We start from the raw sequence: 72089 nt of genomic DNA, 5'->3' as shown, positions 1-72089 counted from the left end.
CATTCCTAATCCAGGATGTCCCTGATAAATGACAGGATCTAAGAGCCAGCACAGTTAGCCACACATCAGACAATCATCTTAACACCAGAGACCCAGGCCAGTAAATGACCCCATTTACTATACAGTACATTTTTATTAACTCTTACTTAAGAGTTGCCCTCTTTTTTTTTTTTTTTTTTTTCCTTTGCAGTACGCGGGCCTCTCACTGTTGTGGCCTCTCCCGTTGCGGAGCACAGGCTCTGGACGCGCAGGCTCAGCGGCCATGGCTCAAGGTCCGAGCCGCTCCGCGGCATTTGGGATCTTCCCAGACCAGGGCACGAACCCGTGTCCCCTGCGTCGGCAGGCGGACTCTCAACCACTGCGCCACCAGGGAAGCCCATGAGTTGCCCTCTTGTAAAAAATTTTATTTATTTTTTAATTTCTTGGCCACAACACATAGTTTGCACGATCTCAATTCTCCAACCAGAGACTGAACCTGGGCCATGGTAGTGAAAGCACAGAGTCCTAACCACTGGACCACCAGAGAACTTCCCTATGAGATAAAGGACTCTGGGAATCTCTTGCCTCACAGAGACCTAAACGATAAATAAAGTTAGAGATGTCACCACCTGTACTAAGTCCCCAATTCAAGTCGTCATCAGAACACTCCTTATCCCCTTCAGAATTCCAATGATCATAATAGATAGCGGCCCAGGCATTCATTTCAATTCTCAAAATTGACAAGTTGGGCTCTTGAAGAAGTTATTCAATGCACCTCCCATGTCCCCACTAAACCGCAGACAGTCAGTTTAATTGAGAGATATAATGCCCCCTTCCATGAGAGCAAATGGATCCCCTGCTGTTGCCACAGGCATGGATTAGTCTGAAGCCACAAGCACTCCCTCTACAATGCCACAAAGATTCCTCAATTTCCCTTATTGGCTATAAAACGAACACCTCTAAAATTCATGTTTTTAAAAACCACCTCACTATGTGGCCCTCTTCCTCCTCAAGTGCCTATTTCACATCCTAAAGAGGCATTTCTACTCCCTAGAAATCTCAATTCATCACCAACGTAAAAATCGATGGCAAGGCATCAAGGAGTCAATCATTGTCTAAGGGCTAAAATTAAGGCCAAATGTTATGCGCTGCCTTGACATCTGACATAACAAGGAGTAGCATTTCCTTGCCAGTCCCATTGAATTCAAACAGACCAAGCACATCCTTCAGTAGGAACCAAGGAGAAACCCTCCCTTTTGATACCAGAAAAGCCTGCTTCTCGTAGCCCCTGGTTTTCATTCTGTCCCTGACTGTAACCCCACTGTGGCCCTGTGTTTTGTGTGGTGTCCTTCCCCCTCAAGCTGTGAGAATATGTGACTAATAGGTTGTTTTCAATTTCACCCTGTCTGTCCAGCTTCAGATGCCGTGTGTTCTCCATCCTATAACCCTAGGGTGGAAATCTCTCCCTCATCAATAGGGTGGATAGTTGATAATTAAAACTACCCTTTTCCTACCTTATTTATTTTTCAGTATTTGACGAAATTAGTTGAAGTAAGTTGAGCTACATTGGGTGAACTTATTGGGTGGGATGATGTGAATTTTGTAAAACTAGGTTATGTAGATATACCCTTGGTGAAGCAGCAGTTTGTTAAATATGATTTCTCTGGGAGATGAACTCATGTTTGTTTGACTCCAGTTTTGCTTATTCGCTGCCCACACAACATGTTGTTAAGGTGAATAGAAATGCATATATTAAAACAGCATTCTAAAACTAAATCACAAAAGGACAGTCAGAACTGACTTCAGTTTCTTAGTCCAAATTTCCTGGTGTCTTATACACGAGAATCATCCTTACCAATGACCATGTGACAGGGAGAACATTGAAATTTTAAAACATAAATGAAGTTCTAGATGCTATAACTTATTTGTTTATTTTTAAGTATAGTTACTCCTAGGATTTCAAGTTAAAATAAAACACAGAGACTGGAAGCATATCCTGCCCTAGACCCAGAACTCAGAGTTAAGAGAAAGGGTCTGGATAAGAAGAGTTAGGTTTATGGTTAGGTTCTTACATCAGTTGGTCTGTATTTGTCTCATCTTCATAGGTAGGATAAGGGCCAGAATATTTTCAAGTTCTGTTCTGCACTAAAATTCTATTATTCTTCAGGGCCCACTTATAAACAAAGCAAAACAGAAAATAAGATTAATTGCTAAGTGAGGTCAGATAATAGTTTATGAATGTGGGCCAAAAACATGAAAGTGTTATGACTTTTTCAAAAATAGCTGCTAAAGGAAGATGCAAAAGGAAGATTAAAAAATAAGTTTTATACACTTATTATGTCTTTTATTTATTTTTATTTACATGGCTTCCTCTTCATTATGTGTCATGTATGTGTCACAAAAAAGAGCTAGAGGGTTTGGTTTAATCTGTATCCTCTTTAAATTGGTCAAGCCCATTTTTGGCATATACAGTAGCCAAAGTTACACAAGAAAAAAAAACTTTAAAAATATTTATAATTTACATACTATGTATTTTTAGAATGATTTCCAAATAAACATAATTAATGAAAAAATTAACTTAAGAAGTATAATTTAAATAGTAATAATAATCAATTATCACACAAAGAATAAAGTAGAATACAGTAGAGAGACTTCCATGTGACATAAGGATAAAAGTCTAGAATTCTCTGGGAATGTTAATACATAAGGCAGATCAGGTCCCATTTGGATAACAAGCTTAATAAAGCTTGAATGGTAAGGAGAAAGTTAACAAGCTCTTCTACAAATAAGATTACCTTCTCCCCAGACCTTTTTTGTTCTTTTGTATTGTCTTGCTTAAAGGCAGCAAGATCCACTGAGGCAAAAAAAATCTCATTGATAACTTCTCCCTCTCCCTCATCAGTCAGCTGACCATCTAATCCGAGAGGAAGTTCAATCCATCTATTATTTGACATGTCTGTCAATTCTGTCCTTCCCCCTCCATTTTTACTAGTCCAATCTGAAGTTAGTTGTGCTCATTTGTTGTCTAGCTAGATATTTACAACTTTCGGTCTGTCCTTATGAGTTATCTTACTAAATCTGAATTGGGTAATGCTTAGTAATTTGCAGCATTTATTTTTATCTTTCAATTGTTATATCTCATGTTGGAATACACTCTTCTATTAAGAGTGTTAAAAGAAATGTTACATCTTAAACTAAAACTCTGTGCTAATATCTAAAATGCTAATATCTAAAGGCTAATATTTTAAAATGCCTACTATGTACACCTTGTTCACTCCACGTAACTGATTTGCAGTTGAAAACTTGCTTCCCACCTCAGCAGCAATACCCTGAAATGATAATCACAGTGGTACAGCCTTGTCGTATAGATTTATGAAATGTTATGACAGTGTCACATGATTCCACATGATTTGCTAATGGTATCGCCAATTCTTCCCTTGTTCTGGTTCCTATAATTACAAGTACATTATTTTAGGATCATTGAGACATCTTTGAACTGAGTAATATTTGCAAACACTGGGCACATGAATCCATACATCTTTGTCAAAGAAACAATGGAAACAAAGGAAGCATCTCTTCAGGCATCTCAATGAAAGAGTTTGGTATTACTATATTTTGAAATACAATTTATGTATTTCTTCTCTTTTTTACTATTTCGTAGGGCATACTGCATCACTTTATTTCATTCTTTGTCATATTTTAACAAGAATTACTCAACAATCATTTATTTTTATTACTTTTCTCCATGTTTTAAGTTACATATGTATATGACTACACAGACTTCAGAAATCAAACCTGCTTCTCAGTCTCTTAAAACCACAGAATGAAGGAAGATGATCATAGTCTCTTTCTTTCTCCCTCTCTCATTTCTCATTTTCTCTCTCTAATTCATCCTTACTCAGTGTATTTTATTGTAACCACTGTGCTGTCTCTTTGTGGTCTATGTAGCCCAGTAATAAATAAGGGTGGTTTTCACAAAATGTCAAAAAAAGTTGATCACTGATTGCCCAAGTGTGGAAAAGCCCAAGCCAGCTTGTTGCAATCAAATATTATTCCCTTTCAACTAGGCATTTTGATATTCTAAACATTAATTAATGGAAGGGCACAGAATTTGTTTACCTATAATACAATTCTTTCTCTTCGTGTATTCACCCATATGAGTTTCTTTTGTTGTTGATTAATACCTACCCATCACACACATACACACACATGGATATCAATTTTGAGAGAAAGAATTGACAGAAAACTTTGAAAGTTGCCACTCACTCCATTGTTAATTAGGAAACACAACTGAGAATGACAGTCTCACACTTTTAGAATAAAATTCAGAATTTCAGGTTAATGCAATTCACCCTGTCAACAATCATATTCTTCCCATTGTCATGATTAAGAGAAGAGTCACTCACACTGATAAGGGAAGGGGAGGGAATGGGAGTTGTGCTCCAGACTAGGTGATGGCAATGTTAATTAAATGGTCCTTACTCCTAAGTGGATTCCTTTAGGTGTTGCCCAATGATTATCAACTGCTCTCAAAAGTACATAAGTTAAAAGGAAATAAGACAAAAAGTGTCTTCATCTACACAATATTCTCAATAGAAATTTTCACATGGATTAATAAATTTCCTTTAAAATATAAATGTTCCCTTAGAAACATTAACTTAGTCATAGTTGAATATGAACTGCCTTATTTTAACTGATAAATTTAAATCCCGTTTTTATGACAAGGACATAAAACTTCCAATTGATTAAAGAGAAAAAAGAAAAATGTTTAAACTTTTTGCACAGCCAAAGCACAGCTCTGGAGAACAGAGTCTGCCAGGCTAAGAAAGGACAAATTCAAGAAGTCTACAATCAGAACCATTAAAAAAGAAATGCAATTTCCACTGAGCAGATAGTAAATACTGCCCAAATTCATTTTATAATATTTATAATGTCATATGCAAAAAGTGTGATTCTGTCAGATATGCAGTTAATTCCAACCCACATTTCTTTGCATGGAAATAGAATGATATTCAGAAAGCACATTGGGGTCAGGTCAAAAAATCAGGTAAATATGGCCTAGTGCAAACATACATATATATTTTTCTTTAGTAGGGATAGAGGGCAACTTGAGATTTGCAAAAAAGAGTTGAGGGAGATGACTAGAACTCAACAGCTGTGATTTTGACTTCCTGGACTCTGTACCACCAATAAATAAAGAGGCACACATAGGCTGAGCTGATGAGTGGATATCAAAATCAGGTCTCTTTTCATCTCGAGGTTTTGAAATTAGCACTGCTTAAATACAACTCTAAAGCAGTCTGGAATTTTGAGAAACGAATTATTTCCATTCTCAGACTGTATTCCATACTTTAGGTAACCAAGAATAAAGTAATGGAAAACAATATTAATAATAAAATATGCCACTTAATGGTGCGTTAACATTGTGCTATGCATTTCGCATGCATCAATTCACCTAATTCTCACAAAAATTCTACAACTAAGTGTACTTCTCCATATTTTGCAAAGGTAAAGATTAAGATTCAGATGCGAAGTGACTTTTCAAAAAGATCTTGCCTGTCTTTTCACAGCGTTCAAAAAGTTTAAATTTGAAATAGAGATCATATGGTGCAGTGCTTTTCTAACATTTAGGACAATGTTCACAGCAAGAAATACAGTTCACATGGTGACCTATTTCACACATGTATCTGAAAAATGTTTTACAAAGAATTATTGGCTTTTACCATGAGTAATGAGTTTTGGTACTTTTCTATGCTATTTTTTCCTATTCCATTTACTTATTTTTGATTTAATGCTGTCGTCTTAAAATATTGAATTGCTCTCATGACCCACTGTTGGGTTTTGACCACAAATGTAATCACTTAATTATTTGCTTATTTTATTATTTAATATTCTCCTCTTATTTCTTTCATTCCCAAAGCAAACTAGAATTTTCTTGAAGGCAGATATTACCATGTTACATCCCCTCATTGGCGAAACTTAATTTATGTTTGTAATATAATAAATTTAATTTTAGCTCTGAAAATTCATAATCTGGGTTAAATAGAAGAGTCCATGATATGATTCCCAGAAAGTATAATAATAAGGGGTAGGAGATACAGGTCTATAGGGGAACCAAAGCAACTTGTGGTTATAGCTGTTAACATTTCATTGAGAACTATCATTCCTGTATATTTTATTCAGTTCTTTCCCACCATAACGTTGGCATTATTAGTTGTTCAAATACCTAGTCTTCTCCTTCTTTGCTTCATAAAATGAACCTCTGTCCAGATATGTGTGGTTTGAACTCAAGAAAATAATTTATACAATCCACACATGGGATTAAGAAGCATACATCTCTTCTATTACATTTTAGCTATTTCAGAATGTAAATTTCTATAAGATTCATTCAGATGTTTTCACATTACAGAAAAGTCTATTCCTTAATTCATATTTTTGTCTTGGGAAATGATACCCATATGATTTTTTTATGTTTCTATCAACTTTAAATATGAAATAGTTTGTTTCTAAATTTTAGATAAAGTGTTTTTTCTTTTATTGCTTGAAGGCACTCATATCCTATATAAAACCTTTGTATTAATCTTTGTGGACCTTTGTATTACTACCACTTAAAAAATTAAAAAGAAATATAACATCAGGTGGAAATATATATATATAAAATATTCATTGCGGGTATCATGAGAATCATATGGAACTAAATGCCTACTTTCAAAGCTATAAATATAGTGAAATCCTTTAAACCTAGCATATGTTGCTTCAAATGAAACAGTTTTGAACAGATGTCCCCTTAGACCTGATATATTAAGACTAAAATTACTAAATCAGCATTAGTTGTTTTTAAACTTAGAGCCATATTTTGCCACTGATTTTTATCCAAAGCTCCCACGGGCGTAAGTGGAAGATCCATGCATGGAAAAATGGCATAATATGTATCCTAGTTTTATTTATTTCATATGTATACAGCAGTATAAAATAATATATTACATTTACACTCATTTTACTTAGGTATCATTATAGCATTCACAGTAACAAACACTATAGTTAAGATTTAAACTCATCTTTTGTTATAATACCCTGTTTTCACTCACAGATAACTGTCTCAAAAATGTGTTTAGAGCTGAAATTCCCTGCTTACTTTCAGCTCAAGGATGTATGGATGTATTGGAAGTCTGAGTTCTCTCATTCAGAAATTTTTGAGTCTCATGTGAAAATTCAATATTTTTGCATCATTAATGCATTATTTTCATGCAACTCAAAAACATCTGGAGTGTAAAAGTTCAAACTGAGCATGTGACAAGTTTTCAAGAAATAAAAGCCATTTTTCTAATTTTACAAATACTTAAAAAATAGCAGTGGTTAGAAATACATGCATGCACACTAAAGGTATTAGAATTTTAGTCATATTATTGCCTGCAATACTCTGGCGGCACCCATCTACCAGCATTCTCAAAGAATGCTATAATCTAAAACCTATGCCAAGTTTTAGAAGAAAACAAAAATACTCTACCGAACAGTAGTTTCACAAATTACTGTCTAAGGATTTTTGCTTGACCTAGCAGAGGGATATTCCTTGAAATGCTAACAATATATAAAATAATTTTACTACTCCATGGCATAAAAAATATGGAATTTTGTCATTTTCTGTTTTTCCTTGTTAAAAAGGAACATAAAAAGGATGTTAAGTGCAAAGCCTTTACCACTACAAAATTAGAGTTGAAAAAGATAAATAACCCAAGAAATTGCAATATGAAAAATATAAGATTTTCAGAAAAATTATCAAGTATATCAATGTTTTCAGTATTTTTGAACTCCTTGGGTATTAAACACACACACAGAAGTATAAAGGGGAGAAAAAAACCACATGCAATGACAAATAACAGTGCTATTATCAGTCAGTAACTTGAGTAATTTTCTTTATCCTACTTAACACTTGCAACATTCTGACTGAGTAACTATATTAAAGATGAACTTTACGCCAGTAAATAACTTTTGGAAGGTAAAATGGTACAATTAATGCACAGTTATTAAAGTTTATGTCAAAAATTGTGAGGATTTTCTTTCCACCTCTTACAGGAGATGCAGGAGGGTTTCTACATTACAAACGACCCAACAGCAAATTATAGCACTATTAAGAAATGAAACAGGAGAAAAAGTAATTAAAATCTTTAAATCTTCTACCATAGCACTTAATTTGCAATGTTTGATAAAGGCATTGCATTTAATATCTTCATAAAATAAAATATGCATATTTCCTTAGTATTTACCAAGAAAGATGATACGCTTATAATGATGCAGACATCATTATATCTGTAAAGTAATTCTGATGTGATATTTAAATATTTGATTTAAAATGATGTCACAAACTTATGTTCACAAGTTAAAAATTAGAATTTTACATACAGATGGAATATTTCTAAAAATTGTCATTTGACATAGCTCTGAAACATCAAGACACTGTTTCCACAGAAAAACATTGAGTTTTACTACTCTAAAACTAGCCATGTTAACAAGAAGTAAATGTCATGATTATTTTCTGAAATAATTAATTGATGAAATACTGTCTAATAATTTGGGTATTATTTTCCTTTGATATGTATACAATTATGGAAGATTGGATATTAGGATGACTAGATTAATTATAAAACTTATTCTAAAATTCCTTTTCATACAAATCTCATAAATGTTTGTTTGAAAAACTTCATTATTGATTGGTTGCATCCTTCCATCTCAAGGTTCCCCTCACTGGGAGAAAACATTTTGATAAATGTTTAATAAAATCATATCTTTACTCTGTTGTAACTTCTGACTTATTCTGGATGCAATAGATACATTAATAGCTAATCTTTTGCTATTTTTTGTTTAAATAATTCTATTTATCCCACAGATTAGGTAAAAATTTTGTGTTTTTTTGTTTTTGTAGATTGATGATAAAATTTAAGAACTAAAATGCAAATTAGTATAACAGGTTACTATAATATATTAAAAAAAACAAATAGACAAATATATGGTATGAGAAGTTGGTTCAAGGGAAATTATACACAACGATATAAAGGATTAAATAATTAAATAAAATTTCTTTAAGTCAAATGAATTAATATAGCTGTTACATAGGAAGTGAGTATAACCTTACTTTCAGTGCGTGTAATAAGGCAGATGGATATGAGTTTCCCCCATAACTGTAAAATGGTGAGTGAAAAGTTTTAATTAAAGCAGAGTGATTCAACAAGAAAATAATTTTCTTGTTTAAAAAGCAGTTACAACCAACAGAGTTTTTTCTAGTTAAATTATATAAAAATGTTTCCTTACTAAAATAGTCTATCATTCAAAATATTAATGTAGTAATGCCAAAATTTTAAGAAAAGTTTACTGCTGTATCTAGTGAGTGTGTGTGCTTTATGTGTCATATGTGACAAATTAGCTTCATTTATTTTTAAAGAGTCCCCAAAAGGCTGGAACATCACACACATTACTTTGATATATAAATTGGGATTATGACATATTAATGTCTAATCTGATAAGAAAAATGAGTGATACCAAGATATCACTCAAGTATACACATCAAGGACCTAGGAATATATGTATGCATTTTAATGTTAAATCTAGGAAAGTATTCCCATTTAGATGACATAAAATTAGGTGGAAAACATTTGTTACGTGCTAAGTTTAGTCTGTTCTTTAATAACAGCATGATTCAAACTGTCATCGAACATAAGATCTGTTAAAATTAAGGGAACTATTTCAAAATCAGTCTGCAATTTGGGTTTGGCAAACATTTAGATACAATGTTGAGGGAGTTTTTAGAGGGGAACTGTGACAGATCTGGTTTTTGCTTAGAAGATTATCACATCCTCTGATTTTTCTCTTTCTTAATTGTACTTCAACAAGCAACAAACAGTATAATAAAAGGAAAATATGTAAAAGAAAGGAAAATGCATCTTACTGAATTTAATAATTAACCTTGTTGACATAAACATAAAAAGCAAACTTCACTTTTCAAGGCCCACTCATGAAGAATTTTCTCATTAATAAAACACTGACTACATTCAAGCTATAAAATTTTCACATATAACACTAAAAGAGTAATGTACCATGTTTCTGTCTCCAAATTTATGTAATTTGTTTTAAATTTAGAGATCCTTTATATCTTATAGTTATTCTTTACCAGTTCAGATATTTATGTACCTCTATATATTCATATAGAGTTATAGATTTTATATGCATGTGTTATTAGAAGTCACGAAACTATGTAAAACTATGTAAAATAAAACTTTGTGTGAATTATATGATTGAAGAACTTCATTTAAAATAATAATTTTCAATAACATATTTTACACCACAGAATGTACAGACACACCCAGTGTTTTTTTTTTTTTTTTCCTAACAACAGATACAGGTGAATTTATAGATTCTTTATAAAATCTTTAAATGATTCTAAATTCAAAGCCATAGAAATAGAATCGAAATAATGTAGATTGTTAGATATTTTGATAGTACATGTTCAGCGCTCCTCTGATAACATCGACAGCTATATCTTTGGCATTGAAAATCAGTACGAGTTCTTGACAAAATTTTGCAGCTTAGAGCTTCATTTTCTTTTAAACAAGGAAAAACAGGGTTGAATAAGATACAAAAACTGGAAGGAAACGATTAATGATTATTTTTTTCTTAGTAAGTTTATCTTTGGGACCCTGAATTACCTTTTACTTTATTATATGATGTGGACTGTATGAATCCATTTAAAAACCAACTAAGTTGTACCACATTTTAGGAAAATTATATAATATAATATATATATTTTATATTTATTTAGAAGCTTTGAAATAGTACAGTAAACACTTTGCAACACGGTGTATAAACTACAGAATGTCTTTGATATTTTGTGGGTCTTCAGAATACAACATTTTTTATAACCCACAGGTGAAAAGAACATAATCACAATCTCTCTTGTAAAGTTGGAATAGTTTGGGGAACACTTGATCACACAAAAATAATATAAAACAGTCAAGTTTAAAACAGTGATATTGCATTTATAATGCACAAATTTCCTTTATCTTTATAACTGGCTTCTCGTGGTGAATATAAACATCTAAAGGGCTCAGTGACATTTGGAGAGAGAAAGATATAGTGCTGTAAACAGGCACACACTGATCGGAGAGGCAAAATCAGTTGCCTAAAGTTTCTACAGTTCTGCACATTTCAACTCATTTCTCAGGCCTGCTGAGAGCAATTAGGTCCTATAATTGGCCGTAATGACTCCGCTGGCAACCTAATACTCAGTTACACACAACTAACTGGATGGCCAAGATAATGAAGTTGAAAAGTTGATGCTTTTGTTGGTCGACTTTGTGCAAATCATGCTGCTTCAGGTAAGTCCTGTAGAATTGACTAGCATATCCTTTTCCGTGCTGTGAAAAAGAAAAGAAAAATACTCTAAGAGAAACAGCCTGACTGTTGGTGTTTAGAATTGCACAGTATTGTAAAAGAAGCAAATACAGCTGGAAACAATTTGTATCCCCCTACCAGACCCAGGTAGTGGCAAGATATTTCTGTGTCACCTTGGCTTCTAATAGCCACAGTCATTCTGTTGTTTGGGTTTCTGAAAATGACAATTTTGACATTTATACAAATCAGTTTTGCATGGGAAATGTGAGCTTTATATACCAACCCTCAATTATGTGATTAACTTTTTAAAGTTATCTACAAAACAATCCCTACTTCACTATTTATGCACAATCAGAATAGAGGAAAAAATTGTGGTCCTTACATTTCTAGAACAAGTCTTTAGAATATCTGTGATAAGTGGTTATATATTTAATTTAACAAGCTCTAAGTTACATGTATTAAATCTACATATAATAGGAGAAAACTGTACCAGGAAGTGTTCATGTAGTTAAAAATTAAAGGATGATTCACATTTTTGAGGTTTATTTTATCTAATTTTTTTAGAATTATATAAAAACCAAATCTTTTTATGGCTCATAATTTTGTAAGGTAAATTTATCCCCTGAAAGGAATCAGTTTTCTTCTAAGGTGGGAATAGGCAAAGGGGAGAAAAAGATATTATTGAATGTGGCCCAGTCTTATAAAATGAATTATGAAGCAGGATGTCCAGATTCAATCATTCAGAATTTATGATCTTCAGTATTTAATTTGTAATGATAAAGGATACTTCTTCCCACTTATTCATAATCTTTGTGATATTTGACCATGAGCACAATGAGAACAGAGACTGCATCTCCTAGATCAGTATCTGGGACATAAGAGATGTATAATAAAAATGAGCTAAAAATCAAGATGGTTTAATTGTGATTAAAAAACACATATATGTGTATCTCATTAAAAAATAAGTACAACATTAAGTAGCATAACTGAATTGTTTCAAACTGGTGAAAAGTTACTTTTTTTGTTGTTTTCTACGAATGTGAGAACATGCTGATGAGTTCACTTCCTCTCCTATGGTATTTCCACTCATTTCAAGTAGATTTTCTAGTTTTATATTTTCTTAATTTATTTTCCCTGATTCTCTCATTTATTTTTCCTCACAAACTCAGTTTCTGACCAGACCATCAAGCATTTCTTCATTAGTTCACCTTTTAGCAAAGATACATCAATTAAAATTGTAAAAATCAGGTACCACCACTGACAGAAATCAAAGTGAAAATGAATATATACATCTTCTATGTAGTAACCAGTACTGAAAATAATCAAAACATATTTTTATAATATCATATAATATCATGAATTATAAAATGAATTAGCTATAACAGGGGACCACATGGTAGCTATTATAACTTACCTGGTCATAATGCTACAAAGAGTATTCTATTATATAAGCAAATAGAAACTTCACTCTTTTAAAAGAAGCGAATCTTATTTTCCTATGCCTTTGAATTCAAATTCTCTGCTTCGTGATAAACTTGATAAATATGAATGATTTACATTTTGTTTATATCAATCAGGATTTAAAATTGTCAAGTAAATTAAAATATTTAGCCATCACAGAAACTCAGGTTTATAAAATGAATTGGAACAAATAATTATAGTGATCAAACAACGTATTGTGTAGCTGAAAGGGAGCATTATTAATAACTGCACAAGGTGTAATCTTGCACTTTTCTGGACAACCCAGAAAATACCATCATCTTACAAATAATTTTTTTCAAAATAAGTTGGAGATATTACTTACAGTTTGAAGTTTTTCTTAAACAGTATAAATCAGAAACTACTGATTTTTAGGAAACATTCTACTAGTTCAAAATAAAAAAGAAACTCAGTAATGACCTATACTCAACCTATAAACTAACTCATTATGTGAAAAAAATGAATACACTGAAAAGCTACTTAGTGTAAATGCAGAGATTAGTCAACCTAACACAAGTTTAAATGAGTAAAATATTTCTAATTAGGTTAAAAGATTACTTATAGGGGGCTTCCCTGGTGGCGCAGTGGTTGAGAGTCCGCCTGCCGATGCAGGGGACACGGGTTCGTGTGCCGGTCCGGGAAGATCCCACATGCCGCAGAGCGGCTGGGCCCGTGAGCCATGGCCGCTGAGCCTGCGCGTCCGGAGCCTGTGCTCCGCAACGGGAGAGGCCACAACAGTGAGAGGCCCGCGTACCACAAAAAAAAAAAAAAAAAAAAAAAAAATTACTTATAAAATAAGTTATTAACCTAGATATTATACGTTCATTTGATTTAATTAGGATACAGAAAAATCGTGTTATTAAAGTGGTTCACTGTTACAAGAACACAGATGTTTAGCATATAATATACTCAATATCTGAAACATAAACACAAGCTTAAAAGGTATATTTTATTACTGCTTAGGCTTACATGTGTGCTGCTTTTATTTAAAATGCACCTATTTCAGTAGTTCTCCGAATAATATAATCACCTTTCGTTACATTTACCTCTTCCCATCTATCTGTTAATTCAGGAATGCAAATCTGAATAGGACAAGTGTAAGGGCTGAAGTTGAAGGTCAGAACAAATTAGAATGGAGAGGGAAGATTTCCTTTATTTCAAAAGCTAATTTCCCGAATGTTAAGGATTGCTAGACAAACTAGAGAAAATAAAATATATTATTACTAAAGTTACAGTCATATACATTTTGTTTCAAGGCTTTTTTTTTTTTTTTTTTCTTTCCCCACAGGCCTAGCCACTCCGCGGCATGTGGGATCTTCCCGGACCGGGGCACGAACACGTGTCCCCTACATCGGCAGGCAGACTATCAACCACTGCACCACCAGGGAGGCCCCCTGTTTCAAGGCTTTTAAAAGGTGAGTCTGAATACTGAAAAATCATTGTTCTTTGGGGGATATATGGGTTAATGTTGGAAGTAGCACACAAATATAAGAGACAAATTGACGCTATTACATTTTAGAGTCCATACCAAGGACAGTTATTCCACAGTATTAACGATTATGGTCATGCATTTGTTAAGCATTTCAGGCTACAGAGTATGGGTCAAATACATTGAATCTTCATGCTTTCTGATGTATTCTGTATATGTTTTGAAATTATCAAAGCATAGTTGGAGAATTTCTACTTTTTCTTTGCATTTCGCAAATGCATTTTTCCTTAGCTATTCATCAGCATGTATAGGGATTTGCTTACTTGATCTGAATAAAATATTTTATTTTCATTCAAGTCAAAAGTAATAGAAAAAGGACTATTAGCATTCCTTTTTTTTTAACTATGTCAATTCTTCCTTAATTATATGTTTTTAAAAAGCTGTACTTATAAGTATTTACAATATATATATATTTTGTAGAATTACACCTATTTACTTTAAAAATTCAAAAATAAAATAAAATTCATTAAAAATTTAAAATTCAAACAGCACAGAAAAAGCCAAATAAGAATAAAAGCACTCAGAAATACCCAAAAAATGATAACTGCTGCTAACAACTTTGTGACTATCTTTCCAGATACTGTGATTCCAGATTACTGGAATTTTATTTTATTTATTTATTTATTTGTTTGTTTGTTTTTACCTCTATTTATTCATTCACTGCATTTATTCTTCAAAGTGAGTCATATAAATGTTACATTTAACACATTTATCTTACTGCCTGAACTACAGATGAAAAATTACTATTAATGGAGAAGAGGTTCAAATATCTACCTTTTATAATTTAGCATATATATGTGTGTATATATTTAACAGGTATACGTATGTATATTTTCAGCATATACATACTATTTTAATGAAAGTTCCATGATGCATATTTTTCCTTATACTGTGGAATCGTGTTACTGCCTTTGGTAATTTGTAAAGTCTGATATTAAACTGTTGGACATTTAAAAATTCTGATGAATGACTTAAGAAGACTGCCTGTAAATATGTATGTTGCAAAAAATAATTGAAAAACATCACCAGTGATATTCTATTTCTTCAACATACTATAGTTTACTAAAAATCTGGTGAAAAAATAATATCGTATAATATATTAAAATGACAATTTAATCATTTGAATATTCACATTCCTCTACTTGCGTAGCAGGAAGCATAATACTCTTTATACTTTATGACAGCGTAAATCACAGAAGCTAAAGTAATAAATAAAGCTTATGAAGTGATCTAATCTATTTCTGCCACTGAAAGAAAGAACAGCCTTCAAATATCCCAGATGATGGAGACTCTCCACTACAGTGAAAAACTTCTAGAAGCTGAGATCAGTAAGCTACCCGGGAAGTCATTCAAATGTTTCCTGAGCCTCAGGGTCAGGACACTTCTTTATGTATAAAGTGAACTACAGTACAAGAGTTTAAGCCCATTACCCCTTGTAGGAGTCAGAAACATCTACTCTCTGTTCCCTGTGTGAAAGCACATCATAAACTGAAAGATCATTTAAAAGTAAGCCCCATTAGAGATCTGTCCAGCGAATAATCAGTTCTTTTAACTTTCTTCTGTCTTATTCTTGAACCATTTTTGAAGATTCTCTTCAAAAATGTCTCTAAAGAGTTTTTTTTCTGTTTAACCCTAAAGTTCTGAGATGAGCATAGTTGTGTTAACTATTAAAATGGGTCGCTGCTTTGTTTTTGATCTTCCCACTGGAACGCCCTTATATTTGCTTTTATTTTTTTAATATAGTTGTATCTTGTTCATATTGTAAATGTTTTCCTCCTCTCAAAAAATTACAAAAATATTTGAAATTAAATATGTATATAATTAAAAAAATTACATGCTATGGTTTATTATGAATTATAAAGACTGAAAGCCTTCTGTTAGTATAATATAGATTGTCTTTCTGTCTAATAACTGTAGCTCAGAGCAATATAAACTTGCTTTCTTATATTTATTTCATAATATTCACAGCATCCTCATGTTAAATTTCCTTTCATCAAACAATATGCCTTTTTATTCTAGTTTGACAGAGTTAAGAGATTATAGAATATATCTAGAAAACAAGAGTTCATTTGGAGGAGGTGATTCCCATTTGTAAACTTGATTAGTTTTTTAGAAAGGAAACTTTTTGAAATAAATGACTCAAATAAGACTTCAGACCACTCACCTAAGAAATACATCGTAAAGCCAAGTGTTTATTTTTAGTTTAGTCTATATATGCAAGCAATGCTTACAACATAATTTGCAATTATTAAATGCCTATTAAATTAAAAGATAAATCCGTGGGTATTTTAAGGGATAAGAAATCGGTAAGTGTAGTTTTGTGGATTAGAAATGTACATCAATAAATGGATCCTTTCTAAGATAGGAGACAAACATATTGAGCATAATATTCTCTTTATAGACATTTTAGCTCTAGAAATTCTGGCACCCCTAAGTGCCAGAACCTAGTGACCAAAACTGCTATTTTTTAGTTGCGATGGAGACTGTATATGAACTTGAGGTCACAAAATAGAAATGAGTTGGACTTCATTTGCTTACTAAGAATGGTGTGGGCAAAGACAGAATTAATTTCATAAGCTGGAAGTTACCCTTGAGATCAAGCAGTGTTGATGCACTGTGCGAAGCCCTATATGTACCACCTGTGAAAATTACAGTATTTAGTATTACAAATGGAGCTTATTTTTAAACCACATTTTGTTGTTAGTTAAAAGACTTCATAGCCTTGAAAATAGGGGCTTCTATCTGTCTACAAGTAGAATCCAAAAGTATGGCAGAATACCATTACCTTCACATAGCTTTGAGCAAGTGAGTCTCCCAAAACATCATGAATTTCTTGTAGATAGAAAATCCATAGGCTTTTAGAAATTTCTATATACTTGTATGTGTTTGTGTGTATGTGAATATGTGTGATTTAAAACTACCTTCTTATTAAGGCAATAGTACATTCACCAAGAAATATCTACTCTATGGGTTACTGCAACCTTGTCAACTACCATTAATATATATATTTTTAACATCTTTATTGGAGTATAATTGCTTTACAGTGTTGTGTCAGTTTCTGCTGTATAACAAAGTGAATCAGCTATATGTGTGCATATATCCCCATATCCTCTCCCTCTTGCATCTCCCTCCCACCCTCCCTATCCCACCCCTCTAAGTGGTCACAAACCACTGAGCTGATCTCCCTGTGCTATGTATTAACAGGGTAGGTGTAATTACAGTAACTCAATTTTGTTTGGTTTAAAAATCTTTGTCTCTAATTAATTACTTTAATTAAGAGTGCTTTAAAATCTACAACAAAAAACAGTGATAGTATATTAACTCCTTTAATTAGACAATATACTTTGATTATTATCATTACCTGAACTGATTTAAGCAAAATATCAAAAAACACATGGTAATCATCTAGACACAAAAATTGTCAATATTCTAAATATCTTTTTAAATGCTAAAGAAATAAACTTTTATATTAAAATATTTGTTTAAAAAAACTTAGCATGACAAAGTACTTGCATTTTATAGATTGAATGGATGTATTCCAAACTTACCTAGAAATTTCAAAAATTATGCCTTGAAAACTTAAACAAATTTTCCCTGAGGGCGAAAAAAGTAATAGGACATGAACCTACCAAGAACACTCTGGTCACCATCCAGGCTCTCTTTGACAAAAAAAAACCCCTTGCCTGAATGGTATCTTAAAATCAAGTCTGGAGACTGAATTCTTTTTAAATGCTCCGCCCCTACATTGGCATATATTTAGGAAATGGAACTCTCTAACACATATTGCTCTCCATGTTTATAATATCATTGAAAAATTTTCTGGAATTCTTTACCATAACGCACTAAAATATGGAAACTGATTTTTTCCACAACTATTTGAAAATTGCATTCTTTACATGGCAATAAAGAAATACCCTTGAAACTTCTTTTGAAGAAAATCCACTCAATTAACTCTTACTTTAATAATGACAAAAGATCTTTCATTTAACTTAGACAAATACCATGATTATGTGTCTCTAAATTCTAACAAGACATCCATATGCTTCTTTAAAGAATAAATGGTTCCTTTTTTTTTCTTTGAGAATTATGGAGCTGATATTTACTGACATTTAGATACTTATATTTCTAGTAGTTTCCTTCAAAACAATATTATAAGGAGATCAAATTAGTTACTTCCCTGTAAGGTTGAAATTAGCATTAATTTTCCAAGTAAAGGTTTGGAAAATTCCTGCAAGGCATTAGTTATTCCTCTAAGTGTAGGGATGTTATACCTGTTTAGACTTATTTGCAACAAACAACATCACTGTATCACAATATTAAACCAACTACTAGTGACATGCACAACTTTGTCTTCTATATGAAAACCAAGCAGAGAAATTCCAGCAATGAAAGACAGGGAAAACTTAAGAATAAATACATAAGATCTTCATTTAAAAAATACATAGCCATGTATCTAATTTATTAACCACTAATAGCCTACTCAAATAGTGATAAGATTTCAAAATAATTCAACTAACACTTTAGATAACTAAGCCATGGAAATAAGTGGAAAATCTTCTGGGCTGGTAAATAAAATACTAATAGCACAATTTTTACAAGGTTATTTTCAAAAAAGAGACACAACACGCATGACTTAGAAACGGTGTGTAGAAGTATGGCTATTTATTTAATATACTTGATGATCTGACTTCCCCTAACATCATTCAGTTGCTTCTATGTCAAAGCAAATAGCAGATTAATAACAGGAACTGCAGGCTCAGAAGGGTTGAAATCTGACTCACTGAAAAGTGAAAGCTAACCACTGGTTTTCTGTATCTAGAAAAACATCCCCACACTAAACAGGTTAGGAACTCAAGACTACAGGTGCCAATAACTTCTTAAGCGGAGTTGCCAGATAAAATACAGGGTGTCCAGTTACAGTTGAATTTCAGATAAACAGTGAATAATTAGTTAGTATACATACCCCCCATGCAACATTTGGGTGTCATGTATTTTTATTTGTTAGATCTGGCAACCATATCCTCAAGATATCAGCTACATGACAGCACAGATGATACTAGTTACCACTGAGGAGAATGTTAGGCTGTTTTTCCTAGAAAAATATTACACTCTATTCTCTAATTACTTTGTAGAACTGTAGTTCATATAATACATTTTGTACATATTTCCATGTAAAATGATTTTAAAATTAAGATGTAAGAATTCAAAAGGAGATAAAATATAAAAAATCAGTTATCTATTATCATAGATGAACACAATCTTGTCATTTAAATTTTTTTGTATTATAATTAAATTTTAACCTTGATTTCAATTGAAGCATTTGTTTTTGTGAGGTAGATATAGCATATTTGATAAAATGTTCTTTCTTCTTTGCATAAGAACCATAATTTTTAATTATTTATTCTAAAATTTAAATCTAAATATACATTCTAATTTTAGTTCTATTCTAGAAACTCATTAAACTACCTCCCTCTTGGACCTTCAATTTAATCTAGAATCAGATAATTAGAGATTTGAAAACCGATAAGCAGTGAATCAAACTCAGCTTTAAAAACATCACAAAAATGCGAATTTGTTAAAATAAGATCACTACCATGCTTGTTAAACATTAAAAATCATTTTAGTTATGTTCTAATTAAATGACAAGAGTTAAATCCTTACACAGTTATATTACATTCCATAACTTTAAACTTTGTGTTTGATTAGGGTTTTTCCTAATTACTGTAAATATTTAACCACCTACTAAAGTCAATAAAAGTCATGTTATACATTTATTATTTATGAAAAGTATCACAATAAATCTAGGAAAAAGTTCAAGTTTTAAATAATTAACCTTTGTTAAGTCTAGTATTTGTTTAAATAATTAACCAGGTTAGATAGTATTGACAATATATATTTATATATAACATATCTACATCATTATTAAAATATGACTAAAGTACAAATGTACCTACATGTCTTGTAATAAAATTCTCACAGAACAAAATAAAAATGTTGTATCCTTGTTTTAAAAAAAGTATCTGAGATACTCTTTAGTTGCCACAATGCCATAAAGAAAAATCTGAAAATAACTTGTGCAATACTGATGATAAACAAAAATACCAAAGGCTTAAAAACTGTTACATGAAAACCCCAGAAACCCAAAGGAAAGCCAGATAAATTACCTCTAGCCCTGGTTATCCCATATTACAACAGTCTCCTGCTTATACTCATATATCTACAGTGGATCCCACTTTATGTTCATGTATAAGATTACCTCATTTTTACTTAATGTTTATGTATATGTTTGTGAATTATATGCGACAGACAACTGAAAAGAAATAGACTGTGAAATTAGCAGTTGGTGATATTGAAATATGAGGATTAAGGAGTTATTAAAGAGAAAGCAATCAATCAGAAAAAAAATAAATAAATAAAAAATAAAAGAGCTAGTAGCAGTATATGTAAGGCCAGAATAAAAGAACATGAAAATCAAGGAAGGTTGAAAAATGATGAAATCCAGGAGAGTGTATGTTAGGAGTGGAAATGGTTAGGTTTGGGGGGGTTGTTTGTTTGTTTGTTTTGACATTCAGAGATTACTATAATTATATTAATTTATGTAAATTGGGAAGATGCCTAAATAACTAAGGAGAAAAAGAAATGCACTCGCTTCCTTGGTTTCAGGATGGTTCATTTATTGATTAATTGATGTAGTCTAATATGGCTTTATGGGTATTTACTTTGCTCCAGACAAAGTTCTGGGATTTGAGACTGTAAAATGAATACACATGGATTCTTCTCTAAAAGATCTACCAGTCCAATAGGCTAACAATTGTTTTATAGGATAGTTTAACAATAGCAATTGCATATAAAATCTATAAGAAGTTACAAGAAGATTGTATATATCTCTTTGTCTGGGAAGGCTTCCCATTAAAGGTAAAAGGAGTTGAATCTTGATGGATGAGTAGATGGCCAAGCAGCCGGGGTGGGAGTGGTTTTTCCAATGAGAGAGCATTCCAGAGGGAGAATGGAATGTCAAAGTGCAAGGGCCTGGGAAAAACAGTGTATCAAGAAGCCTACAATCACTGAATGGCATGAAACTAAAAAATGTAGGCAGGGTTTAAACAAAAAACTTTTAAAGCTAATAACAGCGTGAACGTTATTGCAGCCGAAACAGAAAGCCTCTCAAGATTTTTAAAGGGGAACATATTAAAGTCAAATGTCTGTGAATATAAATAAATTCTCTAATTATTTGACAGTGGAAGCCAGACAGAGAAGTAGAGGGGTTTTCATTAATTTTTGTGAATTAGGAAGAAATGACTGGGTTCGGGGAATGCAAAAAAGAAAGTACGCCTGTGTCTTCTCACAGAGTCCAGCCGAGGATCCAGGGTTTATACTTTACACATCTGGAAATAGTTTGCATTCCATCACCCTAAATCTTCCAAAAGTGACAAAGTGTTCTGCAGTCAAAATGACTGCCTGGATGTTTTGTGGTTGATAACTCAATTCTAAGATAATTGTGACAGAAAAAAAGCAGTGATATGAGCTGCTCTAGGAAGTGATTCTATCCCATTGTCTCAAGCCTCAGGTTCTGTCAGCAGCAATTAAAGCCAGGAACCGTAGAAAAGATGGGACATTTTTTTCCACAGATTTTAACAAAGAAAAATAAGGCATATAATGATCACAAATATTAAATACACTGTATAAGATTTATATATGATTTATGTAAGATTTTTATATGAATCTTTTTTTTTAAAATAAAATACTGCTTCAGGGTTTATTTTTTTTCACAGAGAGACACTCACAAGTAAATCTTACCCTAGGAACATCTGGTCTGCAACTCACAGAAATGGTGAAGACACGGGGACAAATTTAATCACGGCATTTAAAATAATGTATTTAAAGTGATTAAATGTCACATACATTTGATCAAATCTTTCCTATCCAAAAATAACTCCCGTTGTATCTCGATCTACTAGTATTTTCAGTTATCATCTTCCCTAGTATCTACTTTTCACTTCTAAAAATCTTAATTTAGAAAAGAAAGCACACTTGTTTTCTACACTGTCTCACAATTAATTGTGAGATTGGGGATGCAATCTTCTCCCAATCATGCAGTCTCAAGACCTGAGAACCATCCTTGATAACTACTTTCTTTGCCTTTTATTCTTACATTTATAATTCTAATACTATAATTTTTTTTTCAGAATGTCTCTGATCCTTCCCCTATCATTCTCCGTCGGGCCCTTATTACCACAAAGATTGACAACTGCAGTAATGCTCTGCTAGTAAACCAAAAACAAAAATTAAACCCCATGTAACAAATCCTTACTGACTTTCTTCTAAATAGTCATAAAGATAAAAAGAAATAAGCACATATAATGCACGGAACTGGGCACTGGAACTTAGTTGTTAGGCCTCTTGTTTTCTAGGCAAAATCATGATACCTATGCAGAACTGATGGGAAGGTAGAAGACAGAAAACAGAGAACCATAAAATCAAGAGAATTACACCTGAGAGAGTTCAATGAATAAGGAATAAACAAAAAAGTAAAGTTTGGGCAGTTTTTCAGGCGTTTCTCAAAAGGGTTTGTGACATCATTTGCTAGTTCTTTCTGACTGTGAAAGTAAAGGTACAAAAATATAAATATAAGGGTAACTGAAAGAGTTTATCAGATAATAGGGTTTTAGGGAAGAAAAAGGAGGCAGGAATATCTTTGGGCTTCTATGTGTAAAGACTGATTTATGGCAGACATAGATATCTTTGGTATATCTTATAGAAAAACCCAATTTTCCACACTAATAGACTCTTTACATTTACTTTTTGTGATAATTTTAGGGCATTTGTGTCTCTCACACAGGGATATCAGAACTCTTTGGAGTAACAATATCTTGCCTAAGGCCAGAATTTCTCTAAGGGGTTAGTACAATTGTCAAAATGTAGATTAAGTCAAATTGGAAATGGAATTTTTGACCTGAAGAAATAGTCTTTATTTTTCTACAATCATCAAATATAATATGCTGTTTTCTATATGAAATAAAAATCAGTTGTTTCAAAAAAGAGTATTCTTTATCAGTTTATTTTTACTGTTTATTGCTCATAATCAAATATCTCCACTCATTGGACATGCACAAGTTAAGTAAAATAATGAGAATATGAAATGTTTAAAGTTATAATCATGCTTCGTGACTAACATCTTATAAAACAAATAAAGCTTAGTCTTTACTGGGCATTATAACTTTGGTTCTCATCTATCCATTTCATTGGTTTCACAGATGAAAAAGAAAAATAGGGATACTGTACTTTTAAAGCATATGTATTATGTGAAAGGATATACACTGCAGATGTAAAATAGTGATATATCATGAAAAGAACATTTGGAGTCTGATTTTTCTCTGGGAGTAAAAGAAAGCATAATTAGTTCTATTTAAACCCAGAATTTAAATTTTCTCCATACTCAGGCTGATGTCATTGTTCCAATTTTAACTGAATATATGGTTGCCCTGAACACCTAATGAGTGCTTCCTTTGGGCCAAGCACTCACTGCTTTAAATATGTTAAATAATTTAATCTCCACAATGAGCTTTTGAGGATCTATGTCACAGATAAGGAAAATGAGTTACAGGAAGATTAAAGAAATTACAGAGGTCACACAGCTAGTAACTGGCTGGATCAGTATTTGAACCATGGCAGATTGGCAGATTGGCTCTATAACTGGAGTGCTTAACTACACATCACTTCTCTGATGTGAGGACCAGTATAGAGACCCACTCTTGTAATTCTGTAGCAGGCTATGTGTCCAAAGGAAGTACATGCATACTTTGAGAACAAAATCAGAAAATGATGTCTTGTGAAATTAAATGTTCCAAGCTATCGTAAAGTCAAAATGAATAAAATTAGTGATGCTTAGGAAAACCTACCCTGAAAATAATGACTAGAGTCTTTTTTAAATATTTACTAAGGACACCACAATCCAAGTAGGCAAGCAGGTTGTACTCCACATACATTGTAAAGGAAGAGGAAAACTTTTCACTGGTATTGTAATATGTCCGAGGTTGGTTTCTTCATTTTTTTCAAAACCACTTCAAAGGAAGTTTGTATGAGGTATTATGAGGTATGGAGTGGAGAGATATCAATAATTGAAAATGCTTTTGCATGTTTCTAGCACGGCCCAGAGCAGATGACACTGAGATGACTTGATCCGAGTTGATTTGATCTGTGCAGGAGGTATAGTATCCTTATAGGATGAGGATGCCTGACACTTTGTGTGATCACTAGTAATGAAGTTGATCTGATGTCCTTTACACCTTCTCAACCAGAGTTCTCATAGTATTCCTATTTTTCCCCTGGATATCTCCAGGAGTATTTCAGTTGATTGTTATTACATCTGTATTTTAAATTAAGATATTGATCCTATTTTCACATCAGTCTGTGATAAGAATCATTTTCCTATATGGCTGGCCTTGAGAACATTTACATAATCTAGATCTACGGCAAACAAAACTGAAGGCCACCATGCATACAATATAGTATGTCTTCAATAATAAGTTTTCTTGAATGTGGGTCACACTGTTTTTGTCAGTAGCTTGGGAAGGTCAGTTTAAAACAGCTGGTTAAAAACATTTTTACAGTTTCAAACTACCATAGCACTACTTTACAATAAAGAATAGTATTATAAACAATAGGACCTATTGATATCTACCCCTCAGAATTAGAAAGTAGTTGAAATGTGAAAAACTTTAATAGAATTTTTAAAAGACATAGATTTAAAATTAATTTCAAAACAATATAATATACCCTTTGTAAATTATGTTAAATGCTTTTATTTAAAGCAAAGGTAATATTCCCCCATATTGGATATTTTAGCACACCTTTTATAAGCATTAAGAAATCACAATTCCTATGAAGAATTCCTACAAGGCAAGCAATTTAAGTTCTTAAGGATTATGTTTCTAGATTTCAAGGTCAATTTTAAGTCTGAGAGACGAAAATAAAATTATTCAATGTCAAGTATTTGCCTAAAAACAATTCTAAAGTAAGCCTGCATTAAAAAAAAAAAAAACCTTTCCCAGTCACATTTCAATAGAGTCAATATTTTGTTGTTATAATTTGAGAAATAATTATCTTCCCACCGTTTCATAATATAATTTTAAAATATAGATTTCTCAAATCCTTAGTTTTAATTCAACTTCAAAGGAGTTAAAATTCACTCCAGTTTATCAATAAAAGGCATTTCTACATTGTCTACTACCAAAAACCCCTTTGCCTATATAAAATTGAGTATATTTATATAATCATAAAATATTCTCAAACATTTCTAAAATTATTTACTATAATCTGAAATTCATAGAGCTTATTTCATGACCCTTAATTGATGAGAAGAACTATCACTTTGTAACACTGGTTGTATATTTATGAAATTGTAGTGTGTCATTTCATCTTCTCCATGCCTATAAAATTGGCACTCAGTAGTAGCTACTACTGTTCTTAAATCAAGCATTAATGTTTATCTAACACCATTCCCCCATTTGACTATTTTCCCTTTCTTAAGTGCATGATTTATTCATGCCTCCACCCTTACCAAGCTAATGCTACATTTTAATTTACTCTCCAAAGTATCGATCCAAGATATAATGATCATATATAGCCTATTTGCTATATCCTCCAAAATAATTAAGAAAGCACGTATCACCACTAGGTTTAAGGAAAGTAGGCCACTTGACCCTGAGTCACTAATGATAGCTGCTGCATTTTTATTTGTAAGTCATTCCACAGTAACTGACACCAAGGATTTTCCTTAAAATTCAGCAGAGGATAATATGATACCAAAATGGAAAATTCTTATTATAAGAGAAATAAGCCAACTCAATAAAGAGAAGATTCAATATTTGATGAATATATTTAAAATATTTAAAATATCTTCATATAGATATTAAAATCTATAGTCATGTCTTTTATAAATTATTATATATAATATGAAGTCTTAAATCTTTAAGTTGTAATGCATACTTTTAATAGACATACTCTATGGTACTTATTGCATATATAAAATATACTAGACTTTTTCATACTCAGCTTTTGCACTATATATATTTTCCCAAATTTCCTTCTAAAACTAGGATTTTAAAATTTCTGTTCCTAGACATTTAATCATCCATTGCAATTCAGTGTGTGAGAGGGAAAAAAAGGATTTAAGAAGCCAAATGTTTCCTTCCCCAAATTCCAAAATACGAAAGATAAGAAGTCATCTGTGTAGAAACAGGAAGGAAAGGAAATATATAAAAATCCAAGCTTTCTCAATTGCCTTTCCTTTTCCCCTAGTAAAACTGAGCCCCATCCTTCACTCCTTTAAACCAGACCCAGTATTAGAAAAGCATTCTGTGGGAATACATCACAGGGCTAGAAAGTGCTATTCCACCAAATTACGGTTGGCGTATGTATATGTTTGTAGTTTGTAAAGTTTTCTAGGTAATGTGCTTCCATTTCTCTTAGGAGCAAATACCAATGTCAAGGTCAGGATATTTATCTGTGAAATATTTGTTTAAACACTTAACATTTGTTTGGTCACCTCTCCCCTTTTCTTCTTAATTCACAGTCCCTCAATCCTTTAGAGTCTCTTCAGATAGGTTATTTTCCACAATGTTAATCTCTTTATTCAGAGTCTCCTTTAAGCACCATAGTCTCCAGTTTGCCACAGTCCTCTAATCTAGGCTCAAAGAAATGCGAAATAGACACATTTCAATTTTTCTACTCTTTTGTTATAATCTGGTATTCAAATCAACATATTTAAGTATTTGTTTCTGTAAAACACCACTAAGTTAACAGAAGATTATGTTTCAAAGAGAAGATATAACGACAAGTATCAAGCATTTCTGAAATACTAGACATGATAAGAACTCCAAAGATAGTAACAGAAATCATATCCAAGGAGAACACATCCTAACTAAATTATCTTTTTAAGCTTACATACTGATATGTTTTAGCTATGATATTTGCTTTCCCTATATTATCAGAGAGACTAACCAGCTATTACATTTTAGTTAAACTCAAATATATTGCACTAGTTCATTTATTCAAACTATATAGATTTTTAAAACCAGAAAAATTAATCTTTGGTTAGAGCCCAGGACAGTGGTAACACTTTGGGTGGTAGTAACTGAAAGGGGACAGAATGGTGGACTTTTTGAGATACTAGTAATGTTTTGGCTACTGGACACAGTACCCAGTTAATGTGGTCACTGATTACACAGGTGTGCTCCTTTTGTGAAAATTTCTTGAGTTATACGTTTGTGATTTTTGTACTTGTCTATATGCATACTGTACATTAATCAAAAGTTTTAAAATAAAAAATAAAAATGCGTTGCTATCAACAAACCTTATTTTAATCATGAATCAAATTAATTGTAAATGTAAATAATGTTATGAGAAAATTATGGAAATTTGAACAACAACCAATCAACGATAGCAAGAAAATTTTTTAGGAGGAATATTATTCCTGTGGTTATGTTCAACTTTATCTTTAATAAATATGCTGAAATATTAATGAATTAAACAGTAGGGTTTCTGGGTTTGCTTTAAAAATATGAAAGAAGAGGAAGTGTATTAGGTTTTGGATGAAACAAATTTGTCAAGAATTGATAATTGTTTAAGTGGAGAGTTTAGTAAACTGTTCTCTTTTTTGAATAAGCTTGAAATTATCCATCATTTAAAAAATGTTTAAAAATATAACTTAGTAGAATGTATGTGCTGTACATAATATCATTCCCTATTACCATTGTTCTTACCAAAAAGATTCAGGTAATTCAAGAATCAATATATATTCACCATAACAGATCTAGATTTCCTGACCTCCAATGTAATCATCTGATGAATAATTCTATGGCAAGTAAACCTTAAAACCACACTACTAGTGACTAGCAAGGGGATTGGTTCTGGCATCAGATTTATTAATAGTGAAAGAAAAAGGTACAATAATTTTATACTAATTTTACAGGTCAGTTTCAAGGTTTTCTACATATTTTTTTAAGAATAAAATGATAGAAACTGTCAAACTATAATTTTAACTCTCCTATCTATGGACCTATTACTCCTACCACCATTTTGATTAAACCTACATGTGAAGTATTTTACTTTAAACTCACCATCAGGTGTACATCATCAAGACAACTTATTACATTTACTTTATCTACTGTTGCCATTTTTGACTCAGAACTTTTACCAATATGTTGCCCTTTGAGACAAAGCCCAGTGATGTTTAGTTAAGTATGAGAGAAGCTTTCTGCCCTGGCTATTTCTTTATCCAGGGTGATTCAAAATTTAACCCAGGAAATATATGTTTGATATTGATTTTATTTATGTATTACTTCTCGGCTTAGGACTTTTTTATTTTTCCAAACACTTATTTTGACAAAAACATTTACAGATATGCTTTTTATGGAATAAGGTAGTAATTATCCAATTTTCAGCTGAAACATAGTTATTGGCATAAATATGAACCTTGGAACACTTGCTGACAAACTAATGTCAATTTTCCAGTTTGTGTAAAATATACAATTAAATATCCAACACAAGTAATATTAGAATCTTGTGTAGGATTCCAGCTAACATCAACATTAAAAGAGAAAAAAAAGCCCTACTGATTACAACATTTTTACAAGCAGTAAAAATAATGTCTTCCTCATAATACAGAAATCTATTTCCTCTACAGTGTCATGGTTAATTTTGTTGTATTATGCAATATGAACTCATCCTCAAAAAGTACAACCAGGACCCCAAAAAATAAAGGAACAACCAAAATTGATTGTATCAGTTATCTGTTTCTCAAAAAGCACCATATTATCATGTTAACAGCTTCTGATAATGAAATAGCCATTAGTTAAATAAATTTACTCTTATGTTAAGCATAATCTCTGTCTGTTCTTTCTCTGGTAACTGATAGATATAATTAAAAATTAAACTAAATTAAAAACATAATGCTTCTCTATGGGTTGCAAATATGCACAACTCTATCCATACAACAGAATCATTAAAATAGAACGCAGAAAATATATTTATAATCACTTGTTGAACTCAATGATTTAAAAACTATCTTTGATAATTTAGACAACACTTAAGAGGACAGGTTATAAAAATTTTATTGAAATAAATTTCACATATAATCTTTTCAATCCCTACAGTTAAAAGAAATGTATCTCTAGGAAAAAGAATATGGTTAAGTGCCTAGACATAATATATAAATATAATGTCATATACTATATCAATTAAAAAATCAAAAATAAAATCCTGATTTTTATCTGTAGATTTTCCAGCTTACAATTTGTTTTTATCCATGTCCTTTTGTATGTAATTATATTTTGGGGTTCAATCTTTCAAATCTTCTATACTGTCCCCACCTAAAGTGATGTAGTTAATTAGAAATCACTAACACAGTAATTAGGGAGTCTTATTAGACCTAGATATAAAACTTCCAAGATTTTTATTATAATTTAGGAAGCATTAAATGGACTCACATTATGCGGAGTTTAGTCCTGATTCAGTAGTATTATTTAATCTTGAACAATGAACCTTATAGTCCAAAACAACTTCCAAGCTATATTGTCTAAATGATACTAATTCCTATTAAAAGGATTTCAGAAGACGCAGACTCACTCAAAAAAAGTCTGGCACGTTGAGTATTGAACAATGTTTAATAATATTTATAAGCAATTGAATTTGTATATTCGAGACTTATTTACAATATCTTTATAATTTGATGCATTTAAATTTTGACCCAAAATCTTCAGTATGAGGAGGCAGGAAAAATTCCCAAGTAGATATTCCTTTTCACTGAACAATTCTATTTATATTTTAATTGATAATCTTCCTTTGTTAGGCTCACGTGATGCACAAATGCTTATATGGATTTACTTCCAATGTACAAAATAAGAAAGAGAATGAAAATGGTTTGTAATATAAAATGAAGTATATAAATATATTAATGTGCTAAATGTTGATTCAATAAAATGCAAAGTGTGCACAAAATAAACTGCTTTATGTAGATGAAGAATCATTTACTAAGCAGTGTAAAACACTGAAAAAGATATAAATTACTTTAACCAATTGTCTTCTCTATATGACCTTAAATGTTTTATTTAAACATGTATCCATGAACTCAAAAATGTAATTAATAACATGTAAATAAATAACTCCTACCTGGGAACTAAATAAGAAATATAAGTGACCATAACGAAGAAAATGTATATATGTATATACATTAGCTTTATAAAAATGTGAAGGATGAGAGCTAAAGTATGAAAGCTTTATTAGTAAATAAAACATGTAAAAGATTGTTTTACAGACCTGGTAAGAAAGGGGGGCAATTAATATTCTAAGAGGGTTAAGAAATTAAAAAAAAATTTAATTCCTCCTTAGAATATGAAGTAAGACCCTTGAATAAATCAAAAGAAGTTTAAAATCTTAAAGTACTGAAAAACACCATCATATTTCACAAAACATCTTGGTTAGGTGTATTTCAATATTTTGAATGAGTTCAATATCTATCTTCCCTCATAAAACCTTGTAGGTACTATCTAGAGAGAAATACAACTAATTTAAAACATGCTTTTTTAATTGGAAGAAAAGAAGAGAGTTTGCCTAGAGGTATCAAAAGCTGTGTGTAGATGTGTGTGTAAAGTAAAGTATGATGACAGTATTAAAGAAAGTTTGAGTGCTTTAAAAACACTCATTCGTCCATTAATTCATTTTCTATCACATAATTATTTTGCGTTTATAATATGCATGGCTGGGTAATGAGTCTAAATATGCCAAGGGAGTATTGGATATTAACTAGTTTCAATGCACCCAAAGGCACACATTTTAAATGATATGTGATAAGTCACAGAGAAGCACTGCTGTCTGAATAAGTAAAACACAAATTGCCTACAGAAATTGCCAGATGTATAGATGTAAAATGAACAGTTCTGTTTCATATCTGCACCTCAGAAAGATTTTTATAGCTTTCGTTTAAATCCTATTAGTTGAGGCAGACCATTGCTCAACAACTAAAGGAGAAGAAACAAGATAGTCTTATGATATCTCATTTATCTAGAGTATACAAAGGTTCCAGTCAGCTGCTACACCATTTAACTGGAGCAATCCCATAAATTGTGAATAGATTACCATTTTTCAAAGAAGTGAAATACTGTAAAATTCAGTGAACATTTAATTCTAACAGTAGATATATGGAGAATATGAACTGGGGTCAGGTTTTTTCTGATCCTGAGTTGTCATTTGTTTCTTGCTCACAGAGTTGATGTGAGTAAACTATTTGGATTACGAGAGATTAATTCATAATTACAGAATAAAAGAATTTAATGGAAAAATAGAAATACTGGTGTGATTCAAAAACCAGAGATTTGTCACAAAGAGATAAACTAAAAAAGTAAGAAAATTAGTTAGATTCACAAATCTAGAGGTATTCTTATAAAGACAAGTGAGAGAACAAAAATCTCAGAAATAGGATATTATTAAAAAAAAAAGTAGCACAACTTGGAGAAAAAGTGAACAGAAACAAACATATCTATTAAAAAAGGAAAAATTACTGAAAAAGATGTCCATTCATTTAGTAACATATGGACCTAACAGACAAAAATGTCAAAAGGCCACCTATAAAAATACTTTCTGTGGAATTTAATATTTGATAAAGTGATGCTATGCTTATGACATTAGAGGAATATACAAATTCCAGAGAAAACACTACACAGGGGTACATAAGTATGAGGGTAATCTGTACCAGTAAGAAAAGTCATTTTATTTTGAATACTGTATATGCTCCTATATATATTTCATAATTCGTTTGACTTCAACAAATTATGAAAACTTAGAGGGCCGACTAAGATAATGAAGGAATTGGAAGATGTGTGACTCAACAAAACACACTCTACGACTTCAAAAAAGTAAAAACTTGAAGTGTTAGGTAGAAATAATATAGATGCCAAAAAGAATGTTCCTAAAATGAGGGTTACTGAAAAGAAGTCAAAGTGTCAGCAGCATTTTAAATGCAATGTTTCAAAGTTCTGACATCTTTTCTTACATTATGATATGTATGAGTTGGGTTGAAATTTCAAAAGGGCTCAAAAGTAGGCAAAAACAAAGTTAGGTCAGGAGACAGCTGCTTTTTTGACACACCTGGACTAGTCTAAATGTTGTATGCTATGAAAGCAGAATCAATTGTAACACTTTTCAATAAATGGTTTCCTACAGTCTTATGATTGTAGAAAATTTCATGGATTTAGGATTTAAAAATCATGATGTCCATGTAGTTTTTTTCACTTTATTCAATATAATTTATTATTGTATGACCCTTTAAACAAATGAAAGAAAGATTTCACACATACATTTTAGATGAAATTTCATTGGCCATTTATCTTATGATTGTTTTCAATTCTTAGGGAATGACTAAGTTTTTGACAAGAAATCAACAGGTTTCCAAATAACAAATCCTCATACCTTTAGTACTGTATTGTTTAGGTGGATTTAAACTGAAAGATATGCTTGTTTCCAGACAAAAAAATCTGAAGAGATAATGTTCAAAATGTGAAACCAAAATCATAAGCAAGAATGATTACAAAAATAATATTAAACATGTTGTTTTAACTTTCGGGCTTTTCTAAATTACATTAATGCTATAACTTTTACCAGTTATATTCTTGAACTTGAATTATTTTTATGATCTTTATTTTTTCAGACTATCTAGATGTTTTATGTATAACTTACTGTGTCAGTTGAAAGACTCAGTAATTTTAAATAACATGTCCGTAATTTTAAAGAAATTCTTGAATCCTGTATGAAAAATATAACTAGTTTTAAACTCCAGAGAATATTTTTATTTCATTTTAATGTGTTGAAAACAATTATTGATTTTTATTAAGACAAAGTATTTTCATATTTTTTATTACTTTAATAAAAATTAAAGCTAAGCTAAAATTTATTAACATTTTAAGATAAATCTAAACACTATATTTTGACTATATGACCATGTTTAAATTTATTTACTCCATCTTTCAGCGTATCCCTTTGGTCCTTATCAGAGTGTTAGCAATATACAACATTATGACAAAAATAAGAGGAGGCATGCTTGTAAAGAGCTCAAGACTAATGAGACAAGGTTTAAGAGATATGCTGAAAATTTCTCCTGATTAAAAAAATAAGTTCCATTTCATTAAATGCATTATGTATAGTCTTCATGGATCTTTTCTTATACATTAAAAAAGGAAGAAATATAATTGTATATAGGTATTTTTTTAGAAACACAAAGTACATTGTTTTTAATGTGCATACATGCACTTTTGTGTAAAAGTTGTTTTCTTACAATTTTTAAGTTTAACTTTAGCAATCAGAGGTGTAGAAATAGAAAGTTCTTGGGTGTAGACAATGATCTCATTTGTATTATTAAGCGTATCACCATTTCCCTGTCATTATTTTATAAATGACAGTGGTAGCCTGATTAGGCTTTTTTTAGGGCTTTACAAAAATAACTAAATATACAGTTACTTTTCTTAACATCAAAATGTTCATTATGTTCATTAAAAAACAAAATGCATGTTTAGCAAAAGAAAAACTGCTTCCTCAATAATTATTTAAACATTCTGATTTTAAATAAAGGTAATTAGTGCTAATTTTTAGCTTCTTTAATTACATAAGGGACGTGCTTTTCAATTTAGAAGATGAGAATATTTCCATTCCTGATGATAAATGATACACGTATTAACAACTACCACCATGTGAATTTGGGGGGCAAAATTGTCAGGAATGGAGGGTTTTGGTTTAGCTTATACAGTCAGATTAACCATAAAATTGACTATGCCTATTAAATCAGAGCTAGGAAGTAATTTTAAAGATAACTGTGTGAGACTAAGATGACATTAAACACTAGAAGTTAAAAAAAAATTCAGACATGATTAAAGTTATATGAAGAACTGAGGAGAGTATAAATAAAAACAACAAAATGCTATTTTTCTGCTTCTTTTTCATCCCGTCCACACTTCATCCCAAACCCTAAATTTTGAGCGGTATGAACTGAGCTGGCTAAAACAGAAGACGGAAATTGTTATTCAAAATTAATTAATTATAATACACATCGGGAATGATATGCAAACAAATCTTAATTTTCTTGGTAAAATAATAGATGCATTCTTTGATTTCTAGCAGCACATATATCTGATAACATATTTTATAATTCCTGAAATCAGGGATCTAAATGAAATACTAGATTATTAAAAAGTAGAGAAATTTGCATTAAAATATATGTAGCATTAATATTTTTATCAACAAAAATTGTTACCATGATTCTTAAAATTAAAAAGAAAAACTAGTCAGTAGAGAAAAGACATTTGTAGATGTTCAAAATTTCAGTTCTATAATGTAAGTGAAATTTCCTCAAGGTTGGTACTCACTAAGAGTTAGAGGTTGAACTGATTTTTCACTATATTTGATGTAGATTTGCCAGTTAATATATGCTAACAGGAAATATTTGCATTTATTTAGAAATACAAATTTGAATTACTCTGAATCATGTGCCCTTTGAATTTTTACCTTGAAATTATTGATAATGTACTTCTATAATGTATATTATTACGTTAAGTGAAACACTACTGAGAATATGTTTTGTAAAATTTGGAAAAGCTTGGTTTTTGATAATAAGTAAAACTTTAAATCCAGAAAGAATGAATAAAATTTTAAATCCAGAATTTAGTTTGAGGGGCAAAGACTGAATCATAGTCCTTATTTATTAAAATTTGATTTTAGGCTACTTTAATAAATATATGCTAAAGAATCTCAAAGCATTGTTGTTTTTCAGAGTGGTTGTATAAAGTTATCCACTTCGAGACTATGGTCCCAATATCAAAAGAGCTGACTACAATTATCAATGTCTCAATGTTAGAAGAAGCTACTATTTTAAATAAATGAATAATATTGCTGTGTTGATATGCTTTCATCGTGTAGTTCCTCTGATTTGGATAAGCAACGTGTATCCATGCCAACATATTACTAAATCACGTAGAATGATCAAACTGATGGCTGCAATGATTTCTGAATTTAGCCTGTGTTTAATGTCATTGTGGGAAAAGGATGATTAAGTGATAATGCTGGTAAGCAATAAGAAAACGAGATCTCTTGGTGATTTAACTGTGAAGAGATGTTTTTCCACCTTAAGACCTTCAAAACACATGGAAATCAAGTCAGCAGGTGAGCAGTATTCAAAGGAAATAGGAAGATCATTTGAAAAATGTTTTCAACAACATCAAAAATTATCTTTGATTGTAGCCAACCACCATGTCCTAACCCAGGAATTTGTCTTCTTGTTAAGTATATCCATTTTTCGATTGTAAAGTGCTGTCTGCATCCAAGAGTCACTTTTATCCTTGTTTCTGAAAACAACCTGAACTCTATTTTTACTAAGAAGAATGGCATGTTGAACTTTATTTCCTGAAAGGGAATACTTTGCTACAGCCTTTTACGGAATACTTACTCAAATATGGTGGTTTGTAAGGCGCTCGTGTATTAGACAGCAGTCCATCCAGCTCTTTCCTCTCCAGGGTGCTGTGAAGGGCCTTCTCTTTGCCGAAGGTGGAGAAGGACCTCTCCGCCCCAGGCTGGGCTTCTGGAGTTTCAAACACCTCAGTGTCTGGAACAGAGTCCATGCCAGGAACATGCAGATTGCTACGATAATCAGCAGCCTGGCGTCCATCAGAAGGGACAAACGAAGGCATCCAGCACCGATCTGAGTGGCCCAGGGCTTTACATTCCTCAGTGCAGTTGGAGAAGAGATCCATACCTGCGAGCAGAAAACACAGAAGCTATGGAGGGAGGCTTCACCAACATGACCAGCTACTTAGAAGTGAAAAGTTACAGGCAGCATAAAGAGAAATGGGTGAAGGTATCTTGACAAATTTTTCTTGTTTTAACCTGACAGGAGCCAAAAATCGCTTTACATTATTTTATAAAGGGTAAGACTCTTGGCAAAGAGGCCTCTGAGATAGATGTTTCTAAACTACTCAGGATATCGGGGGGGAAATGTTGGCTCTAAATTATTTAAATAACTAGAAAATAGTGAGAATGAATATTTTAAAAAAATCTCTCGTGAAGTTCATAACAGAGAAAAAACCGAAGTGGAAAACCTTCATTATCCATAATCTCTAATGATGTTAAGTCATCTGATATTTTTTTTCTTAGAGACAAAAAGGGAAGAAATATGGGAAGTACTAGTGATGACATTTAGATTATAAAATCTGGACATGAAATAAAAAGTGAAATTCAACAGAAACATGGCATACATACTGATACATCAGTAAATAACAAGAATAAAATAAGATTTCGTGAGTGGCCAAGAGCATGCTTTCTTAGGTTCCTAGAAAATGACTTCCTAAAAGTTATTTTTCAGTGACACTCTCGTAGTCCATGTTACTACAAACCACTTATCATTTACCACCTTAGACAAGTCCAGAACAAATGACTGTAATTAGTGAAACCAAGGTAACAAGTGCAATGTGAGTCAGCTGCAAACGCTATTGACAAATACTTTATTACTTGTTCTATATTGGAAAACACTTGTCCTAGACAACACAGAGCTGTTTGCTTACTAATCCTAGATAGAATACCAAGATTTCAAACGACATCTTCAAGTTTCATTGTCTCCCATAGATTGACAAGAATATTAAACACGTTATTTATGACTCAGGAAAGCTCACTCACTTTCTTAAGAAAACATAACAATTTGGGGGCACTATAGAATACCATTTGTTATCATTTTGATAACTAGCAGTAGGTGAAAAAATAAGTACATAAACAAAATCACATTTTAACGTGTTTCTAAACAGAGCAACGCATTTATTAAATATGTTTAAAAACAGGATCAATTTGAAATAACCAAAGTGTGATTAGTCAGTATGTCAGAAACTCTCAAATGCATGAAATGCCTGGTGTGGAAAAACTAGGGATTATTTTTTTGACCAACAGAGTAATATTTATGTCATGAACACACTTGATTTTTTTTCTTTAAATGTTATGAGTGATTTGAGCTCTTGAACAAGTTTTAGTTTGCAAATTCCTAATGGTATTCTACTAGTACTAATTTACTTTTTTGTGTATATATTTTAACATCTCTCTATATAATATAAAGAAATCAATTTTTCACAATTATTAACCCTCCAGATTATCCTCAAGTATTTTGGAGTTAAGAACAGCTAATTACATATATTATGTTTTAAGAAATAACACCAAGCTTCTTATCATATATTAATCTCACTTTATAATGACTTTTTTATTTTAAATTAAACTACGTATAATGCTAAGTCTGACTTCAATTCTAACATTCCATTGATAATTGATGCATAAGCCTGGAAGTAAACTACTGATCAGTGAACTGTTGAGGAACATAAACATGAGCTGAAGCCAAGATAAGGAATCAGACTAAGAACAGCATGTAAAACATGTCAATTTTTCTGTAGACACCAGGGAAGTTCAGTTGTCCTATGCCTGTAAGGAGATAGGTATTTAACAAAAAAAAAGAGGAAGGGAAGGAGAATATCCCTGATGCACACTGACATATGAGCTAGGTAGAAGTTAGAGAACCAGAGACGTCTCTTTTTGAGGCACTGTACTCTAAATGCTCCCTATTTATAGTGTGATAAGGAATAAAAGGCCTTTTTGATAGGTGGAACTACCATTAATAGTAAATTACGAGCAATTATATATTTTAAAAATAAATTCATGTCATTAAATTTGAAGTTGATGAAAAAATTCAAATTTTAAGACAGAATTGTTTTATTGGATCCTGATAAAGATGGGTACTAATGCAAAATTTGATATTAATACACTTTTTCATCACATAACTGATCAAACCCTTTCAGATATACCTCATGAGACCATTAACAATCTTTCACATCTTTTTGAACACTGTACCCAAGTATTCTTATAATTTTGAAAATGATAATCACAGAGAAAAATTTTAATAATCTAGTCTCTCAACATTATCATTAAATTTGCCTATGTTAGAGGGTACTTTTAGTAGAGTTTGTTTTTATGGGTAGTTTATATTCAGTTGTGCCCATTTTCTTCTCGCAGAGTGTATGTTTTTCTGCCTCTTTGACTTATTAGAGGCTAGTTAAAATTCCCTTAGATGATGAAGTAAAGTTCTCATGAATTGAGAACCTGTAAAACAAAACATATCATGTGCATAACAAGAAAAGTGAGGAATATGATAAAGTTTTCTGTTGGAAGAACACTGTTACTTTTCTGAAAGGGGAACACTTGTAAATAATGTTCTTAATAAATTTATGAGCTACTCCTTTTAAAGTGGGATCCCCATAGTGATAACACAGCTTTATATAACTACAAGGAAAGGGAATATGGCACACATTCTGCATGTAGATGTTTCACCAGTTTTACTGATAAGACAAGTATACTAATTTATCATGAGGAAAATATCAGACACAGAAACAATTTTTTAAAATCATATAAATAGTGCATCAATAAATTTCAAATAAGTTTTAGAAACATTCACTGAAAATGTTTTTTTCATTTGTCTTAGATATATAGTTTGAGAACCAAATACATCTTGCCCATTTACTGGTCCTCACCTTAGGGAGCCATTGACTAAAATTATTTTAAAATTATTTTATCTTTTTTCATATATCACTAATCCCATTAAATAAATAAATTATATATATATATATATATATTTTTTTTTTTTTTTGCGGTATGCGTGCCTCTCACTGTTGTGGCCTCTCCCGTTGCGGAGCACAGGCTCCGGACACACAGGCTTAGCGGCTCACGGGCCCAGCTGCTCAGCGGCATGTGGGATCCTCCTGGACCAGGGCATGAACCCGTGTACCCTGCATCATCGGCAGGCGGACTCTCAACCACTGTGCCACCAGGGAAGCCCTAAATATATTATTTTAATGACCAGATAAGCAGAGGCATATTAAACTTTTGTGGTGGTAAATGACTGCACAAAGGACAGGAATGTCAGTTATTTCAGTACATGGGACATTTAAAAATGCATACCTTTCACATTGCTTTCGGAATATTTTAACAGCTCAAACTGAAGTCCCAAGAGAAAATAAGTTTAACTTCTTTTTTTTTTTTCCTTCTTGTTCAAATGCCCTTACTTTAGAACCTGTGGGATTTGTATAGCAGACAAATACAGGCCAAGCCTGAGTTTTGGTAATTCCTAAGAAGCATTTCAACATACATATTTTATTTACAATTTCTTATCCTATTTATTTATTTTTTTCTACTTCTCAGAAATGTCTGTTCTGCAAGGCATGACAGCTGAAGTGATAGACTGCCTGTTATGCAAAGATATATTCAGACAAATTTTTAATACATCTTTTTTAACTAGCAAGTAACTTGATCCCTTACAGTCAGAGGCAGTGATATTACCACTGAGAACAAACTGATTCCAAAAAGGTATCTGTATTCAATTTGTGCTGTTTTCTGATGAATGTAATACTATAAATTTACATGCTCATTTCTCTCTCACATACCAAGCCTTCAGAAAATATGTGGGTTTTTTTTCCCCCAAATATGATAAAAAATTTAAAAAATCAACACTCAAGTTTTGGAGGAAATTTCAAGTCTTCCTTTAATTATTTAACACTGGAGAAATTACAGATATTAACTCTAACCATAAATATTGCTATAATTTTTAGGAAAATTTGATTTGAGAGCAGAGATTTAACAACATAATTCACCCATGAAAAAAATCAAAACATGCACATCAAAATTTTCTCCTTACTTATCTTTCAAAATGTTTATATTTTTCTCTGTTTTCTCTTAACATTGGTCTTATATTTTTTCCAATTTTAAATGTCTCCTCATTATCAAGTTGTAGCTCACATTTTCACCAGAAACCTTAACAGAAATTTTTGCTTATTCAGGCAATGGTATGAATTCACTTTATTTATAAAGCCAGAAACTAATTGCCATTATCTAAATTCTTATTGGAGTCAGGAAAGGGGAATTTGTATTTTATGACAAACCAAGAATTCTCTTATTGACATTGTAGTAGTAGTGCAGTGGCTTAATGCATTTCATGATATACTTTTATCTACTAGTATGAAAATACCAATAATACGAATCACTTAATTCTTTAAATTTATAGCCAAGTTTTGACCATGTGTCATGTATAAATCTCATGATAATTAGGTAAGAAATTGACACATTGAGAAGCTAAGTTCCCTTTATAACTAAAAGAAAAATTTACAAGAAGAGAAATTTGAAAATTTTCAGGTAAATATAACAAGTAACATTAACTGAATCATCACTTACTAGCGTTTTCTTCTTCAATACATATTTCAAGAAGGCACAATTATTAAAAATAAATTCATAATTAATCCTAGTATGTACATGGTAAGTATTTAATAAATGGAAAAAAATTTCTCACAATTAAATAGATTGCCTTAGATCTACCTCCAATAATATTAAAATGTTTAAGAATATACAACTAAAAATGTTGTATCAGTATTTAAATTAGACAAAAATTCTATCTTTTAATCTAATGGTATTATAAAATTGAAAATATATTGGTTTTAAGTTCATTTTATTGTTTTTTTATCTTTTTTTTTTTTTTTTTTTGCTATTTAAGCTTTGATTAATCAGTTTCTCCCCTTGTGATGGTTTATGTAAGCATTTACCACATCTCCTTGGACTTCTGCCATATCTAACCAATACATCAATACTGCACTGAAAAAAACGGAAAGCACCTTGACAAGGCTATAGAAAGTAAGTGCCACAGAGCAGTGGTCAAGCCGAAGAATTTCACACATGGAGCCAGGTGCAGTGGAAAACTGAAAAAGCTTATGTGATTCTCTGTGCAGCTGCCTCCGTGTTTAAAGCCCTTCTATGAACAAGATTGGTGACTGCAAATGGCTTAGAAAGGAGAAAAGCAAGGGGGGGAGGGAGGAGAAAGAACAAAAAGGAAAACTATTCATAGAAGAATAAATAGAAGGAATATCCAAATAAATAAATACAAGCTAATGTTAACATAGAAAAAGAAAGTGGGAATAAATAAAAATTTAGGAAGTTTAAACAGGTGAAGCACTAAGCTAAACAGTGTATATAATGTAGTATGAAATGAGGTACAAACTAAAGAATTCAGAATCTATTTCTTTTCAGTGCTGTTTTTCCTTGATAGTCTAACTTTCCCCCTTTATAACCTAGCTCAGTGGGATCTGCTTATTAGCACAAAAGTTTTTCATATTCTAAACCTGGAAATGTATGTGCTATGAAGAATATTCTCTAAATATTGCAAAATTGGAAGACCATCAATACTTGGTTTTAGAAGGTAATAAAGCAGATGTACTTATTTACCTGAAATAGGCTTAACTTTTTGGAAATACTGTGGCTACTTGGTGTAAAGTTTATAGTACCCAACAAAGAATGGACAGGAAAAAGTCATTAACATCTTAATTCTCTGCATTTAGGGTTTTATACTTTACAAGGTAAACACTTCAAAATCATTTTTACAATAAAATTAGACATATTAAATCTGACTTAAATTCAGCACACGAAGGTATAATTACTTCTTAATACGAGTGTGTTATTACAATTTGAAAACAGCTATCATTGTGCCCAGTATGTGGTGGCAGCTCTATAACTGCTAATGAAGTAGATTGTTAATTCTGTAATACTTTTACATGTTTAAGAACTCAAAGATAGAAAAAAGAATTTGCCATTTTGATAAGGAAAACTGCCTGCTTTTAAATATGTTTTCCTTACACAATTTAGCATTTAAAATTTCCTTTTAATGTTTTGACATCTCAAATAATTTAAAAGAAACATTACCAAAATGGCAACATTGAGCACCTGTGAAATGAAAGAGCTAGTGGGAAGGCGCACTGATAAGAATGTATTCCCATCCATGTTCCAAATTTAACACTTTTTGCAGATGTTTATTCATTTCTCTTTTTTCGGTTATTATGGCTCATTATGTCTGAGGGGACTAAACTAATTGAAATGTTCATTGAGATTGGAGTGCTACAGAAAAAAACCAAAAAAACTAAAAAAATAAAGTAGGGGGGAGTGGGAAAGGAATAAAGTACACCCAAGGAACCATGCAGCAGTGGATACTCTTTTTTTTTTTTTTAATTTTAAGCATTTTGTTTCAAAAGTTTTAAAAGGCAGACTATTAAATTAGAAACTCTGAAAAAGGAATAGGAATGAGCAATTCTAAACATATACCTTTTAAAAGATAACAATAAATCATATGTCATTATATAGGCCAAAAATGAAAGGGACTTTGTACTCAAATATAAACTTCTGGCAAGATCTGGTTTGTTGTCAGGTTCCCAGACACTAAATAGATGCTCTGTTCATTTAGCGTGAAGGCCCGCAAGGGGCAGGGACCTCCGGGGATTCTTGGCAGTTCTCAAGTCTCATTAGGTCTGCATATTAATGACTTGCAGCAATATAAAGAGACCCTTGAGCAGCCTTTTTTTCCCCTCCTCCTGCCTGCGTTTCCCAAGGCTAAGGCAGCCTCAGACACGGCACACATAAGCCAAGTGAGAGGCTTGCAGCCACCACTGCTGCCAGGCGACCGTGGGGCTGATACTGCCCTTTGGCACACTGCGTCAGCACCGTTCAGAGGCCCAGGGAGCGTGTAAAGGAATGGGTGCTCTCGAGGATCAATGGTACCTTGAAAATGAGAACCCTATCACCCTACACTTAATCACTAACCAAAATAAAGCTCAAAGCTCAAGTGAATGAAGTTGGACCTTGAGACAGTCCAATGATGGGCGTCTTAGAAGTTATAAAAGTTAGCTTGCCTTTTGCCTTTCTTTATGTGTCAGATGAACACAAAACTCAATTGAAAAAGAAAAAGCAAAAAAAAAAAAAAATCAACAAGCACCCTTCATAGTTGAAATGCAAATTAAGTGGAAAGAAAACCCAAACCTTGTGAAATTGTTTTCATTATTTTAAGGTACATATTTTATTTCTTTTAAGTGTTTTCTTTAATTATTAGTAGTTAGAGTTATCAGGATCCTATAAAACTTAAAGGGTAAATTTATATAGAAAAAGTAAAGTAAGATAAAGTAAAACAAAGTAAAAAATACGTATCACGTTGCAACCTCCATCAGTGAATACCATTAAGCCCGCATACAAATATACCTAGAGTTCAACTTTTGAACATGGATCCAATGAAAATATGAGGGAACCTAGGATGCTTCAGAAAATACACATTATCAAATGTTAACTAGTGCCCTGAAGCCTAAGAACCCAGGATTGGAAATCCTTCTTTCAACCTATTCATGATTTTAATCACCATTCCTTCTCTCATTCAATATTCGTTGACATGTAAAATGCCTTGCTCTGGAAATGGAAAAATTTGGATTCTGGTCCCCAATCATCCACTCATCCTCTTGTGACCTTGTGCAGGTCAACCAATTTCATTCATCTTCAGTTACCTCATCCGTAAGCAAGTCTAATAATATCGTAATTGACTGAAGACTGAGGACTGGACCACGTGAGAAATCTATGGCTTTTGTATGCAGTATAATTCCAGGAAAGAACATTACATAAAAAAGAAACGTTTCATAGTCTAACATATTCCACAATGAATTTCTAGCTTTCATTCTCTGAAGGAACAGTAAATATTACAATCCTCTTCGAGTATACAATTGTCGACATAGGATGGCACCATTCTTCTGTAGATTTACTAACACTAAAAATTACCTAGAACATCATCCTTTCAGGATTGATTTTTGAAAAACACTATAAAAGTCAGCATTGCCCTTTGATCACACTTACCAGCTGACTGGCCGCGGTTGGTGGCATCGTGATCACTATCTCCCTGTTCACTGTCTCCATGGCCACTGTCCTTAGAGCTTACTATGTCGGCTTCCTGGAATGCAGAACTAGAAGTACAAAAATGTGAATATTAGAATAAAAAAGGTGAAGAAACACAGAAAACATTCTTCTGCCACCACATGGTCACTGATGGTGCTGCAGATGCCTAGAGCTCTCAGGTGGCTTTATTTCTGCTTAAAGCTAGTTTTCATAACCTTAAGCCTAACTCTCTAAAATTAAACATTAGCAGTTAGTTGGAGCCATTAAGGCATGTAAAGTTTAGCCATTATTCTGTGATTGGAACTAAGCATATGTTTATATCATTTTCATAGAAGATATATATATGTATATATCTGGAACAGCTAGGAAGATTATTAGAAGCAGTGTAGGAGTGTAAACTGACAAAATATTCAAGTATACTTAGTGGTTGTACGTAAATGAAACACACCAATATTTTTAAAGTTTATTGTCTAGGAAACCTAACGTAATCAGTATTTATGTCCTGCCCTAATTGGAAATACTTTATCATTTTCTATTTTGATATTGAATAATATACCTAATTCCTACTTTTAGTAGGTAGTAATTTGTCCATACACCAAGGTAGGAAAAAAAAAAGGAGTCCATACCTGTTAACTCGGCGAGGTCTGTCAACTAGATAGCTGAGCTCTGCTCGCTGGTGTTTAGTCTAGAAAAAAAATAAATAAATCAAGAGCATTTGAATGCTAAGGGTTTAACTAACAAGTCTGCTTTTGAAGTTAGGAACTAATTCTAGCTTAAGTAATTGTGTACATTTTTATGAATATCTAAGCTGTCCTAAAGCCTCAGACTAGTGATTGCTGGGTAAAGGCAAGAAGATATGCAGAGACACTTCAATCTAGATTTTCAGTAAAGGTTAAAAAAAAATGCAGAGATAAAAGGCCAATTTTAAGTGTGTGTGTGTGTGTGTGTGTGTGTGTGTGTGTTAAGGAGAGAATGCAAATGACCTCATAGCTGGGGCTCATAAACTATTGTCTCCAATAGGGTCAACCTAGTTATATATGCTACAGTCTTTCTGTTTCAGTGGCCTAGAAACAGTGTTTAGGTGCATATACTGGTTGACACAAGAAAAACAGCACGCTCAATAAGAAAAAGTTTGGATATTTTATGGAATTATTTTGTTGTTTATTTTCAAAATGTGCTTAAGATACAAATGAGCTGTACAAATATTCATGAAAGTCAATGAATAATATCTAAGACTCAAAATAAATGAAATAACCTGCCAAGAAAGGAGTTCATAATCCTCCCTTCCCTCCTGGCCCCAATTCTTTTTCCCCTCCAAACACCCCCTGCCTTCTCCTCCCCGCCTCCAGCACCCACACGCCTTTTCCGGTCCAAACTTTCTTTTACAGAAATCAACTCCGTTCTCCCCCCCTCCCTCCCTCCTTTCAACTTCGCTACTTCTCCATCTTATAAAAAGAAATCGGAATTGACAAGCCAAATTCTTGGATGAAGAAAGCCAACAGCAGTGAGTTATCTGAAACGGTGGCAAGAAGGTAATTATTAGCTAAAAGATATACTCAAGACAACAATTGTTTAAGCCTTCCGTTAGTTTACGCTTACAGGGGTTTGTGCCAAAGCAACTTCATTCAAATTCACACTGTGTGGGCGTTCGGCTTCAAGAGCGTCTGTAAATGCTGTCCAGAGCAGAACTGAAGGCTTTTTTTGCAACCCGAGTTCAAAGGACAAGGATCTGATAACTCATTCACTAAAACATGCATTCAAGTTTAGACAACTGTGCAAAGTTAAACAATCTATAGCTTACTTTTACACGCGACTGAAAGCATCGATAAACAAAGCAAAACAATGAACTTTATTAACGCCTGGGACAAATGCAAAGAGAAAAAAAAAAAACACCTTTGCCAGCGCCAGAAGGTCCTTCCACCGCATTTCCCTCTCCCCACCGCGCACTTTCCCCTTTACCCCCAGATTTCTAAGAAGGGAAAAGACTGAGGGGGGGTTGGGATTTTAAAGGAAAGATGCCAGAGGGAAGAGGGAAGGTCCAAGGTGGCAAAGTACCAAAGGAGGGGAATGAAAATAAACGTGGAGGGGTGGAGCGCAGAAAATTAGGGACAACACGAAGTTTAAGTTATACACGAAAGTGTGGGAGAGGTGACTCCCCATTCCTGCCTCCACAAAGATACAAGTGAGCTAATATCCTAAAAATAAATACACAGTACACCAGAGATACAAGGGCCGGGCTAGAGGAGGCTTTCGGATGGAGGAGATGAGAGATGGTGGTCCTGGCGCTTCAGCCTTACCTCGTTGGACAAAATGCTTCCGTTGGAGATGATGTCGGGCTGCTGGTCTGTGTAGCCGGTGACGATGGCCCCGCAAGGGTTGTGCTCAGTGTCCGTACTCCGCGAAGGGCTGCAGGGTTTAAGGAACATCAGGTCGGTCTTGGCGGACTCGGGGGTCAGGCAGACCTGGTAGCAGTAATTCTGGTTGTGGTGATGGGAGCCGAAGCCCCCGGACTCCTCCACCGGCACTTGGGCCGGGTTACTGGGTACGTTGGAGCTTTGCACCAGCATGATGTCCGACTTGCTGAGTTTCTTCTTGCGCGCCCGGGCTTGGCGGCCGCAGCAGGTCGAGCCGCCACCGCTGCAGCAGCAGCAGCAGAGGCAGCAGTCGCTGGCCAGACACGTGTAGATGTTGAGCTTCTTCTCTTTTTGGCAACGCACGGCAAGCACGATCATGGCCAGCAGGAAGATGAAGGATACCGAGCCCAGCGCGATGATGAGGATGAGGGTGAGGTCCAGCGAGGTCTCCCCGCCGCCGGAGCGGCTGGGGCGCTGGTGCTCCCCTGACCCCCCGCCCCCGCCCCCGCCCCCGCCCTGGGGCTCGACAGAGCCATCCACCAGCTGCACCACCAGGGTGGCGGTGGAGGACAGGGGAGGTTGCCCGTGGTCGCGCACCTCGATCACCAGCTCGTAAGGCCGCTGGGGGTCGCGCTTGGCCGGCACCCGGCGCGCCGTGCGGAGCTCCCCGGTGCGCCAATCCATGCGGAAGAGGTTCATTTCGTTACCCCGCACAATGCTGTAGGTGAGCCGGGCGTTCTCGCCGTCGTCCGCGTCCACCGCGGCCACGCGGGTCAGCAGGTAACCGGGCTCCGCCGAGCGGGGCAGCACCTCGCGCGCCGGAGTCCCGTTGCGCCCCGGAAGGGGCGCCACTATGGCAGGGGCGTTGTCGTTCTGATCCACGATGAGGATGTTGACAGTGGCGTTGCCAGCCAGCGCCTGGGGGCTGCCGGCGTCCCGGGCTTCCACCTGGAAGCTGAAGTCCTTGAGCTGCTCGTGGTCGAAGGAGCGCAGGGCGTACAAGTAGCCGTTCTCGGAGTTGATGGATACGTAAGTGAAGACGCTCATGCCCTGTATCTGGCACTCGAGGATAGAGTATGCTAGCTGGGCGTTGGCGCCCTCGTCACGGTCTGTGGCGCTCACCGCGTAGATGTAGGCGCCCGGCACATTGTTTTCGGTCACATACACGTCGTAGACCGGCTGGCTGAATCGCGGTGCGTTGTCGTTCACATCGGACACCTGCACCTGGATCGACTTGCTGGTGGAGAGCGCAGGCTCGCCCTGGTCCCGAGCCACCACGGTCAGGGTGTAGGAGTCCCCCGCCTCTCGGTCCAGAGGGGCCTCGGTCACGATGGTATAGTAGTTTTTGAAGGAAGACTTGAGGCGGAACGGCACATCCCCCAGCAGCTCGCACTGCACCTGCCCATTCTCCTCTGAGTCGCGGTCGGTCACGCTGAACAAGGCCACCACCGTGCCGGGCGCCGCGCCCTCGCTCACCGCCTCCTTCACGGTGCTGAAGCTGATCTCTGGCGCGTTGTCGTTAGCATCCAGCACTCTCACGATCACCTTGCAGTGCGCGGGCACGGCGTTGGGGCCCAGGTCCTTGGCTTGTACGTACACTTGGTACACCGGGCTCTCTTCGTAGTCCAGCTCGCCGCTCACCTCCAGTCGGCCAGTGCGAGGAGAGAGTCCGAAGAGCTCCCGCGCCCGGGGCGAAATGTGGCTGCTGAAGGAATACACGACCTCGCCATTCTGGCCCTCATCTGGGTCCGTGGCGTTAAGCTGGATCACGAGCGTGCCCGGCGGCGAGTTCTCTGGGAGGGACACAGTGTAGACGGGTTGGTCGAAGGCGGGCACATTGTCGTTGGAGTCCAGCACTCGGATGGTGAGTAGGGCCGTGCCGGTGCGCTGCTGTTGGGGGAGCAGGCCCCCTCCCGCTCCGCCTCCTCCGGCCCCTCCTCCCCCGTCCACCGCGGTCAGCACGTAGCGGTGCACCGCTTGCTGCTCTCGGTCCAGCGGCTTCTCCAGCACCAGCTCGGCGAATCGGTTGCCATCCCCCTGGGTCTGCACGTCCAGGGAGAAGTAGCTGTTGGGGGTGATCTCGTAGTCGCGTAAGGAATTGGTGCCCACGTCTGGGTCGAATGCGCTCTCCAAGGGGAAGCGGGTGCCCGGCGTGGCGCTCTCAGAGATCTCCACGGTCAGGTCCGGCTCCGGGAAGGAGGGGGGGTTGTCATTGATGTCCAACACCTCGATCTCCACCCGGAACAGCTCCAGGGGGTTTTCCAGGAAGACCTCCAGGTGCAGGACGCAGGAGGGGCTCTGCTTGCAGATTTGCTCGCGGTCAATCTTCTCGTTCACGTACAGCACCCCGGTCTCCAGGTTGAGGTCCAAGTAAGGGGTCCGAGAGTTGGGCGCCGTTTGAAACCCGCGAGCCGAAAGTTTTGTAATGTCCAAGCCCAGATCTTCAGCGATATTCCCCACGAAAGTGCCATGTTCCTGCTCCTCCTGGACCGTGTAGTGAAGCTGGGAAAAGACTCCTTCCACCATCCAGAGCAAGGCGAAGAATAATAGCACAATCATCTCCAAAGGGAAAGGAAGCAGCTTCCCGCAGCCAGCCAGCCACCCAATCGCCTCCCCAGCCACCACGAAAAAAAAAAAAAATCTCAAATAAAAGTGCGCTCTGTGTGTGTGGGGGGTGGGGGGGCTGTCTTGTGGCTTTCTGTCCTTAAAAATCTAATTACTTTTGCCTCATTTTAGGGTTTCCCCCAGTTCAGCCTAATTTTTCAATCTTAGCGCAGGAAGGGTGACAGGCGTCCCCTTTCCTCATCTGTAATCTTTCCACTGACCAATTAATAAAATAATAACAATAGTCAGCGTCCTTTATTCCGACAGTCTTGGCGCAACGCGGTGCTGGCAAAGCCCAAGGAGGAAATTTTGATATTTCAAGACTGTCCTCGGTTTGTCTTCTTGCTGATGGGAGGAGAAGAATGAGGTGGAAGAGGAAGAGGAAGAGGAGATGCTGTTGGCACCGCTGAACATGCCTCTTAACGTCAACGGCTGGCAAATGCAGAAGAGCTTAAAAACGGCGAGAGAATTTTGTGCCGAAAAAGCAAAGAACGGTTCTGCAGCATAAAACTTTCATTCTCTTCATTTCTCCAGATGGATGTGCTTCTTGGCATTTTTTCCTCTTTCGCTCTATTTGTAGTTTTTGGCTTTCATAGTCTTACTCTCTGTCCTCATCTCCACCGTCGTTTGCCTCTCTGGAAGTGTGAAGAGCAGTTTCTTTCTTGCTGTTTCCTTCCCAAGCCTCTTCTTCCCTCTAACCTATCTCTCTTCTTTCCAGTCCTTCCCTCCTCCTGCCTCAGCCCCAGAGCCTGCGATCTCGGCTGGCAGTTTCTGAGCTCCGAGCGCTCCGCTTCCCTGTTTTTGCGCAGCGCCCTCATTCTGCCAACCAATCGCTGAGAAGCACCACCCACCGAGCCACCGCTAATTGGCCAACCTGACCGTCAAGCAGGCGCGTCACGCAAGCAACCGGGCCGGGCGGGATGCAACCCGCGCCCGGGCTGCCGGGGTGAGTGTGAGTGTGAGCGCGACCACAGCCCGGCAGGTCCCGAGGCGCTAGCTGGGACTCTGCCACGGAAAGTTCCCAGTCCCCGGCCGCAGGTAATGGCGAGGGAATAGAGAGGTTCCCCTGTTTGCATCAGCAAATGCGAAAACATAATAGCAGCGGTATCCTCTCCCAGGAGCGGGGTTTCCAATGACGCTAGCATTCTTTTTCCTTTAAGGTATTTTCCTTGCTACTGTTCGTGGAAATAAGTCACCGAGAACAGGAAAAAGTTGCAGAGGGGTCACTAATTGGCAGGGGTTACCTAATTAAGGGACTCTGGTGGAGATTGGCAGGGCTTTTAAAAAACAGATACGATAAGGACTGTGTTAAACTAAGTGTGAGGGTCTGAAGGGGCCGTGTAGGGAGGGGTGAAGCTTAGGTGGGTCCTGAAAAGCCGCGGGATTCAAGCCCAGGGTTGAGGGCTGGCGGCTCCTATAGACGTGCGGCCGCGTTAGACTTACCTCTTCCCTTCCTAAACGTACATCCACAATATTCTTACCAAATAGATTAATGCGCTTGGGGACCCGGGTTGAGCTGTGAACCCTTCGGTCAGTGACTGAGGAGTTTCATCTGAGCTCTGCTTTGGAGCCCGCCCGCCTAACGCTGGCCTCGCGGGCCTCTGGCTTGTTCGCGGCAAGGCGCCGCGGATGTGCCTGCGCGTCCCCCCGGCCAAGTGCGACGCCGCGGCGGCGCGCACAGGCTTTTTTCTGCTTATTCTGACAATTGGAGAGCTCCCCCCTCCGCCCTCTGCTAGACCGGAGCACCGATTCTTGCCCAGCTTGGGGCAAGACCGCTGTATGAGGGCAGCTGGGCGGCGGCGAACGCGGGCGCGGGCGGAGGCGGGGGTGGGTGCATGGGCTGGGTCGCTGCACACGCGGAGCCAGAGTGTGTGCCGCTGCGGGTATCTGCGAACGCGCTTGCACATTCACGGTGCTCGCATCCATCCTTCCTAGTCCAGCGCACAGCTCTGTGTAAGCCCCAACGGAGCACCCTCCACCCCTCCTCCCGGGTCGCGAAGGATGCGCTTGACGAGCTCCGAGGGCTCACTCCTGAGGCGCGGGGGCAAAGCGGCGCGTAAACGCACCCAGTTCCTGTGAAGTTGAAATAGAGCGCGAACTCTTCAATGCGAGAGAGTGGATTGAATGTTAATTCTCCAAGAAAAGATTTTAAAAAACCCCAGAAAACATAATTGTGTATTAATTAGTGGGCTGTAAGGGGTTGTTTATTCAAACGCAAGCCGCCCTTGTTCAGTTTCCTTCTTATGCCACAGGATGGGAAGGTCCCTTGGGGCTTCCTGGTAATGAATGACCTGAGAGCAACACCGCCACAACCTGCGGGAAAAGGAGAGTCGTTTCCCCGACCCCGAGGTACGTTGCCATTCCCTCCCGGCGGGGAATTAAGGAGGGCGAGTGGCCATGGGCGTGATTATAGACTGAGGCATGCCCCTGCGAGTGCGTGTCTGCTGCCCTAGCCCCCCGCCCCCCTTGGCTCTTTCATGGAGATGGGTCCTGCCTTTGAGCGGTTAGAAGGAAAGGATGCCAGCAAAAATGGCTAATCCTTTTCCAGCTGCAGTAAATTGACGATTGGCCAAAGCCAAGCGAAAACCGCTGCAGTTGAAATGATTTTAGCATCACGTCTGCGGCTGCGAATGGAGCGTCAGTTTATAAAAGGACCTGTGGATCAATGAAAAGGAGATTATAGTGTATCTGAATATTAATAACGGCATTGCATCTGTACTTTCTACCCCTCCCCCTCCCTGTTTTTTCTTTAGATCTGAAGGATTGAAATGACACGTTTTGAGGTCTTCAAGCTGACCCATCAGAATCCTGGAGCATTTTTTAAATGACGGTAATTTTCTAATATTTCATTTGTACATACGGAAACACTTGTGTGTGTGCCCGTGTGCGTGCGTGTTTGCGTGTGAGAGACATGCGGCTGAATGACAATGCAGATCCGGAAATTGTTTGCGGGAGACGGTTTGTGCTCTCAAGATGTAGATGAAGTTTGAGCCGACTTTGGACGTTCGCTGAGAGCCAGAGTGCTTCCCGAGGTGGAGATGAGAACGTGGAGAGATGGCCAGATTTGCCTGTAAATAATCACTACATCCACTGTTAACGCTTGAGCTGCATTTTTTTTTTTTCTTTTTGGTAGCAGTTGTGTTTGAAAGGGGAACTCTCGCCGCAAACGTGGGTTACAGGCGTCTCCTAGCGGCGAAAGCAACACAGGGCATGCCGGAGAATTTCGCTTTGGAGCTCTCATTCGACAGGGCTGGCCTGTTGGGGGCTCTTTAGGATTTCTTGGGTCGCAGAGGCCTGCATTCACGCCGGCGACGCCGGCCGGGGTCCTGTAGAGGTCTCGCCTCTGACTTCTAGTCTCCGAGGCGCCGTGGTATCGGCGGGGTGACTACGGAGTCTTCCGCCTGGGAGAGCAGACGCGAGCCTGGCCGTCCGCCTCCGTCTGGGTAGCTCCGGCCAAGGGCAATTGCAAGAGTATTTTGTCCCGGGCCAAGATTCAGACGTTGGCATCAGCACCCTTACTGCCTTACTTGCCTCCTTACTCTGGAACCTTAAACAGACCCCCCTCGCCCCGTCACCCACGAAACAAAACCACACTTTAAATCTGCCTTTTAAAAATGCTTTTGAAATGAAACCCGTGTACTTTTTTCCTTGCTGTGTCAATCCAGCAGATTTCCGCCCCCCCCTTCTTTTTCACTTGGCGGACCCCAGAATGTAGTGAGGCCGTGATTACATAGATAACAGCTTCGGCGGGGGGGGTGGACGACCTCTTTGAAGTGCAGAATACAGTTCAATGCAGCGTCCTTCGACCCCCTCCCCCCAATTATTGAAACCGGCCGGGAGAACCAATTCCTAATGTAACCCTCCTCCAAACCCCACGCCCCCTCCAGGAGCGCCAACCATCTGGGCCCAGACAAATCGTATCCTAAAGCAGATGGGGAAAGTAGCTATTATTATTTGGAGGCGGTTTATCAAAATCAATTTTCATAAAAAATCCTGGTAGGTGTGTGAGTGATTATGCACCCTCGTCTACTTCATTGTCCTCTAAGGGCAGCCGAATGGGGAGGGGGGCGCTAAGGATCTCACCGTCGCCTTTTATGTACATAGTTACAAACTTTGAAAGCAGCTAACCGGGCTGCTTTCTTCCCTACCCTTTTCTGTAAAAGGCGCGAGGGAAACAAGTTTGTTAACCAGCGTTTGGATGAATGAGTGTTTGCAGTGATTTAATTTGACTTGAAAGCAATTTGTTTCTAAATCCTCTTATTATTGCAGTGTGCCCAGGGCTTTGAGAGAAAAAAAAAATTTTTTTTAAGAAATGGAAGAAAAAAAATTTAAATTGTCAATAAGGAGTCTTTCAAATGCCAGGCCCCTTGCCAGGGTTGAGCTGAGTGGTTCCTGGCACTTGTCATTCCCAGCAAGCACAGTGCAGAGAGGAAATGCAAAGTACCTGGAGTGTATAGCATCTCGAATGGGTAACCATGAAATCAGTTTATTTGTAGTAATGTAACCTAACTTAAGAGGTGGGAAGGCAAGGCTTCGGAGCCAGTGCCACACTGGTCGTTCTGGTTCATCTACAGTAGAGTGAGTGTTGACTAGAGTTTCTGGAAAAGATTTATAGCATATACATGCTATTGTAAGCATTCAGGTAACTCTTTTGTTACTGTGTTCTAATCCTTTGGACCCCACAGAACAAACCAATCCAGTTTCGCGGGCTGAGAATACCAGCTCTTAAGTGTTACTTGATATTTGAAGTAGAACCGTTCTTCTCCATTTTGTTTAACCTTGTTAATATTGGTGTGGCTTCACATTTCAGTGTCTTTTCGGTTATCAGACAGGGCCAGCGTTTTGCTAAACTCTACAGTGAATTAAAAGCACTGATGAGCTGAAGCAGCCCTTTAATGCAAAATGACAAATTGCACTTAAGCAATACATGAACAAGAAAATGATTTATGGATTTTTACAGTGGTCTGAGCAAATGAAAGCAACATGAATTATACATCCTAAATGCTCACGATATCATTTTCTAATAATACCGTTTCAGTTCAGATGCTATATACTCTTATCCTTTCTATAAGAGATATTGATCAGTAAGAAGTCCAGAAGTATTTTTAAATTAGACAACGGTGTTTGATACTGGTTCCAAATACATATATGTTTCCTGAGTGTGGGGTGGGTGATCAACATTGACACAGTAACATTCTTGTCGGCTCCCTCACATATTGTCTTTTAGTGACAAATAGGTAGTCCTTTGGAAACTTATGTTTTGTTCCACACCTTCTTTCAAAATGTAAATAAAGAGATCTGATGCGGAATGACAATCTTTATTACATCATGACCTCTTTTTCTGAAAATCAAAATGCATTACCTCATCTTATCCTTTTCTTAAAAATTGCTTTGGATAGTGAAATATCTGATTTCTCCAAAATGTCTCTTATCCTCTTCATATTGGTTTATCCTGTCTTTTTTTTAGAACATTGTTTAATTCCTTAGTGTGTTAAAGACACACCTGAGTGAGTAAAAATGTCACGTGCCTTAGTATTTTGGCATTAGTAGACAAAATAGATCTATGGCTGTCTTAAATTACAGAAAAATACTCAATTAGGTAAAATTTTGTGTGGTGCCTGTCTGAAAAAAAAAGTTAGTTACTTCTATGTTATGAGGAGTGACTACTCCTAGCATTTTTATTTAATCATTTGTGGCTTATATAACTAAATATTTTAGAATTTTAAGTGAAGACATTGTCCTTACTGTATTACATACTCAACCAGAGGAAACTTCTAATTACCCAGAGGCCTCTAGAGTCACATTATTAGGCTTAATCTTAATGATCCAGGTTTATTAAAAAAAAAAAAGAAAAAATTGAATCCCAGCCTCTGCTTTTGACAGCATTAATAATTACTCTTACTGAAGATTACTGAAATCAATGATGTGATTAGGATTGTAAATAAGAACTACAAGACATCACATTTAAAAAGCCAGCTGCTTTGCTAACAGGGATGATGTATGGGTTTTACTGATGGGGCCCAGAGGTAGAAATGAAGCTTTGAACATTAAGGTCGATATAGAACAATTTCAAAAATTAATTGCAAGCCCTGATTAAGTTTATATGAGTAAGAGAAAAGATGCCTAGAAATCTCTCTTTTTTCTTCCCCAGGGAGTTTGCTTCTTATTTGACAGTGATACAGTCAACACAATACTAGTGTTTGTCTGGAAAGTATAAATTGTTTTCTTAAGGGGAAGCCCCTTGATTTTATGAATACAGAATGAGATTACTCAAATCGTGATTAGGGTTACAAGTTATAGCATTATTTTCTGAAGGGTTTGAAAAACGGTATTGGAGACAGGCACCATGGAAAGAATATGAAACGTAGAGTGAGAATTACATTAGTAATTAGAATTACAATAGTAAGCAGAACAAATAGTAAAGCAGATACTTCAATTAAAAAAGGTATCTCTCTCAGTTTGGCTAGTTACTATAACTCTATAAGAAACTTGATTTCTATGATGTCTTATTTAAATAGACTTGCAATGCTATACTGTAAAATGCTTTATTTGATTGCAGTTTCTTGGGGTTTTTTAGGTGAAAGTGACACCTGGTTTGTAAACAGCTAGTATATGCCAAACATTCTTAGATAAGTTGTGGTATTTTCCCCCATGTCTACAAGTAATATCATCCCAACATTATAGGTAAGGATATTAGGATGTTCAAAATTTAAATATATCACCAAATTAATACAAAATGCAGATCCAGGCCTTTTAATGCTCAGGTTGAGTCTCGTTTTACTACACTATAATGTTTTCCTAGTCTATCTGATTGAATTTACTTAGGAGGTAAAACAAAAACTGAATTAATTTAGAGATTAAAGATGGAGTTCAGGGCTTCCCTGGTGGCGCAGTGGTTGAGAGTCCGCCTGCCAATGCGGGGGGGACACGGGTTCGTGCCCCGGTCCGGGAAGATCCCACATGCGGTGGAGTGGCTAGGCCCGTGAGCTGTGGCCACTGAGCCTGCACGTCCGGAGCCTGTGCTCCACAATGGGAGAGGCCAAGATGATTATGGAATCTTATTTACTTACTGTAAGTAAAATATGTATTATGGTTTTGGCAATAAGTACTGATAGAAGAGAAATATCATATTTCTTCTAGAAGTGTGCCCATTATTCAGAATATGTGTAATGTAGGCCCTGTAAGGTAGGTTCTATATCTGACTAATTTCTGAAGGCACCCAACTGTGGCAGATGATGATACATTAAATTATGAAGAATTAAACCAAATTGGGCTCAAATCCCTGCTTCTCCAATTATTTGAACTTGGCCAAATTATTTAAATCCTTTGAAACACTGTCAAAGTGTATTAAACACTCTAAACATCTGTTAGAATATGATGATATATTTACCTTGTTGAGTCATTGTGAGGCTTAAACTGAAACGATATATGTAAAATTCTCAGCCCATAGTAGACTTTCAATAAATATTAACTATTATCATAGCAAGATTTTTTTGAATGAGATAGTCCTTAACTAAGATATTTATTGAGAATAATTAGTATTGATTTTCCTGGTGGTTTTATTATCTTCATGAAACCCAAACTAAAGTATTTACTTTGAGGACAACTTTACATTGTCCTTATTTTGCAGGAGATTATAATTTTAAAGAGAATGCAAATAATAAATGAAGAAGACCAATCTAACTAAATTTTAATTAAGCATCAAAACATAAAAATCAATGGGCTTTTCTTCATAATCACGTTGCTTTAACACTTTTATTTTCTTCTAGGTAAGTTTAAATTTTCTGTAAGTTTTAATTTATATGATAAAACTTATGTGTAGATTTATAAAATCATTTTGATATAAACATGGTGTTTCATTGTAAAATACTGTTTTTTTATTTCTATATTTATCAACATTTTAGGATTAAAGGACTCTTATTTGACATAGTCATGATTTTTCCTCCAATTCCTTGACGTAGAGTCTTAATACCTACTACTGTCTTCATGCTGATGAGTACTAAAATCCTCAAAATTAAAAACGAATTGGTGAAAATCACTTAAAGTAGAATGAATTTATTAGAATGACCAGTTCTGAGCCTCAAGCCTCAAATGTATTTGACTTTCTCTTCAGCATTCTCCTCTTTGCTATATTTCTGTCTAGCATTGACGTTATTAGTATTCTCCTTGGTAGCTTCTTATACTTTTAGAAACAAAAACATGCACTGGTGCTTGTGTGATAGGAGCACAGCTGTAGGGATACAGAAAGAATGGAAAACAAGGGAAATCATGGATATATTTCTCCAGAATTCATCCTCAGTTTGATAAATAAAGAATATGCATAAAAATGTTCTAATAGCTTCATTAAACAGCATGGAAAATTCATTTAAACGTATAATGACTATGAATGCTGAGTGCATGGGGAGTAAAGAAAAGACTAGAATAAAAACATTTAGTTAAGCAAAGATTTCCAGAAAAGGACAGTTTGTGTTAAGGATTTTAAGGGCAATAGTACTACAGGTTAGCAGAAAGAAATATCTGAAGCAGGTTAAAGGAACTGGCACAGTAAAGAAGTGAAAACAGTGATAGCAACAAGCTTTTCTATGGAGATCATAAGAACAGCAAATTAAGCTTTTCAATTATAGGCCAATATCCTGACTTCGGACCTAGTTACTTGAATCTATGATGCCAGGCGGCTTCAATTTTGTTTCATTGGATTTATTGCTCCCCATTGTCACCCGCAAGAACTTGGTCAGATTTAAGGTCAGCAGAGATGGGTGAGATCCTCATTTAGCATTCACACCTGAGTAATACTTTTGGTATGGATTGGGCTAACGGCCCATGCTCAGCCTTAGAATTATGATAAAACCTAATATCATTGCTTGTTCATTAGCATATATATTTGAGAATCCTGGCTGCTGCTTCTAATTTAATGGTGAAGTGATGATAGCTGCTTTTCTCAAAATAGTTTTAGAATCTTGTCTGATTAGACTACCTAACCAAGTATCTAATATAACAAGAACATATTTTCATTCTGCTGGGCAGAATAAGGGAGAGAAGTATTGCTTAAGCCCAAGGAACCTAACAAACATTCAGGTGAACGGTCACACTTTTGATAGATTTGTTGGCTGCGTAATCAATGCTTAATAAAGACGTGCTGACTAAATGAATGAATGCTTGACTTTTTAACTTTCCACTATTATTCATCTTAAAAATATGTCTAAGATATTATACTCAATTCCAAAGGCTATACTTTTAATAATCTGTATTTGAGAAAGGTCTTTTAAGTTGGTTATTTCAAAGAAACCTTACTTAAAATGGAAAATCCACTGTACATTACAAGTGTGTTCAAACACTTGATCTCTCACTTACAACTCATGAAATGCATTCCTTCTCTTGCTGAACTGCTACTATTCAAAAGTGATGTGCCATATTATAATGTTATTTGTTTTCTAGTTTTCATCTTATTTCATATATACTACGTTGACTGTATAACTATGACCAGAGTAAGTACAATGGCCAGTATTCTGAATTGTTTTATTCCTTTTATAAGGTCAGAATGACAAGCTAAGAAGGAGTCTTCTGCGATTAGAATGTTAGATGTTAAAAGTAAATATGGCTGATATGGGAGGTCATTTGCTGCCTTAGGTAGAATCAGGAAATATAATTTAGAAGTGTTTCAGGGTTAAGTTAAAAAGAAAGGTTGACTGACTTGATATATTCAAAGCAATGTCCTGAATTTTCAGCCAGAGTGGACACTTTATTTTTTTTAATTAATTTATTTATTTTTGGCTGTGTTAGGTCTTCGTTGCTGCGTGCGGGCTTTCTCTAGTTGTGGCGAGTGGAGGCTACTCCTAGTTGCGGTGCACGGGCTTCTCATTGCGGTGGCTTTTCTTACTTCAGAGCTTGGGCTCTAGGTGCATGGGCTTCAGTAGTTGTGGCACACAGGCTCAGTAGTTGTGGCTCACGGTGTCATAGAGCACAGGCTCAGTAGTTGTGGTGCACAGGCTTAGTTGCTCCGCGGAATGTGGGATCTTCCAGGACCAGGGCTCGAACCCATGTCTCCTGCATTGGCAGGCGGATTCTCAACCACCGTGACACCAGGCAAAGCCAGGGACACCATCTTGCTTCTAGTTTCTCTGTTCTTCAGTTTTCCTGAAATGAAGGAATGTCAGTTCCAAAAAAGGACTGTTGATCACCATAGTATACATATATTTTTCTTTTCTTACCCCCCAGCTTCCTTTTTCATAACTAACAGACCTGTATTGTTTGTGGTTTAGATATTATGGAGTTTAGAAGTAATTCTGTAATTCGGCTAGTAATTATTTTATACATGCAGGATTAAGAGTAATCTGAGAGGTTTTTCACAGGCGAATAAAACGGGATTAGTTGACCAGAATGAAAGGGTTTAAGTATAAATGTAAGGTACACACAAATATAAGGTGAACACAGGTTCACACATGTAAGAAAAAAAAGAGCACATTAGTTAAAACCATGTTTTTTGTATAAGAAAATATATTAACATATCAGTGAAACAGGATAGATCAAAGTTGAAAGATACTATATGTTTGCTTGATTTACAGTGGTAAAGTTCCATGTCTGTTGTGAAAGGAAAGGTTAAAGTTTTTCATCTTATACAATATGCAAAAATGAACTCCAGATGAATTTGAGCATTAACTCAAAGTATAAAACCATGGCATAACTAGATCTGTAATAGTATTTGGCAGCCTAAATAAAGAGGTAAACTGAGGCAAGCTTCAATTACCAGGAATTGAGTTCATTTGGGAATAGCAAAGGATTACAATTGGCAAACACAAACCGCAGCAACCTACAGGGATGTCTGTTGAGGGTCTGAAGTGGGACGCATTTACGAGCATGGAGCCCAAAGAGCTGGAGTCCAGCCAGAGTCCAAGCTGTAAATTCATTGGCTTGAGGATGGAGGGGGATTGATGGCGGCTGTTCATTGGCCAGGAGATGTTTCCGTCGTATGCAAATCAGGCATTTATGGGAAATCAGTCTCTCAATACTTATGTTCTATTTTCCTGAGGGCACGTTGGTGAGGCTATCCTTTTCATAACTTCCTTTTCCATTTAAGATACGTTCACATGTCGAATATTTACACCCATCCAGATAGGTTTCTTAAAAGAGCTTAACGTTGTGTTGTTCAGCTCTACTCCAGAAAGCAGAAAAAAAAAAAAAAAAACCCTTAACAAATATCTGAGGGACAGCAGAAATGGGAAGCTCGTCAAGTGGAGAGTAGTCGGGACCTACTCCTATAGGTAGCATCCGTCATCTGAAACTGCTGATGGTGGCAACAGATGGAGAGTCTAGAAGGGGAAATGCAGGCTTGAAAGATTTGGGCGTTTATGTTACTGCAAGGTGAGTCCCTTTTGACATTGGTGTGGGAAGAGGGGGAATTAGGATTGTTAGGTTTTCTGTATATTCTTCACTAGCAGGATAAAAAAAATAATCCTAATTTTCCGTATTGAGCTTCTAGAAACTCTAGGAAGAGGCTTCTTTCAGTTGGTGAGTCCTTAAATAGTGAGACCTGTTTTTCAGATTCCAAGTGGAGAGTCCTTTTGGAATGATGACATGTTTCTAATATGCATAGATAGTTTTGACAATCTCTTCTGATTGGGAAAAATAAACAACTAAGTTACTGGTTGTTTTATGGTTGTTTCTTACTGAAGTTCACATTAGGATTTTTCTAAAAGTTTTTTGCTTCTAATTTATGTTTTAGTATATTGTTCCTTATTTGATCACTGTATTTCTTAAGATTGTGTTTATCTCAGAAAGGTAGAAAGTGAGTAGATATCAACCTAGAACATATGATTTATTTTTAAAATCTATTATTCGTTATCCTGATTCTTTTTTAAAAGCACATCTGAAATAAGCTCTGTTGAGATGAGAAAATTTATTTACAATTTTAAAATGAATGTCCCTTTAAAAAACATCATTTCCTTCTGCATGGGAACATGAGTTCTAATTCGTAGATCAGAGACTGTAACAAGAACTCCTCTATTTATTTCTGTGCTCTTAAATTTTGCCCACATATGAAGATGAGCTTTAGATGTAAAGGCAGAAATGTTATTGCTGTTAGAGTTTTATTTCAACTTTAATAATTATAAATAAAATGGATAAAGGAAAAAATAAAGGCTATGGCATTTAAGGACATCATTTTAATATGGTGCTGTTGTATTAAATTGCTGATGGTTACACAGTTCCTGTAGAATTTTTATTGTGTTCAGGAACATCTGTGTGTTTCCTTCTATCTGAGAAGAATGTGTTATATTTCAGTGAATTATAGGTGGCAGTGTACACAGCTAAATTCCATGTTTTATTGCAAGTGTATAGAAGATATTTCAATTGGTTAACAATTTTATATTTAAGCTTTTTGTCATTTTAGCCCCATTTTAAACTACTCCTTCCTTTTTGTTGTGAATGTAAGAACATCAAATAAACTCCCTTAGGTAAGAGAGGGCTCTTGTGAAGTATTTTAAGCAACAGGTTTATTCTGAAACATTGTTAAGAAGTTTGTTTCTTTTTAATGTTATTAAATAAAGATACATTAGAAAGAGTATTCACTGACCAGTTGATTTAATGTTAAAATCAGAATTTTAAAGCTGAAAGGATTTTTAGAATTATATCTCAGACGAAAGACCGAGAAATTTTTATTCTGTCTCTTTACATTTTCTGTTTTAAAAGTTACAGGCAAATATGATTTGACTGCTAAGTGGTAAAAATGCAATACCTTCTTGATTTAATGTCCTGAGGTCTGATAGCTATCTCTGAGAATGTTAAGTACAAAATTGCTATTCTTTATGCCTGCTATCTACTCTAAATGCATTCTATTCATGAGAACAATAATACAATTATGAATGAAGTAGCAAAACAATAAACGTTAAATTGATGATCGATAGCCATACTGTGGCATCTCGTGGAGAATAAGAAAGTTAGGCATTACAGCAGTACATTGAAACCATTCCTTCCAGAGACTTTCACAAGGTGCATCCAGGGTTTCCTGACCGTTACCCACAGACAAGTGGAAGTGAGAGCCCAAGAGGCAAGCAAGTTTTCCTGTTTTGTTTTACTTATTGAACTTTGTGAAATACCACACCCCTTTCCCTTTTAAACTAAAATCCTTTTATCTAATCCAGATTCTTCAGGTATAGAGGAGAAAATTGAGAGTTGAGTAGATTCAGACACTGACCCAGAGACAAGTCAGTAATTATCAGTGTAGGGCTGACATTACACATTACTACCATGGATAAGTAAGCAGTCCTAACTTTCTATTTATGTTTCCTCCCGTATTTCTTATTTGTTTGTTGCCTTTGTCCTCTTTGCCATCATAATTTGTTTATTCATCTTAATGCACTCAGTTGCTTTGCAATTATTGGTCCATATGTAGCTTATCATTTTCAAATAGATGTGCTTGCTTGCAGATACTCACATTACTGCTGGCCAGTTGTTTTAGGATCATTTGGTTCTCTCAAGCTGATATATAAGCATGATTAATTCTAATATGAAATAAGCAGAAAAAGAAATTCAGATAGAAACTATTTCTTCAGATTTTTTCCCCTGCCTTTTCCTAGGTCAATAAGATAAATTCTCTAAGCTTGAATGTTTTTTAAAGTGCTTTCCAAGGAAACTTATTGTTTTTTGATGAGATATAAGTTCTCCAGCATTCGGAAGTCTGAACGCTGTTAGGCATTTGGAGTTTAAAACAGGAATAAACCTTTAGGAACCCAGGGAGACTTTGGCTAAATGTATTGAGCTAAGTTCATCTTTAAAATAAAGTGAAGCCATGAAAATCTGCTAAAATAGGAGACTAACCCAAGGTCTCCTATTTGGGTTGAACAAATGCAGTGGGCCCCAGGTTTTATCCTCTCTATTTTTGAATAATTTACTCTCCTGGATAGCTTCTGAGTGAAATAGCAAGTTAAGTATGAGTATCCTTTAACCTGAAACAAATATGCTTAGAGCTAACCTAATCCCACTGGATATGTCTTCCTAAAATGTTTTTAAGAATATATTGCTTGAGATCTCAATCCTTCCCACTATTGATGCTTAGGTTTAATAAAAAATAAATATCTTCAAGATGTGGGTATTGCAATATAAGTACAGCTGACTTATTTTGCATATTTGGCTAGGGCCTAAGAGAAAAAAATGATCATTTCTTTAGGTTGTGCTTGCATAGACCTATATTATAATCTAGATTTTAGACCTTTTTACTTTTTTTTTTTTTTGCGGTACGCGGGCCTCTCACTGCTGTGGCCTCTCCCATTGCAGAGCACAGGCTCCAGACGCGCAGGCTCAGCAGCCATGGCTCACAGGCCCAGCCGCTCCGTGGCACGTGGGATCTTCTCAGACCGGGGCACGAACCCGTGTCCCCTGCATCGGCAGGCGGACTCTCAACCACTGCGCCACCAGGGAAGCCCTAGACCTTTTTACTTTTATGAACTCACATTTATTAACTATAGGGCCCTCCAGAAGCTAATAATGTGTAATGCTCCATGTAACTTGAATCTGAAATGAAAAATGGCAAGAACTTTTGGTTGATTGATTAATTCATTTATTCATTCAAGAAATACATATGGAGCACCTACCCATGTACCTTAGTATTTAGTGCTTGGGTACATTATGAATAAAATAGACAGATGTTCTCAACTTCGTGTGTGTATGTGTGTGTGTGTGTAATAAATAAATAAATAGTCTAGTATCTTAGAAGGTGAAAAGTTCCATGGAGAATAGGAAAAGTAGAATGGTTTAACAGGATCTCTTAATTTAAAATTAAGGACTTTTGTCCCCTCCAATCTGTGAGAGTAATAGAACTCCGACATGAAGTAGAGTGGGTTATTAGTAAGCACCCATGTTTGTTTCGCCATGAGAAGAGAAAACAAGCACAACTTTACATGTTCTTTTTTAAGGTTTCCTTCAGGAGTTACTTTAAAGTAGATTTCTCATTAGCTGCTAAACTGAATGTTTTCCCACTAGGCAATTTGCCCCTAACACTGAATTAGTGGGAGAACCATTAAAACAACTCTGTCATTTAATGACAAGAAGGTTTTTAAAGTAAAGGTATGTCTACATGGGATGTCGAGTTGGTTTCAGTTTTTTGATAGTTGCTTTTTTTTTTTCCCCACCGGAAACATAAGGCAGTATTTAAGCAGATATGTTGGTGGAAGCAAAACTTGGATTTAGGATATTAAGTCCCCAGCAGGAGACTTTAGAAGAATTTCTTGGTTGCCTCAGTAAAACCCCTATCTTCCATGGGGAATAGTTAAACAATTATAACAATAAAGAAATTAAAGCAAAGAAATATCTAGTGGCTGTTATTTGAGCAAGTACGTTTCACGGGGAAACCGATGATAAACAACTTTGTCAAATTTGACTGCTCTAAGAGCCTACCCCCATTGACCTTTGCAAAAATAGGACTTGCCTTCAAGTTGTAATGAAAGTGCTTAAACATGCTAAATGTCAGTATGATGGACTCTTCTAGAATGTGCTGTCTGCTAATAGTATAGGTGTGCTGGCTGTACACACTTTATAGGGTTTCTCTCAACGCATTGTTATATAGTTGGACGAAGAGTGGTCTTAGAACAAGTAATGTCCTCTGTCCTTGCAAAACCTGTAAGTGCAAAATGCTCACTCTTGTAGTGCTCTGGATGATTTTCTCCTGCTAAAATTTCCTTGTTTGATTTTTACCAGTATGCCTATCTGCCAAGCTTATTTATTTGCTTACTAACTTCACACATTTATTTACTCATTAAGAAAAATATGAAATGAACTCCTTTATGTTTGGGACATTGTGCTAAGTACTTATAGAGATCTGGATAAAAATGTTTTCATGTGAAAGGCGGGACTGCGATATTGCTAGTCACAGTACGCAACTTGAGAACCACTAGTTCTTTCTAGGTTATAGCTGTATATAGATTAGGAAAGGAGAGGTGGATGATAGTGAAGACATAGTAGTGTCACTAGGTTTGGAAGCAGAGAAACAGAAACTGGATTAATTCAATTAGGTGCTACACATGTGACAGTCATAATGATGACAAAGAGAAAATGTTACATGCTGTTGCTTTTATTCCTCTTAATAAGGCAGAGGCATTTTAATACATTGCAGAATTATTTCAACACAGTGGTCCTTTATGTGAAGTTAAAAACAAATTACATTATTGATAATAATTGTTCATATTTATATATTCAAGCAGTTTGTAAAGTTTTTAAAGTTCTTTTATAAAGAAAATTACTTTGAATGGATGATTTTATGTTTAGACATGGATGGATAAATTATATCATTACAGATTTTATTCAATCTATGTATTTAATTGTTCCATGTATATTTTATCTTACTGGTTTGCGGCAAACCTGTTTTCTATCTGTAAAGAATTTCTTATACTTTATAGAGTTGCAATGCAATTAATTATCTAATCCTTCTAAACATTCAAAGAATGATGTATAAATCATTCTTCCACCTGTATGCAATGAGTTCTACTTTTGTACAACATATATAGAATTATTTTATACATACTTATCTGTGGATGTCTAATTTCTAGCTAAATTTCATCCCATAGAGTTGGAATGTTTTAGTTTCTTCAGTTTTATATTGTGGCTTCTATAGAATGATTGTGAAATTTCATAGAATACCTTTCTGGGAGAAATTAAAGTAATTAAGAAGCACAAAGTTACCTATTTAATTAGCCTACTTGTATCCTCAGAGGAATCTTTAGTTGTGAGAAGTCTGAGGGAGCTTGCCCTTAGTTAATTGACTCAGAGCATTTTCCACTTTTTACATTTCTCCTCACTTATTTGGTTTAGTTCTGTTCTCCAAAATGACTCACTAAAAAATTCCAGACTATATATTTTCTCCTAAGTAATATTTTATTGAAGACTATAAATCTGTGGTCAAATCTAGGATCAATATCAATCCTGTTTTGTTACCAGCAAGGCACTGAATGTATTTTTATGATAAGAAAGTATTCAAATATGAAAATATATCTCGTTGATCTTTAAGAGTAAGGAATTTAATATGCTGACATCTATTGAATAGTTCAAATGCAGTTTGAGAGCTGCTTAATCTTCTTTTCGTGTGGATATTGCTAAACCACAGGTATGGAGAGCTTGGCTTACAAATAGATCCTTCCTTCCCTAGATGACTGTAGTATTTACTAAGATGAACTTTATCTGTTTCAGCTTAATATTTCTTTGAAAGGGCAGTCCTAATTTAAAAGCAAGTGAATAAAAGGCATCATGCTTTTAATTACTTTTAGAAAGGAACTTAATTCTTTCCCCTTTGAATACTCTAAATTAGATTAAACTTTTTGGGGAGAGACAAAGCAGAGGGGAGTTGCCAGTGGAGAAGTGTTTTGAAGCCAAAAGTAAGTTACCAATCCATTTATGGAATAAAGGAAACTGAGAAAAACAGCAGCTGCCATTTCAGCTCAATAACTCCCGTACCTCCTAGTGAAATTATTTTGAGACTGCTGAGTAGAAATAGCTTAAAGGTCTATTGTAAAAGAAACAAGAATTTTATTCATTAATTAGACTCGTCAGAGACTGCTTTGAGTTTTGCAGAAATGAATAACCTTTTATTCCCTGATTATAGTTAAATCCTTAAACTCATTTGATTTCCTGTGCCCCATTCCATTTCACTTTAATGTTTCACCTTTACAAATGCATTATACTAGGCCAGTCCCGGAAAGGTTTTCATTTCCCTTTCACTTTAGTAAAAACCAGAGTAACTTTGTAAAATTAACACACAACTCGGGGTATATAAATTGCAGAATTGAAGTCTCTTGATAATGCATAAGTGATAGAGTGAGGGAACATTTTGTTTATGTGTTTCCTACCTCAACCTCAGATAGTGAAGACTTTTTTTTTGTCTTAATAGTGATTGTTTTATGTTGTAAAATATTGGACTTTTATGGAGATTATTTTCAGTTTTGCTACTTCACAGTTGTGATTGTTTCAAAGGCAGAATTTACGGCAGCATTTGGAATTTTGCTGTCTAGCATCTATCATAAATTAATTCACACTTGATTAATTTAGAATTTCTGAAAATGTGAGTCTAACATTGAACTTTTTTGACACAGTGGAAAAAAGCATGCTAAACAAATAAATAGCATAAAAAATTAGATAGGAAAAGTATACGCACTTAGAAATCAAGCAGTTTTCAAAGTTTTAAAAATAGTTGAAAATGTTCAAAGCATTATTTTTCAATCACTTTGATATGACAGTTTCAGCTCACTTATTAATTATAGCATTTATCTTCCTAAGAAATAGTTGTGTTTTAGATAACATATTTCAAGTTACTACAGTTTCTTAAAAATAACTGTTTATTAATTTAATATTTTCAGTGTAATAAATTAACATATATCTTAACCAAATAGTACAGTGTGTAAAAAATTGAGCTCTTCTGCTCCGACTCTCCCTGCCCAAGATACCCAATCATCCGGGGCAGGTATCTGAACTTTGGAAGCTCTTTCTTTTGGTATTTGTACTTATATATCTAAATGGCTTATTGATATTTCTATTTCTTGATTTCTTGGTTTTACACTATATGTATCCATTAATGTCCCAGAGTAGAAGCTTTTTTAACAATCTGCTCATACCTATAAAAACACATATCCTCTACCTCCATTATTTCATTAGAGTTTTATCATAACTTTTGGTTAAAACATTATTCAGTTGTTACATTATTATGAGTAAGTTCGTTTCTATCTGAGCTAAATGCTGTATACTATGAATATAATTGCTTTCTTATGCAACTCTTTTTATCTGGAGTTAATCACTGGTTTTATTATGTGTTTAATTTGTACATCCCTATCACTCCAAATTCTCCAGAAGTGCTATAATGTTCTCTTAGTACGAACACATTGAAATCTAGGTTTTTTTTTTAAACTGGCAGCTTCTTATTCCATTCTGCAATGGCTGTCAATCGAGAACTTTCTTTCATCATCATCCATTGTCCCCAGATCCCCTTTGCTTTTCTCTTTGATTTCTGTTTATTGATTTTGTTCACTCTTTTTCTTTGAGAGGGATATTTTATCTGTGATGCTCATCCATTTAGTTTTGTTTTTTTTTTTAAGATTTTTATTTATTTATTTTTATTTTTGGCTGCGTCAGGTCTTTAGTTGTGGCACGTGGGCTCTTTGTTGCTGCATGGGCTTCTTGCTAGTTGTGGACTGCGGGTTTTCTCTTGTTGAGGTGCACAGGCTCCGTAGTTGTGGTGTGCGGGTCTTAGTTGCCCCGTGGCATGTGGGATCTTAATTCGCTAACCAGGGATGGAACCTGTGTTCCCTGCATTGTTAAGGCGGATTCTTTACCACTGGACCACCAGGGAAGTCTCCATTCATTCACTTTTAAATGCCAAACTAAAATGTTGATTTCATGCTCAGAATAAAAGGGTTGACTGGATGCTCAGTGTGCAAAGAGGCCAGCATGAGAATGGAGTACTTCCCTCACATTAAGGAGAGTCATTTAATTGGGGATTCTTAAATATCAATGTCTAGAGATCATCTATCCTGGGCTAATTTTCATAGAGCAGAGTCTTCTAATCTCTTGCAGACAAATGGGCTGGGGAATTCCCCTTTGACTATACAGACTTTGAATTAGGCAGATCTTGGCATGGTTAATTGAGATATAAAATATAAGAAAGAAGTTTGGAGGAGACAAATGTTGAATTTGGTTTTGAATACATTAACCTTGAGGCTCTTTTGAAATATTAAATAGTAACCTGTAATAAAGGACTGGAGCTCATCACAGAGGTTTGGTCTAAGTATATAGAATCAACTGGATTAGCTTATCTACACAGAACAGCAATACTCCCATATCACAGGTGCTTAAATAAGAAATTTATTTCACTCATGTGGAAGAGCATGGTGGAAGGCACCTTAGGCTGAAATGAGCCCTAAAACGTCATTGAGATCTCCATTCTGCCATCCCAGGGTGTGGCATTCCTCCCACAGGATCCAAAATTTCTGATGTAGATGCTTCGTCCCAGTGGTGTCTCCAGTAGCAAAATGGAGGAAGAGAGGAAGATAGCATAGCTCCTCCATTTGAAAGAGACTTAGTCAACCTCCAACCCATCTGTTTACATCTCTTTCACCACAATTTAGTCGTATCTCATCAAGCTCCCAGGAAGCCCTGCAAATGTGGTCTTTTATTCTGTGTGGTTATGTGGCAGGCTAAAAATTGGCTTTCTATATTTAAATAAAAATAAGGGAATGGTGGCTGGAGTATGCATCTCAGAGTCCTAAATTAAGTCACTGGCATATAGATTGCATTTGGAAATATGGATATGTGTGAATCACAGCATGTATATTAAAAACCTATTTTTAATCAGATTTTTGTGGATTGAGCAATGAATGGTAGGTGAGGCGCTAAAGAGAAACAGAGACAAATCCTTCAAGAAGCTTGGATGAAAGGTGAGAGCGATAGGACAGTAGGCCCAAAGTTTAGGTTTTGTGGGATAGGACAGTAAAGTAAATTCAGAAAGAGGTGAGTTGGGACTTCCCTGGTGGCGCACTGGTTAAGAATCCACCTGCCAATGCAGGAGACACTGGTTCCTGGTCCGGGAAGATCCCACATGCCATGGAGCAACTAAGTCCATGTGCCACAACTACTGAGCCTGTGCTCTATGAGACCACGAGCCACAACTACTGAGCCCACATGCCTAAAACCTGTGCTCCTCAGCAAGAGAAAGACGCCGCAGTAAGAAGCCTGTGCACCGCAATGAAGAGGGGTCCCTGCTTGCCGTAATGAAGACCCAAGAAGGCAGCCAAAAGAAGAAAAGAAAGAGGTGAGTCACGGCTTCCCTGGTGGCTCAGTGGTTGAGAGTCCGCCTGCCGATGCAGGGGACACGGGAAGATCTCACATGCCGCGGAGCGGCTGGGCCCGTGAGCCATGGCTGCTGAGCCTGCACGTCTGGAGCCTGTGCTCAGCAACAGGAGAGGCTACAACAGTCAGAGGCCCGTGTACCGCAAAAAAAAAAAAAAAAGGGTGAGTCAAAAATGAAGGACGTGATAAGACTGATGACCAATGAATATTTGTTAAGTGATGCTGTCGATGCTGAATTGAATTCTTTTTTATGCTCTAACCATTTGCTGTAGGTATTATTACCATCTTCATTTTTTAGGTGAATAAACTTAGGCCAGAAATATTAAATAACTTAAATTGAGACACAGAGTTGCTAAATACCAGAGCGGAGATTAAAACCACCTGACAGTTTTAATCTTTAGAACCATGTTATTACACTAGAGGGTCAAATAAGTGTAAACTAGACTAGAGAAGCCCCTTTATTTCATGGAGTTAAGCCTCTGCTGGGACCAGTTGCTTGGTGTTCCTGAAATGAGTCTAAGGCAAGTTAATTGAATTTAATTTTATAACATCACTACAATTATCTAATGTGTTCATCTCCTCATACGATGGTCTTACCTCAAGAACAGTCCATTATTTGTGGCTCATTGTGAGGAGAGGGTATAAATGTGTGTAATTATGTGGGCCCTGCATATATGACAGTATTGAGCTTTTAAAATTACTTTTATTTACCCTTTACTGTGACATTTTCAAGTTGATAATATTCTTATTATACACATGAGAAAATTGAGGTTAAAAGGTACTATGAATTGTCCAAGGCTTGTAAATGGTTGAGTCAGAATTGGAACCAAGGCCAGTTCCACAGCCCGAAATCTAAAGGACTCACTCTACAATGTTGTTTGCAGAATGCATATATTTGTTTCCTAGGGCTGCAGTTAACAAATTACCACAGACTTGGCGGCTTAAAACAACAAAAATTTGTTCTCTCACAGTTGTGGAGGCCAGAAGTCCAAAATCAGGGTGTTGGTTCCTTCTAACAGCTTCTGGCCTTTTCCAGCTTCTGGTGGCTCACAGTTTTCCTTGACTTTTGCCAGCATAACTCCAGTTACCAACTACATCTTTGGATGACCTTCTTCCCTGTGTTTCTGTGTCTCTCCTCCTTTTTTTTTTGTCTCTCTCTCTTTTTGTTTTTTGTGAAAATTTTTGGTCCCCAGCTTCATATTAATGTTTAGATTTAGAAACTTGGAGTTTGATCTTCTTTTTTTTTTTTTAGCATCTTTATTGGAGTATAATTGCTTTACAATGTTGTGTTAGTTTCTCCTTTATAGCAAAGTGAATCAGTTATACATATACATATATCCCCATATCTCTTCCCTCTCCCTCCCTCCCACCCTCCCTATCCCACCCCTCTAGGTGGTCACAAAGCACCGAGCTGATCTCCCTGTGCTATGTGGCTGCTTCCCACTAGCTATCTATTTTACGTTTGGTAGTGTATATATGTCCATGCCACTCTCTCACTTCGTCCCAGCTTACCCTTCCCCCTCCCCGTGTCCTCAAGTCCATACTCTATGTCTGCATCTTTTTTTGTCTCTTATAAAGACTCTTCTCATTGGCCTTAGGACCCTAATCCAGGATGATCTCATCTCAACATCCTTATCTTAATTATATTTACAAAACCCTTTATTCCAAATAAGATCACATTATGAGGTTCTGGGTGGACGTATCTTTTGGGGCACCACTATTTAACCAATTACAGTGGTCAAGGATGAATTTTTTAAGCCTTTTAAAATTATGAAGTATAAGAAAAGTACAGAGAAATACATAATGTATAATATAATTAGTAATTATTAAGTGATCAGCTGAGTAGCCCCCACCTGCATGGAGACATTCCCAGCACTCTGAACATGCACTGTTTCCTTTAATAATCATTTCCTCATCCCTCTTCACTAGGATTATCTGGACTTTATGGGAATCACTTCCTCACTTTTCTTTAAAATTGTACTCATGTAGTAAAATAATACAGTTTTACATATTTTTGAGTTTTATATAAATGAAACAATTATATATCTTATGTTATGCTTCCTTTAATTAATATTATACTTATAAGAATCATATATATCACTGACGGTGGTTGTAGTTAGTTCATTTTCTTTACAAGTTGGTTATTCATTTTACTTTTGTTGCATATATGTGATATATAT

The 72089-nt window shown here is 35.6% G+C and overlaps 1 protein-coding gene across 1 annotated transcript; it reads right to left on the bottom strand.

The window, feature by feature from the left end:
* Window positions 1-30210: 30210 nt before the first annotated feature.
* Window positions 30211-49047, bottom strand: PCDH10 (protocadherin 10). The gene is made up of 5 exons (XM_065878057.1): window positions 46432-49047; window positions 44761-44819; window positions 44096-44202; window positions 35819-36122; window positions 30211-30253 (listed from the first exon to the last, which is right to left on the bottom strand). The coding sequence occupies exons 1-5, from the start codon at window positions 49045-49047 to the stop codon at window positions 30211-30213; spliced, it is 3129 nt and encodes a 1042-aa protein (XP_065734129.1).
* Between the last annotated feature and the right edge of the window lie 23042 nt (window positions 49048-72089).

The sequence above is a fragment of the Phocoena phocoena genome, chromosome 5, assembly GCF_963924675.1.
Source record: "Phocoena phocoena chromosome 5, mPhoPho1.1, whole genome shotgun sequence".
Classification (NCBI taxonomy): domain Eukaryota; kingdom Metazoa; phylum Chordata; class Mammalia; order Artiodactyla; family Phocoenidae; genus Phocoena; species Phocoena phocoena.
Note: the sequence above shows the minus strand (reverse complement) of the source record. Positions and strands in the feature narration are given on the sequence as shown.

What these genes read in the sequence shown, in the direction of transcription:
- PCDH10 (XM_065878057.1), bottom strand. Translation starts at nt 49,047, where the DNA reads ATGATTGTGCTATTATTCTTCGCCTTGCTCTGGATGGTGGAAGGAGTC. An exon ending in GAAGCATTTTGTCCAACGAG is followed by an intron (nt 44,820 to 46,431) that starts GTAAGGCTGAAG and finishes TTTTTTTTCTAG; the next exon opens with ACTAAACACCAGCGAGCAGA. An exon ending in CCTTACAAACCACCATATTT is followed by an intron (nt 30,254 to 35,818) that starts GAGTAAGTATTC and finishes ATTTTATATTAC; the next exon opens with AAACCATTTTCATTCTCTTT.